We start from the raw sequence: 71,560 nt of genomic DNA on the forward strand, positions 1-71,560 counted from the left end.
CTTTATTTGACCAACTTAACCGGCTGTAGCTTCAAACTACATTCAGATAAACATTTATTTTTGCTCCGAGTGTGGACTGTGAATTTTGTCCCCATGACTTGCATTATAAGCACATTAGGGTGGGATCTATTAAAGGGTAAGTATGACAAGGAGAAAAGATTACATTTAGTTGTTTGAAGGCAGACTTGAAACATGTGAACCTATCCTTTAACCAGATAACACACAAATTAAACAGAGACTGGGAATTAACAGAAACCAAAGTCACTTTCTGGCAATTCTGAACAGAGCTGCAGCAAACTCTCTCTGAAATAGTAGAGTGGATTTAAGAAAATATTTGCATATTTAACTTGATGTACATTTCATTTTTGTCCATTTTTGGTTAGAGCTCCTCTGTGTTTTCATTGGTTCATTTTGCGGGGGTGTGTTCTGAGGCCAGTTTGTTTGATGTGATGCATTTTAAATGAGCCGTACTTCCATGAATCTTAAGACCAAGACTGACTTCTTTTGGGGACTGCAACCTTACAGTCAAGTCAGAGTAGGGCACAGTGAGTGAGATCAGGTGCGTTATCTAGACATACACAAACACACACACACACACAGGCCACATCTACTTAAAAATGTAGAGTCCAATTGCAGAAGATGACTCAGTGCTATATCCTCCCTCCGTGGCCCTGCCTGTCAAGTCTAATTGGACCCCGTCTGACGAGAGCAGGACTGGGTCATGAAGAGAGGAAACATGAGGAAAGACATCTGAGCGGGTCTGGTTTAAAAAAGGCAGAAGATGTGAAATGGGACCGAGGATGAGAAGGCACCATGGGAGAAAATCAGCTTATACACAGAGAGAGAGAGAGCGAGAGAGAGAGAGAGAGAGCGAGAGAGAGAGAGAGAGAGAGAGAGAGAGAGAGAGAAGAGAGAGAGAGAGAGAGAGAGAGAGAGAGAGAGAGAAGGAGGAAAGGTAGTCGGTGCTTTGACAGAAACAGAGACAAGAAAACCAGTCAAAAGTCATCATGAGTATTACATATAAAGAAAAAATTAAAGAAAAATGGATGAAATTTCGAGGAGAAAGGCCGAAGGAGGAGCAGCTTCATTCGGTATGATATGACTGGGCAGTTCAGGCCCTGCATCACGTGTGCATCATAAAACACCGTATGAAATATTCACTCCTTCTGCCCCCCGACACAGGGTTTATTTTGGTTGAGGGCAAGTCACCGAGGAGGCCTGCCTCTCTGTGCAAGTCAGCACTCAGCAAAACAGTGACAGGCTGGGCAGGGATAGGGACTGGGTGAAAGAGAAGAGTGAGGCATGCGACACATTGTGTTATAATGGTGAGATAAAAAGGTGTGGGAGTGATAAAGGGGGGAAAGGGAGGAGAGGGTCTTTGCATAGTGATGGGGAGTGGTTCATGATGTGTCCAGGCTAACTAAGGGAGACAGCCAATGTAAAAAAAAAAAAATCACATGGTCTGCAATGAAGTATGCATTGACCACCACGCGGTGCATGTGATCATCAAGGTTGATGGATGCAAAGTCAAACCACACTCGCACAAATGGGCCAAAAAATATGAACCCTGACAGGAAAGAGTAGAAAGAACAGGCTGTTCTGACGAGTGTCTGCTGTCAAAAGTCACGTATGTTATATCATCCATCTCTGTAAACATATATATTATATCTATAATAATAATGATAATGATAATAAACTTTTATACTGCACCTTTCATACAAGGCAAGTTGCTCAAAGTGCTTTACAGAAAAAAATACAATAAAACAACAGCAAATAAAACAGTGTAAAAAAAAGAGAGGGTTAGTAAAATAAGAGAATTAAAAATAATAATTAAAAAAATGCAAAAAATAATAATAATAAAATAGACGTTCAGTAAAAATAAGTAAAAATAACATTAATTAAAAACCAATTAAATGTTTCAGCTACCACTTAAAAATATTATATATATATATTATATAAGTATAAAGAACAATACATAAGTACGAAAAACAATAAGAATAATAATAGTAGAAATATATAATTTTAAAAATTGTGACATTATTTACATAATTTACAAGTATAATATTGGTATTGAGTGGTCATATACCAGACATGATATAGTTATTGCACAGATTAAAGTGAAAGAAAATATATATGTATATTATATGTTACACATTGAAATTGAAATTAGTAGTATACATGAAATACTAATATTGCATAGCACTGGACACATCAATACCTATTTTCGCCATGTCACTCAGCTCGAGCTCAAAAACACAGACAAAATACCTCTAATAGCCTGCTAGTCTGCGGCCGTCACCATCCAATCAAACCGAACCTCAATCACCAACAGTTTAAAAGTCAGCTAATACAAAACGCTTTTCTTTTCTACCCACAATGAGACACATTAAAAGTTTCACAGAGAGCACGCCGCAGAGGTCTGCTTGTGTTTAAGCTGCGTAGCCAAAAAAAAACTTCCACCTTCCACACAGGCCATTAAAAATAAGCACTTGTGTATTCTGATGTGAGGAGGATGTAAAGGGGCTGCTCTGTTCAAACAGTCAGATGAGGAGGAGGAGAACTAATCAGTATTCTGATGCGGGCAGGCTACAGCCTCCTCACTCCCATGTTCAGCCAGAGGGGAAGAGATAGGCCATTAGGTCAGTTATCTTTGGCATAACACAGGAAGCTCTGCGGGGCAAAAGAGGGAGGCCTGTGCCTAAGCCTGAATATGACTGTGTGCATGTATGTACGTGCGTTGTGGCATTTTCTGGTCCCTGCAGACCGCTGTGCAGCGTGGAGCTGTAGGGGGGGAAATGCTGTGGAAGCTGGTGGCTGTCATCAGCACATCCTGCCTGCTGTGTGTATGCGTGTGTGGTCTGTCATAGGCTACTTTTGGGGACACATTTCAGACTTAGGACCAGTTAATTGGAGGCAGCTTATCCGATTGGGGTTAAAAACTGTGACTCCATTTGGGAAAAAGCAAATTTTTGGGGGTATAGTGGTTAAGGTAAGTCACAGAAATATGCATATAAGTCTATGTAATGTCCCCAAAAGTGACCATGATCTGACACGTGTGTGTGTGTGTGTGTGTGTGTGTGTGTGTGTGTGTGTGTGTGTGTGCTGGTGGTTTTCTCCTCATCATCTTCCTCCTCCTCTTCCTCCTCCTCCTCCTTCACTGGCAATGGATGGTCATCTAGCTGCGACGTTTTTATTAATTAGTAATAGACTATAACCTCGGCTTTATGACTAAATAATATGAGCACAATGGCATAGGGTTTTTTTTTCCATACAATGATATCATATCCAGTCCTACTTTTAGAAATCACCATAGTATGACATCATTGGGATTTTCAGCCTGAGCAACCCAGCACTGCTTACCCCCCCTCTCTCTCTACAACCATTGATCAAAAGGCAGCTAGCGTTACATCCGTAGTAGCCTCATGTACTATATAGCTATTGCAGATGTTTCACCTTTTTTAACACTCAAATGCACCACACATGATGCGGGAACCATACAAAAGGGAAGGGGGAGGCATAGTTAAAAGAGATTGTGGTTTAATTTGGAGCATAAAGTTAGTTTGTAAGATTACTACACTAGTCCTATACTGGTGGTAGTGAAATTGGGGGTTAAATATTGCTAATTTTACACATTTAATGTCGACAATAGCGATATATGTTGTAATAGCAGTGGACACTCTCGTCATCTGTGGGTTTATTTCGCGGATTGAGCCGCTATTACACATTTAGTGTTAATTCCCCCCTCATCCTACACATTTTTTTTTACTACAGGGTTAGATTTTTAAGAGACTTACCCCAAAATGACCAATTCGCCGTATTTTACCGGGTCTTTAACGGGCACATCATCATCTCCGTCTTTTTTCGGTGAATTCATCAGACTGGACTGCTCCAGAAGAAGAAGAAAAAACACACAAAAAACGCGTCCAATGGCCAATAGTGGTGAGATAAAACAATGCTAACACTGTAAGGGAAGTGAATTGGGTTGTTGTAGTCTATCAAAGTTTGGGCACAGTTGGGTAAAGTTTTCCCAGACTTCTTCTTGTAGTTTTTATTGTTTTAATCCCGTGAAGGAGCATCTTTTCGTGGTTTTAATGCCAGTGTGTAGCTAGTTTGTATCGCGACAAATCTGTTCAGTAGCATCGGATACAACAGCGGCTAGCGGCAGGGAGTGGGGCGTGCCATTTCTTTGTAGGGGGGGGGGTCGCTTGAAACATATCTCAGAAATATTAAATAAAATTGCCTCTATGTGGAATAAAACACGTTAATAACTTTTATAAGGCTATATAAATACTGTACACACGACTGATACGGAAGAAACAAATCTTTATTCAATTTATAACTATACTTAAGCAAGACTCCCCTCCCCTATGGAACAAGAAATTCGTGCAGCCTTGATGAGAAGCTGGCTCCAACGCCGACAGAATAAAATGAGGCGTTTCGAAATCCAGAGGAAGTGTCCACATCCTCTGACTTGTAGAGGCGTCCCGGCACAATTCAGGCTGCAGGCGGAGATATTTTTATGTTTGGTGTGAAAACCATATAGCTGAGATCTCGTGGGTCATTATGGAGTCTGACGTAATGAGATGCTACATCGGCGGGGGGGAGGGGGGGGGTATAACTGGGATGTGGGTCACCATTTGCAACCCCCAGACGAGACACCTTCTTTTCTTCATGTCTGCATTTCATGGGAGAGTTGGGAGACAGATATAGGACGACTGAAGCCCACACTTCCATCTCTCTCTCTCTCACTCTCTCTCTCTCTCTCACACACACACACACACACACACACACACACACACACACACACACACACACACACACACACACACACACACACACAGACACAGACACAAAGAGAGAGAAAGGAGTATTTTGCGTACTTACTCGTAATGCTTTGACCACATGAGGGCAGTGCACTTCAGTTGCAAAGAACAACTTTCTAGACTGAAGTTAGTGAAGTGAAACTATTCACACCTATTTCCAAATACTATGTCCACCTGTGCATTGGCCCGGTACTGTGTACACCACTGTGTGTGTTTGGAGTATTAATCTTCCTCTGCATGAATCAGACACCTTTCTTGTCGCAGAATTGTCACATTTTCCTCAAGCAACCTGGTTACTGTTCATTTTTATTTGATTCGACAGGAAGCAAAGCCTCCGCTGCAGGCCTTTTTGGACCGAACCCAGAGCTGGACAGAACCCAGAGCAGCTGGCATTCAATAAGTCTCCACAGCGGCATGGCTGCCTTCATCTGGAACAGTAGCCTGCTTCATGCTCTGGCTGGGTGGTTTAACATGTAGTGGCTTGTATGCAGGGTAAGGCACAGAGGCGCCATGCAGTTATTCTGCATGACACTGCAGTGTGTGGTCACGTTATCGGATATGTTAGTCCACCAAACATTTGCCTGTGCAAATTTACACACATAACTTGAATGATATGATAATAACCTCAAAATGGAAATGATCAGACCCTCGCTCGCACATTAACTGCATAAGTGCTATGACTATGGAGAGATTGTCGATTCATTGTCATGAATGATCTTCAGTATAAACCAAACTAAGCAACCACACCCTTCGTCTATGGTTGATAGTCCACAGCAGTCAAACAGTAACTAATCAACTGACTGACCCCTATGAGATGAGTCAGCGCCTCACAGGGGTTACATAGTGGAAGTTTCACTGTGTGTATCAGTAGTTTAACTTTCAACATACTTTTCTTGTGACATACAAACTAGAAACTGGATGGACCAGATGTGTGTGTCTGTGTGTTTGTGTGTTAAGTTTCTTTCTTTCCCACTCTGGGATTAAGGTCACACCCTTCTCTCTCTCTTTCTTTTTCTCCATCCCCTCTCATTTTTGTCTCTTTCCTCTGCTCTGTCTTTTCTTTGTCTGTCCCTTGTTGACTGAGTTTCAGCATTAAACTAAACAATTATGTTTGGCCTCTGTCATGCAGAATGAGTCCCTTCTGCTCCCTTTAACTGACATGGTTTACAGCCATAATAATCAATCAACAGGGCAAGGAACTAGTTTGCACTGAAAGGATGATTTACCCCTCGATTTCAAACATTAAGAGTCTAAAGAATGCTCTATCTCTGGGTCATTTCCACTCCATAAAAGTTCATCTTCTGCATTCTGTCATGGTTATGTAGTACATTATCAATCACCAAAGTCTTTTCACTGAGGTCATAGCACAGGTTGCGCAGGGGTTCATCAACCTGCTCATGGATATTTAGCAGGACAGATGCTTTTTATCACAGACAGTTGAATTTGTTGTCATAAATTGTCCTTCTCTTCACAACATCACCCACTGCTGCAAATGATGAAGACAATTGCTTATATTTACAGTTTCTTCCCATGATGTCATCAGTTCTTTCATTTAGATCCATTTGTAGTTGCTGCTATAAAGGCAACTGGTATAATGAAGACGTTTCGATCGACAACTGCTTGATTTCTAGTGTTGTATGAGCCAGACAAATTCTCACAAGTTAATCACAACATGAGGTTTCAGCTGGCTTACACATCTAGCTGTTGCTACTGCAGCACGCGGCCGCTGCTGAGTGACTGAATTTACTGCCAAGAATTTAGTGTTTGTATTCACCATTCACAAAGTATACAATACTATTTGAGGTACAAACTTCAGCTAAAGGAGTCTACATTATATAACAATATGAAATCTCCTTTTATGGCATTGATATTTATGTCACAAACATGACTATAAAGGATCTAATCAGCCAAATTGGGAAGGAATTTGTAGTCTGTACCACAGTGTGTGGTAGCAGACGACCCTTTTGCATCATGCAAGTTATCTAGAAACCATATTTGGTGAGCAAATCACGGATCAGATCGTATGCCTAATAGTGAACATGTGGAATGCATTACTTCTGCTATCATTATGCAGTATTTGGCAGGCTGTACCTTAAGTCAAGCAAAACATAGCAGATGGGGTGGCCACTGATAATTTAGAAGTGCACGTTCATGTGGAATATACACAAATAGGACCTATGTATTACCAAATGATAAATATAGTTTATAAATATGTAATTAAATTAAAGAGACACAGGGATAAATCACATTATTTAAAACAGATGAGACAAATAGATGAGAGAACTCTTCTTTTAAACATACACTACATACTTGCATGATACTGCTTACGCTATTTTGGTTTAGAAGCCTGCTTAACGTACTGTAGGCCATAATGATGTTTTGTGGTCTCAGCTGATTTGCAGAACAGACAGAATCCATGATGAATGTGGCTTCAGGATTACTTCTGGATTATTTCCATGATTTATATCAGTGACGTAGAGACGCCTCCGGGCTGATTTCCTCAATCTGGATTTAGTTGATGCCAATTTAAAAGATGATAATAAATATCTAGTAAGAGAATGTCAAGTAAGGCATGGGAGTCAAGACAGTCAATTTGGACAAATTAGATGTGCTACAGCCGTCTGCTGCTGAGTCTTTGTCAATGTTACCATGGTGATGAGAGCAAACAAAGAAAAGGTATTTCTGTTATTTAGCAACCCATCTCCCCTCTATGTATTTAAAGCTTAGATTGGCCAGTGAAGCAGAGCTTTTGAATATAATGCATACAAATAGAGCAACAGTGAAGTAGAGCTTTTGAATATAGTGTATAAAAATAGAGCAACATTTTAGTTATTACGACACTGTAATACAAAGATTAAAATCACAATACTGATCTTGTGCAGGTATATGTGTGTAGGATATCCTACTGTACTTGTGCTGCATGAGTGCACACATGCCTGCTGGGTGTGTGAGACACCATACTCCCTCTACTTGATGAGGAGGCAGACTCCTGCACAGAGCAGGCATGATACTGCAGATGGCTCAGCATATTCCCATTCTCTATAGGCACTCTGACACAACAGGCTCCGCTAGTGATTTTGGCTCCCTACAGGGAAGACTAATTGCATACACAAGCAGGTTTGTTGCAAAACACAGAAAATGTTATTAACTGTGACAAATGCTTGTAGCCATGTATTGTTCATATTAGCTTTAGCGGACTGTAATACATGTGCACCTAGTTTTGAAATGTGTCCTGATTCTGGGTCAGTTTGATTGCACGCCATGGTGAATGATTTTGTACATTTTGCGCATTCTTGAACAAGACAAGAAAAGATCATGTGAGATCATGTGAGAAGTAGAAGATAAGGAAGTTACAATTCTGTGCCAGTCAAGGAATGACCAATAAATCTGCTTCCCCAGTGACGACATTAACCTTTGCGATCCCTAAATTGGGCAATATACTGTGTATATTACATTATTTCAGTTTGAGTAAATTCTCAAATTGTGTTACTACAAAAAGAACTCAATGAGTGCAATTTCTGAAAAGAAAAAACACCATTAAACTCATAAACACATAACACACACATCTCTATAAACTGTAATCTTTAAAAGAAACAGGAAACACTGCTCCAGCATGGGTAATGAAACTGATACCCATGCCATTTACCATGAGGCCTTTTAGTAGGACAACTGCAGCTCAGCTTAAACGCTGACTGGTGAGCTGAGACGTCCTTTCACAAATCAGTGAGCTTTGTGGAGCACCCGGCCATACATGTACAAGACCCAAGCACTAGGCTCCACACACAGCTGCTAGTGTGAGCTACGCTGACTGCTTTACACAAAAGCAGATGGCTCCTCAGACGGGTCATTAGTAAGAGTCAGTGGGAAGGCTGTGTGTGGCGGGATATTTTTGGACTCAGTGTTGTGTGTTATATATGGATAAAAAAGGTATTGGTGATTCTATTTTGGTGTTTCAGTGTGTACATAGGTGGTTGCCAAAAGGCATCAGAGAGAGAGCGAGGGAGCGACATTTAGAATAATTGGCTCCCTGCTCAGTCTGACAGTATTCCACAGCAGACCTATTAATAATTACACAACATGCGGATTGCAGCCTTTAACCTGGGTCCAACAAGTATTATTACGTGCTGAGACATAGTGACACTTGTTGACAGTTTTACCATCACTGAAAATAAAATGGCAGGGGGAGGGGGGAGAATTAGCTGAGAATTAATTATATAAATGAGTGTGTTTACATGCACACTGGTGTTCTGGTTACGATCAGGGTTTTGACGTATTCTGGTAAACACGTTACCAGGGTTCCTGAAATCTGGATAAGCTCTTATCCCAGTTTTCTGAAACCTGGATATGCTACCTGCAGTACTGGGATATAAACCAGGATACTGAGGCATGTAAACATCTTATCCAACTTTCTGTTTGTACAAAACATAGTGGCTTAGCTGTTGAGGACACAGAGGATCAGAAACCTGGGTACTGTTAGAATCACGTAAACAGGTACGCAAATAACCAGGTCTCTTATGTTCCATGTAAACGCCATATCCAGAAGATGATCAAAACCAGGACAAGACTGAAAACCAGGACACCCGTGTGCATTAAACTTCAACTCAGACTGTACTATTTCTCAGTTTCACAGAAGAAAGTCAGTCCACGTAATTACAATGCTGTTTGACACACATAATTTACTTCATAATAACAATACTTCATCACCACTTCTTCAACAGAGACATGATAGCGTAGGCAGTCTATGATACTTATCTGTAATATCCTGTTAATCTTTTTATTTCTCAATGTGTCCATCTGTTTCTGTGGTGTGCCATGTGTCACACAGGAAGATTGCAGCATACGGTATGTCACTTCCTGTCACAAACGAAAGCACAGCTCTGAACTCAGTCATCAGTTTAGGTCTTTACAGAGGAAAAGTCTCTCTGTAAATAGTAAATCATGCAGCTTCCTGTCATTTATTTCAGGTCGACATAATTTATCATTATAATATAGCATAAAGATTCTACTTGGTCTAAACATCCTGTTTCTTTTTTTTTGTATACAGAAATAAAGTGCAGTTTAAATAGATTGTGAGCAAAACCTTATCCACAAGCAAAGTGAAAAATCTGCTTATATCAATTCTGCTTTTTCACAGTTTTGTGCAAGCTCTCCACCTGCTTGTTTGCATATTTCATAGAGTAACGATTCTGTTTTTCTGCAATAAATGTTGTTAAAAGGCAAGAATTTCAATGCAGAGCCCCCGTTAATTACATCTGGGAGCCCAAATCATTGCTGCTGCTCAGGGTCGTGGCGGCATACATCCCTCCCACTGCACAACCTCTCCGCCAAATGCAAACACAGGCCTCAGGCTCCCTATAATTATTAGCACATTGTCCAAGGCTGAGGGGAAATGCAATGTGGGACAGATTCTGAAAAGCTTACAACTGCCTGCAAGCTGAATGTCACTCGGCATGCTGCTTTTATGACACTGTTTAAACCGGCCCCATGACAACCGAGACACTAAGACTGTCTGAGCAGCAGCTCCGGCCCATCCAGCTAGCCCTAAAGTCCCTTTGTGCGTGTCAATAGTGGATGTTATTGGACAGGAAATGCTTTTAAAGAAAGGAGCAGATAATCTTTCAATCAGAATCTGTGGTTTTGAGTAAGTTCCCACTACAACGAAAACAAAAGCAATTCATGGGTGAATCTTATTAAGATTAACTAAATCATTGCTTAGATACGGATTATGTGTTGGAGGAGCCACCATTTTTTCAGTCCTGTTGCCCATGGCAACTGGGGGACGCACTGTCCTGGGTTAGAATACTCGGGAGATACTGGAAAGGGAGGCGGTAAGGGGAGGGTTGTGACAGCTAAACAAATGGATGTAAAGTAGATTATATGAGCTTCCATCCTCTGAAAATATGTTTAGCAAGTGATGAACAGCAGTTAGTTTGATTATGTATAGAAGATTTGTAATGAACTATTTCATTGTTGCTTTTCATATGTCATGGGTGCAATCTTACCGAATATTCTTAACCCAGAACGGCCAATAGTTACTGACAGGGCTTTTAAAGGCTTCAGATTATGATAGATGTCTAATTAATCTAGTTTAATCTTGCTAAATGAAATAGTATATTTAAAGGGAAGTACAAGTGCACACAGCAGTTATTACTGAAAAAAAGAAAACTGTGTTTAACTTCCTGCTTCATTGTAGGTGGTCCACATAATTATGTTTTGTAAATGTTGTCAAAACTTCTCATTCCACAAATCTACAGTATCAGTACAGTATCTTCTGCACCAAGTATTCACGCTAATGTTTAAACACAATTCTACAAACATGATGGGAGCAGATCTGCAGGGTGAGACTTTAACTGAATGCTTCACTTAGCCTCTGCATACTATCTCTTAACTCCCCAGCTCTATGGAAACAACTGTGGGCAGATATAGACAGCCAGCTACTGAAGTGTGAGAATAGCAATAATGGAAAGAGTGTCTACTTGAGATATCACCATATGAGTGTTTGCGTGTGTGTCATAAACACAATCAGTGCTTGTACTGTAACTGCATTCAGCAAGAAGACACAAAGTGGCACGACACACATCACTAACAGGTTCATTCAGGACCGGGAGATCAGGTGAATATTTCCTCAAAAGCACATGTTCATGGTATTCTTGTCACATTTCATGAATATGAGATCACGAGCAACAAACTGCTTCATGTTAAAATGGACAATGTCGGTATTTGATGGTTTCCTGGTTCGCTGAATGAAGAACTGAAGTGAGATTAAAATCAAAGAGGAACGCCTGAGTAAACAAGGAACAGAGGAACTGCCAATAAGCGCCATTTATAAGTATTGTTTGAAACCAACCCCTTCAAAAGGCGTACAATAGTTTGGTCCACCCCCACCCCCGGCGTCACACAATGGCTGAGCTCGGGGCTGAACCTGAACACGAAAGCAGGTCTGCTCAGGCTTTCATTCAAATCCAACACGCTCGTGCTTCCGTAGTAGCTTTCACTAGGAGACTGCCGGCAGGAAGCACATTTCAAGTGAATCACATCTGAGGTTCTGGTGTGACCGTTTCTGCAAAGGACAAGACTCCTAGGAAACTGAAAGAAGTGTCTCATTGTATGTGTATGCAGGATCTGACGAGTGTAACCACCACTTCACAACATAATGAGTGTATGAAAGTTGTCTGTCTGCAGCACCTCACGAGGCAGCTATTTCCTGACAAAACAAAAAGTGTTAAATTCAACAATTCTACCTAACAAAACTCTTAAAACCTGTCCTTTAACAGAGGGCCACAGGTGAGCCTGACAGCATTTGACACTAGCCAATGTGTGCAGTGCATCTGCTGCTGAGTCCAATGACAGCTGTACAAAAGGCCTCTGACGTGCAGAATAATTCACTTGCTCAGCGCTGATGTAACGTAAGGAGATGTTTCAAACTGCTCTCTTTATGTCCATTTTTTCTCTCCTCTCTTCTCCTCTTGAGAAAAAAGGAGAGACTTCATTTTGGAATTTCCAAATCCACAATGGGAGTCATGGGTGGAAAATCATAACCAAACAAGATCATACTTGACACTGCAGAGGCACTGCCCTCAACTGTTCAAATATAGTGGTTTCATTACAATAGTGTTCTCGGAAAATGCAGGAAATTCCTGTAATTGAGGTTTTCCAATTCCCCCCCCCCAAAAAAAATATACAGCGGGAAAGTGACAGCAGTTTCAGGAGAGATAATAGACTGTGGTATTTGTGTGTCTATCTCAGTTTAACTGCCTGTCCTTCATGCTGGACGCGTCACATGCGTGGCCCTGCTTTCAGCACAGCAACAGGTCAAACTTCAAATCAACAGGCACAGAACAAACACCACATGAGCAAACAGAGCCTTTCCAAATGCAGAGAGATAGAGGGCAAGCATTCCTGCACAGGAATTCAAGGCCTCTGACTCTCCTGAACATTACTGTAGTGACATATTAGGGAAAAAATTTGAAAAATATAAGCTTTTCAGGAAATTAGAGAATAACTGTCACCCCTAAATAACAGAAAATATGTTTAAACTGCTTCAAGTTCAGCAACAGCCCAAAAGCCTGCAGTTGAATAAGATTTCCACATGACAGAAGTATTTTACCTGAGTTTATCTTGAAGTCAGAACCTGACGATTACTTTTATTGTTTCTGCCCACCAACAGGCGACTCACTCCTCACACCACCAATTTCCATGACAACTATTATCTGTTTCAACTGTTTCCTGACTTCACACGCTGATGTCACTCACCACAATTCACACTCGCCTCTTTCGAAGTTGACCCTACACACACAGCTATTTTCCCCTTCTTCTTCCTATGCGCTGAAAATGCGCGAGCCATGATAAAAACCAGGGGGGAAAGAATAAAAAATGAATGGCTCTGAAATGGTGGCTTGATCTCTGATCTGCGCCTTAGGGCAAACTTGCATACGCAGGGCAAAATGCCAGGCTGGCTGAAAAGACCTTTTTTGTGAGCCTGTCACCCTAACCTAGGCGGTTACACAAGCATGAAGTAAGACACCGCTCTCATCCTCGGCCAAGCAAGTTCTCAGTCACCCAAAGTTGCCATGCACATGAACAGAACCTCACTAGGGTGTCAGATTTGTATCACGAAGCGGGAAATTTTGACAATAAAAATCGTGCATTGTAAGAAATGTGTCATTTCCTGTTTATGATAGAGTTGATGCTGATGTGTGCGTGTTCAGATAGATAGATGTGAGGTTACAGCAAAGGGAGAGTCCTGTGCATTGCTATAATGTCATAGTTCCTTTAAACAACTCCACTTTACTACCTTGATTATCTGGCATTGTTTTGAAAATGTCAAAAGGCATTTGCACAGTCAGCTCCCTGATGGTCAAGGTTTGAGGTTTACCTGACAATCACGTCTTTGAAACCAGAGATCTCATCATTTATTCACAGCCAGTGACTCACACATGCAAAGTGCAAAAAGGAAACAGTCGTGCGCTCGCTAACTAGTCCTCCGTTCAACCATTTTAACGCTCTAAACTCTCACTTCCTCTTTCATCAGCTCGACGTTTTCAGAAGTGAAATATTACTTTTGCTACTCCTCACACATAACGGTTGCAGCTGCTCATTGAAAAGGCGTCACTTCCGTACTGATCTGGATATATCTTTTTATTATTTCAATCAGCATAGCAAAAAAAAAAAAAAGAGGGAAAAACAAAAATAAAACAGAGCAGTATCTATGATCTATTAACAAAAAGTCGGTTTTGGTCTGCATGACCTTAAGTGTGTACAGGCAGAATGATGATGAATAAAAAGAAGAAGAAGAAGAAGAAGTAGAAGAAGAGGAAGGTTGCAGTCACTGAAGCACCTACAGGGGGGTTGGGAATCCCGTAAACTCTTGCTGGGGTCCAAAAGTCAGTCACAGAAAATCAAATGTGCACAGCCAGCTAATTGGTAATCCCCACCCCAACCCCAAAGTGCAAACTCAGCGATTGAGAATACCTTCTGCCGTAGTAACTGTCTTGATTTTAGGGCACCTGTAAGCCCTGCTAAGGCAGCTGAAACTACAAATACTCAACAGTAATGGAAGCTCTGGGAGAAAAACAAAAAGAGGCAATAATTATAAAAATAATAATAATAATAAGACTGGTGGTAACAGATTGAGACCCTGAAACAACAAAAATATATATCCATATCACAGTGTGTGAATATCCAGCGTCCACATAGTGTCTTTCCAAACAAACCAACACAGTAGACATTATGGATGTAATCACTGCACAGGAAATAAGTACGAACACATTTCCTCAATCATCCCAGTAATTGTACAATCAATTATGAAAAGTTTCTTTTCTTTCTTTCTTTTTTTCTTTTCTTTGAAATCCTAACATATCTGAAATACACATTCTTACAAATTATAGGCAGTTTGAGCCATGATGGTGATATGCTGATGCAGGCAATGGTTTCTAGGAATCCATATGAACAGGTTACGTCCTCTCAAAAAAAGGGGACTGGGATTGCTCCCATCCTTTGGATATGTAGCTGGGTCATGAGAATACTGAATGAGAGCTAAGCTGGGGGCAGAGAAATGCATGTCCCAAAGTCCCCTTAAAAAGAAATTATACGAAAAAAAGTAGGAAATGAAAAAGAAGTCGTAGTAAGAGCTCAAAGAATTGTATACTTAAACAGTACTGATTATACAGAATGTGAGTGAAATACTACAGAACCAAAGCGAAACTACTAAAAAAAAAGAGAAAAACCAGCCAAAAACAACAGTCTGCTGTTTAAATGAAATCTGGGGTTATAAGTGAAATCACAATTATCAAAAAAGGACCAAAACAAAAATATAATTGCTACTCTCTTTGATACATATACTGAGCAGAGAGGTCGTGTTATTAATTGCTTCAGATTGATTCTTCTTTTTTTTCTTTTTTTTTAAAAATCATCCTTGTGTTTTCATTCTCAGCTACTTTTTTGCGCCTCCAAAGTGTCCAGGCTGGTGAGGGGTGAGGGGTGAGGGGGGGGACATTAAGATTTGTAATTTGAGGTAAGCCAGGTCAGGCCCTCGTATAGTCCATCCCCTGTTGTCGCACACGAGGGCTGAACGTACCAATTCCTATCCCTGATCCGGGTCAGGCCTAGCTTCTCCTGGATCTCGTGGGGCTTCATGGCATCTGGGAGGTCCTGTTTGTTGGCGAAGATCAGGATGATGGCGTCCCTCATCTCCCGGTCGTTGATGATTCGGTGGAGTTCCTGCCTAGCCTCATCGATCCTGTCTCTGTCGGCGCAGTCCACCACGAAAATCAGGCCCTGGGTGCCCGTGTAGTAATGTCTCCAAAGAGGTCTGATCTTGTCCTGCCCCCCTACGTCCCACACGTTGAACTTCACATTCTTATAGGTGACGGTCTCCACGTTGAACCCAACTGTGGGGATGGTGGTGACAGACTGTCCGAGCTTCAGCTTGTACAGGATGGTCGTTTTACCAGCAGCATCAAGTCCAAGCATCAATATTCTCATCTCCTTGTTGCCAAAGATCTTTGACAGCATTTTCCCCATCTTGTTTTTTGTGCATAAATACTTCAATAGAAGGAAATTAAAGCTCCTCTAATGAGAGAGAGAAAAAAAGAGGAAAAGTTTGTTTTCAGTACAACTTACAGTAATGTGTGCTGGGGGGTGGGCTCCACGTGATGGCAGCGGTGGGCTGACACAAGTGTCAATATTCAAAAGGCAGTGACTTTTGTACAGTTTTGATAGCAGATAATAAAGCTAGGACAATGATGATCTGACCTGAGCGGGCGACTTTGAGCATTCAAAGGGAGCAGTGTGTGTGTAGCCCTTGTAGAATTGGGTGGGGATATATTTTCATGATCCACTGCCCTCCGATGTAAGGAGAAAAAATTAAATCCCCCTTTGTTTCAAACTAGCCGATGAGCACACACTTCCTCCAGAATCCACATTTCAAGTCTGCCTTTTCTCCACCAAAAATCCAGCTGATCTCAGTTAAACTGGATTTGATAGAGTAGTAGTTTCTTTTCTTTTTTCCTCCACACAAAAAAAAGCCTTCTACATAAATCAGGCCCTGTCCAAGCCCGGGGTTCCCACTTCCTCCTTGGCTGCCGGCTGTCCACACTTGCCCTTAGCCAATTCCTGTCGATGGATTTGAAACCAGAGTGTTTTTTCTTATTTGAAGAAAAAAAAGAAAAAACCACGCACACACCCAAATGCAGCGATAATCTCCGGTCCGTTTCTGCACCGGGACATCCAGAGGAAGAGCGCTCAAAAGGTCATTGATTCATCAGACTTTCTTCTCTTCCCCCTGTGACACAAGAGCGGTCCGGAGAAGGGAGGGGTGTTAGTACAGAGGACAACTTTGGATCCGAAAAAATATTCCCAATGCGGGTAGAAAAGCTGAACAAGCCCAAGTAACATAGACAGCGGTGAAAATACCTACGTCTGCGGCAATCATCCCCCGGTCCCCGGGCCGTTTCTCCCCGCTCTTGCCGCTCTCTGTCTCTCTTCCTCCCTCTCTCACTCTCTCTCTCACTCTCTCCCTCTCTCTATATCTCTCTCTCTCTTCCAGCCGTTCAGTCACAGCGGTGGCGGACGGTGCTGCTGTGTTACCGGAAAAGGTGCGGACCCAGATCAGCCGCCACTTCCTCTACAATGCTCTCACACACTGCTGCTGCGTTCAAGTGCTGAATAGAAGCACGGACATCTGAAGACACACACACAAAAAGTGTAGTTTTTGTAGTACATGTAGTTGATTGTAAGCAGGTTTGGGAGGGTTACTTTGGAAATTAAAAAATTAGGGGAAAAACCCTCCTGAGCAAAATCTTAAAGGTCTGACTTCAGATGTAACCCCCTTTGTAATCAACACCATTTTCATCCATAATTATAATTTAATTACACATTGTTTTTCAGTATCTGCAACGGATAACAGTTACATTTATTTTGTAATTAAATTACATAACGCCATTACATCTAACTAGTTATTCCCCAACACTGGTTGTAACACTGCTAACAGGAGCTCTGATTAAATAGTTCATGAGTCTAGTTGAATAGTTTTTTGCACCTACCAAACTAAGGCTTTGTGGATGTGCTCACAGCTAGTTTGTTTTCATCCATTGATTTTGATGTCAACATTGTTATGATATGTAACTAATAACTGAATAAGTGTTGCATTAAAGGGTGTATTAAGAAAAAACTTAAAGTATAAAATTATTCATTTGCCAATTCTAATATATAAAATAACTAATAGTAATGCTGCCATACAACTTACAAATCTGTTTCACAAGCATGAATTGGTTATATTGATTATTATATAGAAGTCTGTCCTCTTAATGACAATTATATAATGCTGCAATTGTTCATCTCTCTCTCTCTCTCACTCACACACACACACACACACACACACACAGGCCATTATAAGATATCAGTGGGCGCCCAGCCCATTATTGAAGCCCCTGGGGGCCCTTCTTACATAATCAATCATTTAAAAAAAGTAACCGCACAAATGATTTAACTTCCATGTACAAATAAAAGAAACAATTTCAACAATAACTTTTTCATGTAGCTTCTTATTGTGAGTGGTAACAAATTTGGTGATTTCACATTTGAGATTTATGTATTCATTTTTTCTCTGCACTCTTATTGCTGGTTTAAAGCAGGCGGGATGTGGTTAGGAAAGAGTATTCACAAACAACAACTGAATCTGATCAAGACACACCCATGCAGTACATCTGTAGCAATTCATGAGTATTGCCTGTTCATAAATAAATAAATAAATGCAGTAGCTTAGATGTATTTTTTCAAACTTTGATACGGACTACACGATCAGGAATATTTAGAGAAATACTTTAGATTTTAGGTTTTCAGGGGCTTTAACACCAAGTTGACGCTGTGTTTCACTGGTTCTTCTAGTTCAAAGTTTATAGTCTGTTGCACCTCTGACCACCCCCAACAGTGAAGTCATGATGTACTGACGTACCCTGCAGTACCCTTCTACATCACTGTAGCAAGCCGACCCATTAAATAAGTGGAGGTCAGCATACATGAGCTACTCAGCTGCTGTCAAGTTGCTCTTTAAAAATGTTCAACAGTGTAACACCTACAAGTTAAATGAGGTCAAAACCACAGAGCGATAGCAGCAGCTCTAACTGATCGGACCCCTTTTTAAGTAGGATTATTAAAGACCTCACAGACACCCTATGAACAGTTTCAGCTGCTACTGTATTGTAGCCTCAAGGCCTGAACCAGCAGGTTCGGGTCAGCTTTTTCCACCAGGCCACCCCTGGCTGACGAACAATGGACACTAACAGCCTGCAGCTGATGTCAGACTCACATGCAAAGCGCATATATCTGTTCATTCATATATACATATATAGATAAAGATTCACATATTATAGGTACGACACATGCACTCTGCACTTCACATACATACACTCATACGCTTTATACTCTTGTTGTTTATACTCTTATCTATTACTCTTGCTTTTACTATCCCCCCCCCCCCCCTTTATTGAGCTGAAACCAACATTTTTTACTCTCTTATACTTGTGTAATGAGACGTAACAATAAAAAAGACATGTGGAATGGTTAATTGACAAAAAAATTAGGCAATATCTTTTTACTTTATTAACTCATCATTAAACTGCAAATTATTTTACGAATGTATGACAGATATTTATAATGTATCAAACCATTATGATTAAACAGAGTAAACATCTTAAGTCCTGTCTGCCGTGGGTGTGATATTTACACAATTCCGACTACACCCAAACGCACCATACGCCATTTCGCATGCGCACTGTGAAAAAAACTGAGCTGCAGGAAGGTTCCATTAGCGGCCCATTAGCTCGTGTAGACGCCATTTGAGCTTTCAGTGTGCATTAATTGCCTCCAATGTTCAGTCTGCCCCATGAATTACACATGTGCTTTTACATTTTAAAGATAGTCCCCTTAATGTTATGAGGAGGGGGGTTACCGGCCGGGTCTTTCCGACATGTCGTATCATTCATTCAAATATGATTAGTCTGTGACGTGGAGCTTGTGTGTGAGTAGGGCGGGGCCGGGAGAGGGCGGGTAGGGGTAGTGGGGGTGGGGGGTTATTAAAACTGACTAAAAACATATATATATATATATAGCACACACGCTGTTGATTACTGAGGCGTTATGTCATGTAGGAGTAGGATATAATGAGAGCAATTACGTATAATTAAATTGTCATTTCAGTAGCCTATAAAGAGAGAGCCTCACCATGTAGGCCTCAATGATCTTTACAGTCAAACAACATAAAAAACTTTACAACAAACAGGTGTTATGTTTAAGCATGCGATATGATAAAGTAAATTACCTTTTGAACGTTTAAGAACTGCATCATTACCATTTTAAACTGTCTTATGATTACATTTCAGCATAAGAAGTAGCCTACTCAAATGGTTTAGGGTATTTTCAGGAACCTTGTAAAGATGACTGACACATTTCCTGTGTAACCTCCTACATAATGTCATTTTAATCAGTTTCACTGTAACAGCTTTAAATATAGAAAAACTGGGGCCTCATGTGGGGCCTGCATACAAGTAAACTGTTGAGGAAATTGTCATGATTGCTTATATACCTTCACTTTACATTACTTTAGGAAGACAATCATTTGGATTGTAGAACAGGAATCTCTGTATTTAATTAATTTGCTTTAACATTTTAACTAATTGTTATATTCAAAAATCCAATTTCTTAAGCAAAAAGAGATGACTGTGTAATCAAACATTTCTTCAATATACAAAAGCACAAACAAAAAGCTTTTAAAAAAGTTAAACCACTTTAAGCCATACAATATATGCATTTAAAGATAAGATGAAGTAAGATAATCCTTTATTAGTCCCACAGTGGGGAAATTTACATTATTGCAGCAGCAAGTAGATGGACAAAAATAGAAAAAGCATCAATAGAAAGAATAAAGAACAATGAATAATAAGGAAGTACACAGGACTATAGTGATAAATATATATGAATGTGAAACTGTCAAGTTCAGAGGTTGGAACTTATTATTTTAAATGTTTGTCTCTATTATAAACCTTTAAGCCTTTATCGTTGACCTTTAGTCCCCCTGTCGTCTTTTAGATTGTAGATACAGGTTGTATGCACAAGGTGTTCTAAACTTGCAGTCTTCTTCCAATAAAGCTAAAAAAAAAAAGGAATTTGGTATACAGGCACCGGCCACTTCATAAGGTAATGAGGTGCATTATATTGACTGGTGTTCCTAATATTTTGCCCCCCCTCATGTATATTAATGGAATGGACAAAATATTAGGAACACCATTCAATATAATGCAACCTAGTACACCACCATCACCCACTACAACCTCAATAATAAACATAAAGTAGAATTATCACCTTTTTTGACAATGCCAGGAATAACTGACAAGGTATAAACTTCATAAAAGTAGTATTTAAAGCAGAGCTGTTGTATTGGATTGCATTAGACTGCACAGGTGTACATAATAAAGAAGCCAGTGAGTGTATAGTCTACAGGCCAGTAAAGTTCTGAAAAAGGGAAAACTACATGCAAGTTATAGCCTATTGTAAGAATATCCAAACGTTATTCGCTTTTTGAGTGAATAAAAAAAGTAGTTTACACCCTTTTATGAAATGTTCAAAAATAATGTAGGGTGGATTAGGGTAATATGGGACATTGACTAATGTGGGACAACTAAGCTCCAGTAGTACATGTATCTCTTCTTCTATTCAAACTATTTTAAAGCTAACTAGTATATGCGTACTGTGTAAGTTATATTGTTTAAAATTACACGAGTGAACATACAGGCTACTAGTTTTTTAACCTAAAAATGATGGGTACGCACATTCAGAAAGTTTGGGCAGATATAAGGTTGCTTTGTGTAAATCAAAGTATTTCTGAGCCTAAAAACTAGTTTCCCACATTACGATTTGGCACGAGGAATATTAATATAAGTGCCATGTTCCTTTTGAGTACAATATCCAAAAATTGTCTTCTAATTTAACAAGGAAACATCTCAGGGATTTCATAATGACATTAGGTGTTGATATAATGTATTGGATTCATGTGTAAATAAGGTAAACAAGTCAGAATGGGAAAAAGTGTCCCACATTACCCAAATCTTCCCTACTATATAAGGTTTCGGTCTGGGGGCTGCGGGCTCTACACTGCGCATGCGCACACATATCCTCGACCTCGGCTCTTCCTCATAAGTTGATCAGAATGGGCGAAGCGCGCCTGGCCGTCGTATGTTAGAAAACAAGAACTGACTGAGAAAACTGCGCACAAGTTCACGAGGTTGACCACAGTTTCATGGAAGATACTGGTAAGATCCGCAGAAGCTTGTTTTTATTCATGAAAGTGTTGTAACGAGGCTGAAACTTTGTACAATTCAACAGCTAAAACGCTAGCCAGCTAGCTAACGTGGAGAAGCCGCCGGCACCGACTATTAACTGGAGACAGAGGCAAATGGCGTTAGTTAGCACGTTGTAGTTATTTTAGTTACCGTAAGGTCAACGAGAATACAAGATAATCAGTCACGATTGAGTAAACATCTTTACTATCAAAACGTTAACGTTATAGCTCTGGTAGGTACAAACTGTTATTTCACGTTACCGAGAGCTAACATTGAAGCTAATCGTTAACTTATAGTCACTTCTTCGATACTTCTCAGGAAGTAGACGCGACTCGAGGCCCAAACTTGTGGTTGAACTTTGACTGTGCAAACAACGTCCCGGGCAAAACATGGCCACGACACGCAAAATAAATCATTCTTTAAAAAATGGGACACGTTGTCAAGTAACCTTCTCTGTTAGTGATAAAGCAGCCGTGTGTATGTCGTGTTATTTAATTAAACCCGATCACATGGATGCGGTATTTTTAGTGTCTTACCTTACGGATTTAAAGTAAATCTTGGCGTCCGTTTTCACGTCGGGAACAAGGAAGTAATTTATCTGTTGCTGCAGCTGCTGCTTCTTTTAACAGGGTGACCTTTTTTGGGTTTTTGCACTGGTTAACTTTTAATGTGAGCTTGTGCAGCTTAAATATGATACACAGTGAGCCAGAATAAACAACGTAATCTGATTTGATAAGGATTGTTTAGTTAGGATGTAGTGTAATCATTTGCCAGCCATTTTATGTACTAAAAGTTTCATAAATACTTTATCTTAAATAATATTATTATACCAAGTGGCACATTTTGGCTTATTGAGAACTACCTGTAAACATGCATGTGACTTTTATTGTATTTTTAGGGTATAGCCATTATGAATTAATTTGTTTGATAGTAAGTAATAATTCTCATCAGCCTAATATGAGTGCCATAATCTCTGCTATAATTCTACGACCCTTGAAATGATAATTTAATCTTCTTTTCAACAGGCATTCACCTCTCAGACGACCCCATTTCTGGAATGCTGAACACTGAATCCCCTGCCATGGAGAGCAATGGGGATGGCTTCCTTCCTGACCTTCCTGTTTTAGGTCAAACTGCTGACTGGTCACTGGACCAAGTGGCTCCAGAGTCGCTCACCAACATCTTGCCCGAGGACTCGGATGCGTCCCAAGATGCCTCGGGGGAACAACACCAACCCGACCAGCAGATGAACTCCACAGAGCTGGGATCTGTGGAGAAGGCAGTGGAACACTTTCAGATCGCCAGTGCTCAGCTCTTCCAAGAGGAGGAGGAGGAGGAGCAGCCGCAGCCGCAGCCGCCGCCGCCGCCACCACCACAGCCCATAGAGGAGGATGAACAGCCTACAGAACACACAGCAGAGTCTGCAGAGACTCCGCAAGACAGCCAGGAGATGACAATAGATACAGATGCTACACAGGGTAGCACTCAAGGTACACTCAAGCCACAAAGCTACAATATTACACCACATTTTAACTAATTTGGGAGCAGTAATGTTCGTAGAAGCAAATATTTGTTGTCAGAGCCCAATTTGCTGTTATATAACTTCCTGTTAATTCCTCTTGATGACTCCCTGTTAACTTGTCCAGATGGGACTGAGGAACCACAGGGGACAGAGGACGGCATGGAGATAGAAGAACCATCCAAAGAGACAACACAAGACCCCACTGTTCCCTCAGAGCCCACCGAGCCAGAGCTCCCCAGCGAGTTTGAAAAACTTTTCAAAGGATGCGAGGAGAACCCAGAAGACTTTAATGGTTGGGTCTACCTGCTGCAATATGTGGAGCAAGAGGTAAAAGAGGTTTAATTCAGATGCGTTCACTTTATATGTATTTTAAGAACTGAACAGACGGGGTGTCAAATTTATATTTTGACATTCTCATTGTTGAGATTGAACCCAATTGTTATATTAAATGGGAAATGATAACACTGGTTTTGTTTGCTGTCCTTGCAGAATGTTCTTGAAGCTGTAAGAAAGTCCTTTGACGTATTCTTCCTGCGGTATCCCTACTGCTATGGCTACTGGAAGAAGTATGCTGATATAGAGAAAAAACATGAAAATGTACAGGTTGCAGAAGAGGTAAATTTATATATATATATATACTTTTTTTTTTTTTAAACACCTTAATGCATTTAAGATTCATTGTCATCTTTTTCTGTCTCTGGTTGGCTGACCTTTAGCGATTGCAAACAGCAGCTAGTGGCAGGGTACCTTACCAGTTGTAATCTTATGGCTGGGTGAGGAGTCAGTTCCTTTTGTAAGTTATTGTTGTTATTAGTTACCAACAGACTTGCTTATGGTTTTTTCCCAAGGTGTACAGAAGAGGCTTGCAGGCCATTCCTCTCAGTGTTGACCTGTGGCTGCACTACCTGTCATACATCAAAGAGAACTCAGACCCAAGTGACCCAGAGACAGAGGGACGCATTCGAGCGTGAGTAAAGGGCTCTTATGCTTATGTGACTTTTCTCAGAAGATACTTACTTCTAATACTGTGGGATTTTCTGCTATGTCTAGTTAATTTTATTTCTGCCTTTGCCTAATACAAAAATTATAATACTTTTTATTGTACTTTTAGTGCCTATGAACATGCAGTGCTTGCAGCTGGTACAGACTTTCGCTCAGACCGTCTGTGGGAGTCCTTCGTCAACTGGGAAACAGAGCAGCAGAAGCTGGCTAATGTCACTGCCATCTATGATCGCATCTTGGGCATCCCAACCCAGCTGTATTCCCAGCACTTCCAGAGGTAAGGGGAAAGAACAGAATGAAAACTGTTGTTGCAGCGATCTTTGAATGTTGTGTTGTATTGTTACCATCTCAGTTACACTCCCTCTGCACAGGTTCTCTGTAATTAGAGAGTGAAATTTCAGTTTTATCTCTGCAGGTTCAAAGATCACGTGCAGAGCAACAACCCTAAGCACTTCTTATCAGAAGAGGAGTTTGTACAGCTGAGACTGGAGCTCTCCAAAGCCAGCCTCTTGGCCATGGTCTGTGAAGATGAAGAGACGCCTGCTCCTCAGGAGGATCTTCCACCTGGCACAGATGACCTTACAGACCCTGCTAAGGTACAAATCCAGATGCCAATCCAGCAGGGGAGAATATGTAACAAATTTACTGCGTACAGGAGTTAGTAGGAGCTTGCCTGTTCTCCATGATGAAATGGAAAGAAAAATTTAAGGTTTGAAGAGGTGTCTTTATGTCAGCAGCCAAGCCACTGAATGCCAGGGGGGATTCAAGTTGGCATCCAGTCAGGGATTCGCCCTTAAACTAAAAGGATCAACTGAGGCCCATTGACCCCAGCACCTGCATCCAGAGGCTGATATGCAGGGTGCATACATACCTCCCCCCTCTACAGTCCTCTTGTCACTGGCAAGCTAATGGTGATGTAAATTCTTGGCTGCAGGACTAGCAGATTTTACGTCAAGTGGAGAATGTGATGCAGTAAAGCACGCATTACAGTTCTGACTGTCTTTTTTTTTGTGTTTCTGTGTAGAGAGTGACAGAGATCGAGAATATGCGCCACAAGGTTATCGAGGTCCGGCAGGAAGTGTTCAACCACAATGAACATGAAGTCAGCAAGCGTTGGGCCTTTGAGGAAGGGGTATGCATCTTGTTTTCTCCCAAAGTATTCATTGTTGTTAATATATTTAGAATTGTTATTCCTCAGCATTATCAAACTAACATGAATTCATCTCTTTCTAGATTAAGAGACCATACTTCCATGTCAAAGCCTTAGAGAAGACCCAGCTGAACAACTGGAAGGAGTACCTGGACTTTGAGATTGAAAATGGGACTCCGGAGCGTGTGGTTGTTCTTTTTGAACGATGCCTCGTCGCTTGTGCTCTCTATGAAGAGTTTTGGACCAAGGTAATGTGACCTTTAACCTCTCTCTCACTTCTGCTACCTCCCTGCACTTCCCCCCATCAACGATGATATCACATCGACACAGTAAATCGTCCTGCACTCTCTTTGCGTGTAACGTTGATATGTGACTGTATCTGTTGTATTAGGGGATGGCCAGCTTGCCACACAAGATTTGACTGCAGCATTTGCCAACTACTACGTTGCATCTTCTTCGTCTCCCACTACCTTACAGAAACTTATCTAATTGGTTCCATGAAGGTGCTGATGGGTTTACACAGAAAATTTCTAAAAACGATCTTGTCAATGAAGAAATTCACTGTTTCTGACAACTGAAAATTTAGGTTTAAACATGTTTGTTTTGCCTCTCTTTCTCCTCCTGTTCTTTTCTTTCTCCTCTGTTCTTTTCCTCTGTCCTCTCCTACATTTCTTCCAACTTCCTTTCTCTTTTTCGCTCTGAAGTATGCAAAATATCTAGAGGGCTACAGCACTGACGGTGTGAGACATGTCTACAAGAAGGCGTGTACCATCCATATGCCCAAGAAACCAGCCATCCACCTGCTGTGGGCAGCTTTCGAGGAGCAGCAGGGTGAGTGACATTAAAACACTCTTTGAAAACATGAAAATGTACCGCAGTCAAGTTACGTAATCTAATAATTACCTTTTTTTAGTGTGACTTCATGTATACATGGTGAGACCGACTTATAAAAACCTAACTCCATGCTCACAGTATTCTTCTTTTCATTACCCAGGCAGCGTTGAGGAGGCTCGTGGCATCCTGAAGTCCTTGGAGGCAGCAGTCCCAAGTCTGGCCATGGTCCGCCTTCGGAGGGTCAGTCTGGAGCGTCGCCATGGTAACTTAGAGGAAGCAGAGGCACTGTTGAGGGAGGCCATGGAGTCTGCAAAGAATGCTACAGAGACGTCATTTTATGCTGTGAAGCTGGCCAGGCAGCTGATGAAGGTCCAGAGGAGTCTGAGCAAAGCCAGGAAGGTGCTGTTGGATGCGATAGAAAAAGACCAGGTGAGAGCTGGTTGATGTCACGTGAAAGGTTTAACAAACAACCTCAACAGAGTCTTATAAATTCCAATAACCTCTTTAACTGTAGGCATACTCTTGCATTTTTTCCCATAGTGTAATGCAAGTAAATTGTCCCACCTTTGACTATGGTTGTATTACATGAGATACTCACACTAATATTTTCATGGCTTTACAGGCGAGTCCAAAACTGTATCTAAACCTGCTTGAGCTGGAATACAGTGGAGATGTGACGCAGAACGAGGTGGAGATCTTGGCTTGTTTCGACCGAGCCTTGAAGAGCCAGTTGCCTCTTGAATCCCGCCTCCTCTTCTCCCAACGCAAAGTTGAGTTCCTCGAGGACTTTGGCAGCGACATCAACGTGTGAGTTTGTTGTTACTATTAAGAGAGATTGTAACAGATGAATGTAAAGCTCAACACTGCCTTTTTGTTTTGTTTGATGTTGTGTAATATTCATTATTTTAACATCTTTTAGGCTCGTGGCTACATACGAGGAACACCAGAAACTACAGAAAGAAAGCGAGCCAGCAAAGAGAAAAGCGGAGAACGGGTATGACAGGTGGATAATGGAACAGGGCTTGGGTCACATCAACACATCATTTTCATAAGTTTTGCAAATAACTTGACCAAAGTGTCCTGTAATTACTCATATTACAGTGTACCCATGTGTAGTGAGTGTTGGGAGCTTGGTAAAATCTAGAAAGTTAGAAATGTCAGTTAGTTGTCAATTTCATTTTACTAATATTGAAACTGTTTGTCTCCAGTTCTCAGGAACCTGACGCCAAAAGACAGCGCGTGGATGACACTTCCTCTGGTGCAGCAAACGCAACAGACATGCAGGCAAACAACTCTGCGTACAACTATAATTGGTACCAGGTGGGTTTCAGATCTGAGAGGTTGACAGCACTGAAAAAAGTGTCTTACAGTTTCAGCTCATGTTTCGTTAAGTGTGTGCGTGGGGATGGTTATTTATAGTGTTATGTGTATTTCGTAATAAGAAGTTACTGTGAATGAAATAGGTTGTCAATACTGTTTTAGTCTGCTGGAAATTGCAGTGATGAGGATACTTTTCTAAACTTTTTTTTTTTTTTTTTAACTTTTCCCCCTTTTTAGCAACAATATCCCGGTTGGGGACAGAACTCCTGGGGGCAGTATGGCCAATATGCCCAGTATAACCAGTACTATCCCCCTCCTCCTACATGATGGACAAAATCCTGACATGAAGATGGAGACTCAGCAAAAAGCGTCCTTTATGTTCTGCCTACATCTCTTAGCAAGGCTGTTTTTGAACATGTTGTTATGGAGGGTCAAATGTGTCTAGGTTTTCAATCTTAACAACTACAGGAGCTGATTCCACTGATAAGTTCTCTTGTTTCAATTGTGCTAATTAGTTTTAATTACATGTTGTAGCTATTGATTGGAATATAATACACTTGGCACTCCATGGCAGACATGGATCAGTCACATTGTTAATTGCTACAATGTCATCTCCCAACACTGGTTGCTTTTTTTAGGTTCTTTAATGCATGTTGTTTGTGAAGGCAGATTTATTTTTCCCTGTGTGTGGCTTCTTAATTTTAGATTGGGTGACTTAATTTGGTCTCTTACTGCTAAAGGTTTAAAGGAGGCATTCTTTGATGTACCTCTGAGTCATGTGTTGCTCCTTCTCAAATTGAAAGATTTTTAATATGTCAAGGTTATGTTTCCATTAAAGAAAAATGAAGAGTTCCTCGTTTGTTTTTTTATTTTGACTTAATTTCATAATAAACAGATTGATATCCTGAAGTGTCTCTTGTTTTATTTGTCATCCCTTATGATTCCTAAATAGCTGAAAGGCTTGCTGATATCTTGAGTTGTGAAGAGACCTTTCATAGAGTGCACACATAATCAATTAAGTACATATTTTCTAAGCAGAGGAAGTCCAAAATTGAAAAAAGTGGAAATGATCCAAACACAATAGTTAGTCGAATATTAAATGATATATTGCAGTACTGAGTGATTAGTCAAGGGCTGACAGCTTTATTTTTTCACTGCTAAATTAGGTATGAAGTAATCAATCCATAGTTTGAAATGATGAAAATGCCTCAAAATTGCTGCTTCTTAGTGTAACTATTGTTTTAGTCTAATTCATCCTTGTAGAGGCATGAAGCTATTGAATCCTGTTTCCACCAATGTGATGAAAAAAAATATCCTGCAAGTAATGAGAAACTCAGTACTTAAAATAATGACATACTAATAAGTAATAAGAGAAGTCATTCATAAGAGATTGTTTCTCATTACTTTGAGATACTAAGTCATTATTTTGAAATAGTTTAATCATTTTGAGTTACTAAGTCATTTTTTGAGATTGTTTCTCATTATTTTGAGATTCTAAGTCATGTTTTATATAGTTTAATTATGTTTGAGTTACTAAGTCATTCTGAGATAGTTTCTCATTATTTTGAGAAGGTTTCTCCTTATAATGACGTACATATTTTTTTTCGTCACGTTGGTGGTAATGGGCTTCCATATAAAGCAAAATATGATTACTTACAATTAAAAACAGTAGACGCATGTATGTATTATCCGGTAATATCGGATGATGACGATGATGAAGATGAAGATGACCAGCCTCGAGTGCGATGGGCGTGGCTACTGCTTCCGAACAGGCCTACGTAACTCCTGCACATGCGCAGTGCCGTCCCTTAAACAGCCCTTTCTATGCTCTTCGTTGAACGACTAGCATCAAACGAGGTAAGGCCTGTGTGAATTAAGTGAAAAATCCTAATTTTGAAAGACGCTGACTTACAATGTTGTGCGATTTCAGAGCCCATATCATTACACGCCACGATTATCACCTTATTTAGAGCAACTGCGATACATTTCATGTGTTTTTACGCGACTTTATGGTACGCGTGCCCCATGAGGCTAGTAGAGCTAGCATTCGTTAGCTTGAGAGTGGTTTCCCTCCCGACACGCTGCTTCCTCCGGCTCACTTCCATCTCAAACCTGACAACTTTTAAAACAGGGTGTATTTTATTGTGGAAAGTAATTTTAACATCCATACACTACCGTGTCTGCTGCTACATACCAAAGAACCTACGCAACAAACTGATTTCCGCAATAGTAAAATTGATTGTGGACTTGGACCATAATTATTGTGTTTTTCTCATAGCATCAAGATGCAGCTTTTCCTGCGTGCCCAGAATACTCACACCCTTGAGGTGACTGGACAGGAGACTGTCGCAGACGTCAAGGTAAACTTACAACATGTGGTTGAGATTGTGCCATACCTTTCTTACCCTGAAGTTGTCATCTGGTGAAAAGTGGGGCCATGACTAATGATTATTCTCTGGTGTCCCTCAGACTCATGTCCAGACTCTGGAGGGTCTCCTGGTCGAGGATCAGGTCCTTTTGCTTTCCGGATGCCCACTGGAGAATGATGCTTCCCTGGCATCCTGCGGTGTCTCAGAGCACTGCACTTTGGAGGTAGCTGGCAGACTTCTGGGAGGTTAGTATATTCAGACTGCATAACAACCTTTAACTTGGGCCAACAGGTTCAGTAGTGTTTCTGGACCTTGGAAATATCTTCCCTTAGACTACTGTAACTCACTGTATTCATGTCTCAATCAATTCAACCTCTCCAACTTCAACTAGTTCAAAATCCGAGTCCAAATATTGCCTATTTTACAATCCCTACAGTGGTGACCTGTATGTTTTTAGAAGTGATTTCAAAATGTTAATGATTACTTTTAAAGCACATTTAAGTTTGATCCCTGATTATATCATCAATATATCCCCTTACAAGCCTGAAAGCAGCCTGAGATCCTCTGCCAGAGGTCTGTCAGGAATTCTTTGGTCAAGGCTAAAAAACAGTTGAGACCCAGCCTTTGGAGTCAGGGCCCTGTGACCCTGGAACTACCAGAGCTTCCTGTTGATGTAAAATGCTGAATTTTCATCAAAGATGAATGCACAGATAAAAAGATGTTTTATTAAACTAGAGCCCCAACAGAGTGTTTTGAACATGAGGTACCTTTTTAATATCTGAACCGTTTCAGAAGCTTTCGTTTGTCCATGAAAACTAATGTTTTTCTACCTTCCACCAGGTAAGGTTCACGGCTCTCTGGCCCGTGCCGGAAAAGTGAGGGGACAGACACCCAAGGTAAGATTTGACAGTTTTCCTGAATGTCTTGTTCCAATATTGATATAAAAACTGTAGTAAATTTTTAGGCTCTATAGCGATCTTGATTTTAACATATATAGATCTGTGAGAAATAACAAATGTATTTTCTCTGTGACGTCTAGGTTGACAAGCAGGAGAAGAAGAAGAAGAAGACTGGCCGTGCTAAGCGTCGCATCCAGTACAACAGGCGTTTCGTGAACGTTGTTCCCACCTTCGGAAAGAAGAAGGGACCCAACGCCAACTCCTAAGTGCTTCAATGCCCGAGAGGAGATGCATAACAACCCCCTGCTTTTTACCAAGTTAAATGTTATCCTGCTGTACAGAATAAAAATTTGGCTTGGAAAAGATGTGTTTCCAGTTGGAAGTTCTTTTTTTTTAAATCAAACTATTTGCAGTTTTTTTTACAAACACTTATTAACACGTATTAATTTTAAGATAATGATCCTGTGAGAAAGCTGTTGGCTTTAATGTTCATATCAAAATGATGGTAACCCTAAGAAATGATTGTTTATCAGATTTTCTGTTTACTCGCTTTGCTGGACAGTTAGATGTATTTAAATCTGTTTTTTTAACAGAAGTGAATTAAAGTTCAAACATGACTTGATGAAAATCTGAGAATTAAAACTTCAGATACAACTTTTGTTTCCAGGAGTAAGTACATTTTTTAAAATTATTTTCTAATCTCCTTGCACCTATACATGTGTACAATTACTCTGCTTCTAACAGTTAATTTAAGTTGCACATTAAACTAGTGACAAATCTTTAGTGCAGTTCATTGCCTGCACAGGCAGTGTTGGGGAAGCTACTTTGCAAGCATAGCTTGTAAAACTAAATGTAGTTCAGCCTGGCAGTAGTTTTACAAACTACATTTCTCCAGGGTTAGAAATGTAGTTTGTTCAAACTACTGCTAAAAAAAGTAGCATTAGCAACTACTTATACTCATTTAACTCAGCGTTAAATAAATCAACGTGGTGTATATGAAACAAAATATAATAGGCTACAAAAAATTAATATGCCAGCAGAAATATGCCTCTCAACTCAGTTCTATTTTTTTAAAGAAAAAAAGCTGCCATTTTTGGTCAACATACAGTAGGTTCACCATAGACATGTTGGGTAATATAAAGAGAAAATGAAAATCCTACCCCAATACCCACATGTAAATCAGTCAACAAAAAATGAGGTAGGCATATTCTAGATCGGTGTGTCTTGAACAAAAATGTTGGCACGTCATGACAAGATTCATGCCTTTTTTCAAAGAGTTCTGGAACACAATAATGGTAAATTAAAATGTATATTATATAGGTATTTTATTAATAAAAAATATTCATGTTACTGGCTGAAATTGTAGTTTGTAAATTGAGCAGTTGAACTACAAAAAAAGACCCAAAAAGTAGTTGAAATACTTTACGCAGCACAAAATATGAATGTAATTTAACTACCAGCAAGTTACAGCAAATTGTAGTTAAGCTAAGTAGTTCAACTACATGTAGTTTAAGTCTCCCCAACACTGTGCATAGGTCAGCGGATATTTAAAGTAACTAAAATGTCATTTGACAGACCAGTGCTCATAGATGTAGTCAAAACAGAAATGACTTATTTTAATGCAGAAGACAACCTGTACCTCATGTCATTCATGTTTAGCAGTCATTGTAAATGTGCTCATTCAATAAGTAGTAATGGAAAGAAAATTCTTACAATTACTAAGGTCTCTGAAACAGGTTTATTTATTAAATTTTACATGCAAAACAAAATACAGAGAAATGTTTAAGGGTGTCTCATATGTACATTATTGACATACCATATCACTTTGGCCAAAACGCTGTAATAACCGCTAATCATTTCTTCTTAATCCTTCCTGTCATACGTAACGTGATAAATGAGACAACCTGGAACCAGGCACAACACCATCCAAATGCAATTTTAACTTTTACAGCAAGGCCACCAAGTTTTTTGTTTCTTCTCTCCTTTCCTTGAAAAGTAGTGCATGCTGGCCAACATCTGTCAGTTTAATCAACGGACACCAGCTCAACCTCAAAAATCAGTGTTGCATTGGGTGGAATTCTGGAAGAGCTGGAGTTAAGGAGAAAATGGGAGCAAATGCAAAAAAGAAAGCAGGAGAAACAAAATACAACATGCAAATACTGAGGCCAAAGAAAAGGATACTTGGAGTCAGGGACACCCTTCCGTCCGTAGGCCCACTCCGGTTCAATCACCAGTCGCGCTGTTTCACCCTTGCTCATCGTTAAAACGCCCTCATCCCACTGTGAAAGCAAACGTTAACTGGTGTCATATTGAAAAACCGACAGAAGTTTGGATGCACAGAGCAGAACACGTAAGAATAACTTACTCCTCTGATGACTCTGCCCAAGCCAACTTTGAAGCTCATTGGTTTAGTTTGCTTCTTCTTTCTCGCTGCTGTAGGGGGAGAAGAACAATGATGGTTTAAACCTGTACCCACTGTCAACTAAAGACGACTACAACTGCCATCTCCTGTGGATGAGCAAACATTTTAAAGCAACCCTTATTGTTGTTTGAAAAGATATGACATTAGGTGAAGTACTTGTGGGGATATTGGTGTCGAAGACGGTTCCATCTTCTAAGCTACCAGTGTACCAGCAGCTCACAGTTTCACCCTTCTTTGGGAAGTTTGTCTTGTCACCTTTCTTCAACACTGACTTGGTGAACTTTGGCGGACCCTGGCGAAAAGCAAATCAGTCCACAGTTCACAATGTGTTGAAAGACGGTAGTTATATTTGCAAAGCAGAGATAAAAAAGAAAGTTGTTAATTAATCATTTTTGGGCCAGTACCTCGTCCACAATCTCCTTAACTTCTTTGGGCTTGTCGTCGAGTTTCACAGCTCTAACGTGCTCAGTCATTTCCTCAATTGGCTCTGTGCCTTTAAACCTCTGAGAATTACAAAGACAGCATAAAAATACACACACAGTTAGCCAAAAACACTGGCAGTCATCGTACAGGTGCAGAGTCACTGTGTATGTCACATTATCATCATTTTAGAGCTGCAATGATTTATCAGTTCATTGTCAACTATTCAATTTATCACCAACTATTTTAATAAACAATCAGTTTCAATCTTCTTTTTATTTTTAATTAAGGAAAAAAATATCATAAATCCAGCTTCTTACATGTGAATATTTTTATGTTTTTTTAGTCATCTTTGACAGTAAACTGAAGACATTTGAGGATGTATTCTCTCATTCTGACATTTATAAACCAAACATTTAATCCAAGACATAAATCAAAAATGAAAATAAACTCTACATCACTTACTTTGCTTTCAAACAGCTCATTGTAGGCGATGATCAGTTGTTCTTTTTTTGCTGTCTTGGCAACATTTTTGATGTTTCCCAGCAGCTTGTGCTCATTAAGAAACTACAAGAGAAAAAGCAGTCGGAAGGTTCAAGTTAATGGACGATGTCTTCATTTAATATTTATCTTTAAATCAACGATAAACCCATGTCAAACTGTAAATGTAGCTGTCTCAAATTGTGAGCGGTAGATTATAGTTATGTTTGAACCATGCAGCACTTCTCAAACTGAAAGTATTACGACATATTATAATTTCTGCATTGCTACATGCTACAGCACAACAGCTCCACTTAGCTAGCCCTGTGATATCCACATGCAGCATGCAGCATCTCACAGTGAGCACTCACACTTTTAACCTGCAGCTGTACAAACTGCAGTCACAAACACACTCCAGTGATAAACGTACCGAGTGGGCTGCATTGTCCTGAATGAACTTTATCATGTCTTTTTTGGGCAAATCATCACTTTTGAGCTGCTCATCGCTCCACTCCCGTGTTGGTTCAGCCGCCATTTTGAGAGGCGAGCTGAACTTCTTCTTCTTCTGTCGGTTTGCCTGCAGATCCCAAATAACGTTATGGTGCAGAATACCACCTACTGGACAAGAGTGTGTAATGTCATTTACCCTATTTTAGTCTATCCACGAACTTCTGTTTCATTTGAAGGACCAGTGTGTACGATTTAGGAGGACCCATTAGTAGAAATGGAACATAATATTCATATGTGTGTTTTAATTAGTGTACAATCACTTAAAAAATTAGAATAGTTGTGTTTTCGTTACCTTACAATGAGCCCTTTATATCTGCATTGGAAGTGCGTTCTCTTCCACAGAGCTGGAAAGGGTCTATCTGCAATCTTGCATGACACACCCACTTTATTACATGACACGCCCTTAAATTAATACAGAAATGATAAAATGTTACTGAATTCAAGTGAGTCTAGCAAGTTCTCTCCTGTTGTCCTCGGGTCTATTTTGGCCTGAGGACAACAGGTGTTAACTCAAAATGGTATAGTTTCTTTAAGTGAGGCCTATTGACCATAATTATAATATAACCATAATATCTGTTGGACTACAACTGCAGATTGATGATGTACAATAAATGTGCTACGGCATTAGATGTCTGTCCAGAAGAGTGCAGTCCTAGGAATGGCTAAGATTCTGCGCACAACCCTCCAGTTGCCAGGCCTCTGGTAGAGGACCCAAGCTTGAGGAAGACATAAGGGAGATCTTTTTTTAAATATATGTATTATAATGGCGTAGAAATATATTGGCCCTAGGCCAGACTTACTCACTGACCCCTGATTTATACCATGCTTTATTTTAGTCACACCAGGATTCATTTTTCAGAACTTTTTCTTGAATCTTTAGATTTTTGTGAAATATCCAAGAGTTTTATCTGTTTGGTCTCTCAAACTATTATTTATTTGAAACCATGTGCAGATTGCAGTTACATCAATCTCTGTGGTATTAAATGGTCTTTTAATAAAGACACAGACACTTACAGCTCCTACCCACTGAGAAATCAAAACTTCACCTCACAGACACCCCTTACACCATCAACCAATCACACCTCGAACAGGCCATCCTGACTCATCAGGAAAAGCTGGCTGTCCAGCCCAAAACTACCAGCCCTCCTCAGCATTGACTGTACTGTACCCCCCCCCCCCCCCCCCCCAGACCATAAGCAGACCATAAAAAAATCCAGAAACCTCCTGTGTTGATCCTGTAGGAGATGAGCAGGAATGTTTAGTACAGCAACTCTGTGCCATACTGCTGATGCCACCATGTTGTTTATAATCAGCATCCTCCCTCTATATGAAACTGGGGACAGGCCATTTCTTCCAAAGAAGTTCAGTTATTCTTGACTCAGCCCTCTGCATCCAGGTAGACCCATAGCACCTTAATTTCCTCCTTACTCCATTGTACTGTAGTCCCACTGGCAACTGTGCTGCTCCACCCTCTGCCTGTAAACCACACAACACTGCTTCACTCTTCACCCAGTTAACTTTGGAGGAAAATGCCCTTTTGTATGTCTGTATACTGCTCTTTAAGAGAGAAAGAAAGAAAGAATGAATGACTGACAGAAGGACAAAGAAACTGCTATAACTGTGAGATCAATCTGCAAATGTAACAACGGTAAAATGTAAACAGATGTTCATTCATCCGAGGATAAAATATTTGAAATATTTAATCTGTCCCTTGTTAGTTCTCTTATTCATGTTACATTCAGTTCTATTAAGAAATAATTCAAGACAAATAGAACTGATAAAGACATTGTAATTAAGGTTTATGCAAACTTGATAACCGACTTTGGGTGTCTGTCCAGTATAAAGAAAACCAATAACCTGCAGATGATTGAACATGATATTTTTCCATTAGTATATATAGGCACTGAATTATACCTTCTTTACATATGGATATTAAAACTAATGTGGTACTTACATTTAGAAAACACATCAGGTACAGTTTATGGCTAGACACATTTCACACAAGTAAAACCTTTTTACAGAAGTTAGTCTGTCTAAGTAGTCTGATTGCATAATCCAACAATTGCCCTTAGAGGTGCTGCAAGTAGCTTTATTCTATATGAGAAGTTTCATAAAGGTAGGTTATTATAGCAGGAGTCTCATGTGTTGTGTCAGTCTGCAGCCTTCTGCTGCCTTTCTCAGAGTTAACATGTCAATCTTATCTTTGTTGCATCACCCAGCCTTTCTCTTTGCACCCTGCTGTCAGACTGTAAATCTTAGATTCATGCGCTGACAGTGAGATCCAGCATGAAAAGACTTGCGTAAATATGTCTCATAAATGACCTTGGTGGCTTCTCTTCATCAATAACCTTGAAACGTTGTGAGAGGATGATGATTTGTCACCACTATACCTAACTGTGGGATAGGGTCGTGCAATTTTTGCTCTTCATTAAGCAACAACAGTGACACTGTCTTAGAAGCTCATAAGGAAGAGGAGAGGGCTAATTATCTCTTTAAAGGAAATCTCCAAAGTCTCATTTCCTCTGTTGCTCATGAAAGAAAGACAACAACAGCACAAACTGTGGAGATGAGTCGGCCTCAGAAGAATTGAAATCATTTTACAGTTCTATACTTTGTGAGATTACAGCGAGGTAGCAAATTGAAAAATAACTTCAGTCAAATAGGCCTCTCTATGTCTCTTTCCCTTTTTTTGGTCTTTTTCCCCTCTGTTTCTTTCATTTTTATACTGCCAGCATCATATTTGCTTTTGCACTTTTGAGTGACGAGTATGTCAGGATGAAACTTGCATCACAGGAAGTTTCAGGAGAAAAGAGAAGGCGACGGAGGATCATGTCTGCTGAATTGTGCTGTGATGTGAACTATTTCGTAAGAATGCAAAGCTGCAGAGCTTAAATGAGCTCACATATCAAGCGAGGGAGGAATCTAATTTGATGCAGCTCCTGAGAGCTCTTCACATCTACAGGTTACACAAACAAGTAATACACACTCTCTAAGATGTGCCTCTCAGCACTGAGATCGCAAACAATATAATCCCCAAGTAATATTGCAGAACTGTGTCCTCAGTTACACTCAGTTCAAGCACACACATTGTCAGTTAAACATATTTGGACACCTTTAGTTTTGCATTTTAGGCAATGTATGTTATATACATGTTGTCCTACATTTGAACAGTTTAAGGAAATAACTATGTGTGAACTGTTAAATGTTTAGGGCTATAGTTGACCTTGATCTTGATCACAGTTTTTCATATTCTGACATGTCATAACAGGAAAAGCACAGGGGTAATTAATAACACTAACGATCACTGTCATGGCTTGCTGGGATACTTTAATTGAACAGAGCAGGCGTTCATGTTATTAGTGACACCTACGCTTCACCCGCTATGACAAGTAAAAATTTCCCCTGGGGAAAAAATGTGTTATTCTGCACTACTGGCAGACAACATATTGTACATTTACCACAAAGTTAATACTAGCATTGTCAGATTTTTAAGTCCCCATCTGCTCCAAATGTTTTTCTTCATTTCTTCTTTATTTTACCTACAGTTGGAGCTTCACTGTGCAGAATGATGTATGTGCAGAGTTTGACACTAGAAGACAGTTTTCACATTTATCTGCTGAATTTGGAAAGTTTCCCCTCTCAGAACTAGCAATTATTGTTTGCACTCAAATGGCACCCCGTTACTATCTGTTCCTAAGGTCTGCACTGACCTTGGCAAACAGGCCTTTCCGTTTTCTGCCCCTGCAGCCTGGAACCACTTGCTGACAGATCTGCAGCGAGATGAGCTGATCCCGATCAGGGATGTAGTTAAGCTTTAAGAGGCAAATTCAATTGGAATTTGTAGTTGCCTCCTTAGCTAGATCTGTTTTCTCCTATTTCACTTTGTAAACTTTTGAATAAATACTTAAAAACATCTATCTATCTATCTATCTATCTATCTATCTATCTATCTATCTATCTATCTATCTATCTATCTATCTATCTATCTATCTATCTATCTATCTATCTATCTATCTATCTATCTATCTATCTATCTATCTATCTATCTATCTATCTATCTATCTATCTATCTATGTATCCATCCATCCATCCATCCATCCATCCATCCATCCATCCATCCATCCATCTATCTATCCATCTATCTATCTATCTATCTATCTATCTATCTATCTATCTATCTATCTATCTATCTATCTATCTATCTATCTATCTATCTATCTATCTATCTATCTATCCATCCATCCATCCATCCATCCATCCATCCATCCATCCATCCATCCATCCATCCATCCATCCATCCATCTATCTATCTATCTATCTATCTATCTATCTATCTATCTATCTATCTATCTATCTATCTATCTATCTATCTATCTATCTATCTATCTATCTATCTATCTATCTATCTATCTGTGCTTCAGGGTCACTGAGTTTCAGTCGTGTATTCTGAGTGCAGTACCACTTGTGGCCTCAAGGCGGTAGTATGTGCACATCGTTGATATGGCCGAAGCAGGTTTGGTTCCACATTATTGTAACAAAAGATTGATATTTTCAATATATGAGGTTTACAATAAGACTTGACAGGAGGGAAAATGACCATGATTCATCCTGTTGAAGAGCACAACAATAATAAATACCATAACAGTGTAAATAAAGGACAGGTGCACAGTGGGGGAAAAAGAAGCTTTGCAACGCTATTATGCCACTAAGTCAACAATTTACTGTTTGGGTGGATGTAAAAATTCCCCGTATGGATGCGTTTTTATGTATGTGCAGAACAAAAACATTGTGTAATAATAACTGTTCATTTTTCAACTTTCTTTGAGAAATTTTACAAAAGCTTAATTATACAGTACTGTGTGAGGTGAGGTGACTTTTAGTTGCAAATATTTTATGTCTCCAGCTGAACTACAGATTGACTGGATATGTACTGTAGCTAGATCCTGCATGATTTAAATCAATCTGCCTTTTTATGCTGTTTACTAAAGAAATCAGTGTAAGGGCAAAAGGAAAAAAGAGCATGGTCATCAGCACTAAAGACAGCAAGGTCTTTATTTAAACTTGCTTTTCAAATCTATTCATTCGTAAGCCTTGAGTTTCCTCATTCAACTTCTCTTGCAACGTTTCTTTTTTACACAACACCACATGTACAAACATCCCAAGTGTAAGCGTGATGCAGAGAACAACACAGAGAGAGAGAGAGAAAAAAGAAAAATCTGAGAGGTCAGACGGCCATTTGTATTATCAATATGTTTAGGGAAAAAACCCCAAAGACAACACATTTAGCTTTCATTGCCAGTCAGGAGTAGACGGGCCTTGAAGATATCATCCACCCTAACACAAGCCAAGCAGTTTGCAGTATAGCTCAACCATTTTTCCACATTTACACCCCCCTCTTCTACCTCAACCCTTCCTACTCATACCAGTGGAATTAAAGGCTTTCATAATGGAAATCATCCTTCGGTGGCCTTGGTCCACTTTGGGTAATGTGTTTTCTGCTCAGAGCCTAATAAGCTCCCCCTAAACCATATGGCAAGCTGAGTTCACCTGCTTGTGCCCCAGGCTGTGAGAACTCTTCTTTAGCTTCATATGGAAGATGATTCATATGCTGCTTAAGCTCAAACCAACGGCTCACACTTTATACGATGCAGGCAGACGGCCTCCAGGGGGCTCTGTCATAGAGAAAGGTGGAATAGGTCAGCAGTTGAAAACTCTCCCAACATCTGGCAGCGAGAAAGTTGGAACTGTTACATTTTTCCATAAAACTTACACTTATAACCATGTCTCCTGGGTGGGAGTAAAGGTTGGATTAAGGTCTGGTATAGCAGGTGTGTTGGTCAATAGGGAATGTGAAATTTCTCACATCATGCTCCTGGTATCATCATGCGGCGAGGCACTCTTCATCCAACAAGCTGCACCAGGCTTTGGAACATTTCCAATCCAGAGCTTAGCCTGCAGATCTGTAGTCTCAGTACTAGCCCACGCCTGCCCTGTCAGATCTAATCTCTTGGCTGCATCCCGTGAAATGGGGCTTATTAAGAGTTTATTTGAGATCAGCCCAACCTCAATCTGAGGCGTGCAAAGGAAAAGGGAAATCACTCACCTGAAAAACCTCAGAATCACAAGAACTGGGTGGCATAAGGGTTGATATCAGTCACCAGAGGCTTAGCTGTACACCAATACGTGCTCTCTCCCTTCTGTCTCTGGGATGCATCATCTGTTAACCACTAATTAGAAACCAAAGAGAAAAGATGGATTTGAAGTTTCAATTGGAACTGGTCCCAGTTTGATATCTCACAGGGCTTAAAGGGACAGACTTCTGAGCCACATGCTCCCCAAACTCTTGTCTCCTCGCATTACTCTCACACTGTCTGTATGCATTTAAACAATGAGATCCATAACTGCATCCTCTGTGCGAATTAAACTTTAAAAACACTTCATTACCATAACTCATAATTTACTTTTTATAATATCTTAAAAATATAGATTATTAATATTATTATATTATTATTGTGGCATTAGGAGGTTGTTCTGAAAATGTGCTCGGATAGAAACATAATGCAGCCTGGATTGTATATAATCATGCTAACTGGCTCTGTGGTTGGCAATGGCTCGTCAATTTGACTGAAATATCTCAACAACTAATTGGATGGATTTCCTTGACATTTTCTACACATTCATGGTACCTAGCGCTTGAATTCTATTAACTTTGGTGATCCTCTAACATCTCCTCTAGCGCAAACCATGAGGTTGACATATTTCCCTCACTGTATGAATTTCCACGCAATTTGGTAAAGATATTAAACTGATGAACCATGATAATTTTGGTGATTCTTTCACCTATCCTCAAGTGTTTATCCTCCATTATCAGGCCAAAACTAGTAAATATTGGTAAACATGATAAACATTACCTGCGAAACATCAACATGTTAACATTATTATTGTGAGTATGTTACCATGCTAACATGGCAAGATGCTGCCAGCAGGGCAGCAACTATGGTGTGTCCTGGTTGACACTCATGTCACATAAGAGCAATACTGCAATGTCCATGGTTCAGTTTCAGCATTGGAGCTTTATTGCATGTTGTTTCCCTCTCTCTTTTTCCCCTCATTCCCTTTCATTTCTCTATACTGTTGCTATAATAAATGCACTTAATTCCTTCCCTTCAAAAAAAAAGCAGGAACTATTATTCCCAACAAAACATAACTGGCTAAACAAATTGCTTTATACATGTAATCTTTAGGAGACAGGTTTGTGCAGGCATGAAACTCTAACATGCCCAGTTCATGCTAAAATGAGGATGAAAGTGAAAATACACTGACCATATCCCATTCACACATGGTCAAACACACACCTGAACATGATATTATGTCAATCCCTAAAGAGAGATTGAGTCACCCATTCGACCAGTGATCCCTTCTGGCAAAGAGGCTGAGATCAAGGCCTAATCTCACCCATACACACTTCATCCAGTCTCCCTGCCCTTATCCCAAGGATCCATCACCAAATCTTTGATTCAACCTTTGATTAGTGTTTACCAACCTTGGGAAGATGTTCACTCGTGTCCCCCAGTGTTACATGCTGTAAGCCCGTGCAATTCTCAGTGGAAAACCTCAGGACATAGATGGCCAATAGATGGTGATAGCGAAGGGGAATGCTGGATGTAGGAAGAGTTTTGAGTCAGAGGTAGAACTAAGTGACAGTGAAAGGCATTTGTCAAGATTGCATGGTTTAGATTATGTGCTTCTTCTCAGGCTGATTTGATTTGGATGTGACAAGTGCACAGCATAACGGAGAGCTACTATTTCTAATTTCAGTAAACAGAATAAAGATAATTTGGGTACATTTGTTACAGATTTTGATGTTTTTGATTTGTTCATTATTTCAACATGTGGTATGCTGATTTAATTTTATTTAAAACTGCATTGTCTTGCAGCTGAATATCTAACAGAATGCAGACTACAGACTTACAGACTTTAACATATTTGCAATAACCAGCTTCATCTTGTGGTATATGTACAAAAGTGGCTCACTGCATGTGTAAGCCTGCATTAAATCCATGCAAGGACACTCAACATGGCCTGGCACTGACTGTTGCACTCATAAAACATTAAAACCTACAAATAACATTTGAGCAAAATGTTTTTTCACAGTTATAAAAAAGGAATGGCAGACCTTGCCTTATCAGGAAAAACACCAAACAATTTTGCTCTACTTACACTAAGCCGAATGTGTTTTCAAAGTTAGGATGCAGCAACTTCTTCCATCCATTTGTTCAAAGATTGGATTGCATTTTAGAGCAATCCTTTCTTTTACAAGAACACAAACACGCACAGGCACACACACACATTCGTTCTTACATACACGTTGAGGGTTTTTTTCTGTAATTGATAATGGGTTTGCGTTCAGTAGATGGAATTCAATTTTCCTCCTTTCAGTTCCATCACCGGGACGAAGCAGGTTTCACTGTGGCTGCCATGTAAAATACATCACGGCTAGAGAGAGAAGAAGACTTTTTGATAACAGGACATGTTTCTTATACACCTCCTAAACGTTTTTTTCTGAGGTAAAATATCGAAGCATAATAAGAAAGATGGGCGAACATGTGACGGATAGTGTCATGAAAGTCATGAACCCATTAAGCTGTTTGCAAATAAAATTAAACTCCATGAGCAGCTCAAGCCCTGGAATGCCCCTTTTTCCTTTTTTTCTGAGTGTGCATGCGTATGCTTGAATGCACTTTGGAGGAAGATGAGACAAACTGGGGGAGCGAGGGCATTTGAGGGATGAAGCGCTGTGTGTTAAATCCTGTGCATGCTGAGGGTACGCACCTGGTGCAAAACCACGGGACTTAATGCACAATGGCCATGAAAGAGGTGACCAGTGTTTTTTTTGTGTGTCCTCTCCAGCCAGCTGAGCCACTCAAGCTCAGTTTGAGTTTGATCAGTATGTGAAGCCTGACACAGACAAGGCACCATGTAATGAACATGAAAGGCTAAGCAAACACTCACACTTGGGAACATGCACTTACTCACACAAACATACAGACCCATCCACACACATCTTTTATTTCATGTGCCTGCTTGCCTCTTTCTCTCTCATTCCTCTGTGTTTTAGTCAAGACGGCTCAAAAAACACAAAACCAACAATTCACCCCCCCGCCCCCGCTGTGCTGCGCTTCTCCTTCACTCTCAGGGTTTCATTCATCTCAATAATGGAGAACAGGAAAGTGCCAGCTCCTGATTGTCTGAGGCACCTCTACCACCTTACGTTTCTGAAGGTGCCAACCAATCTGTCTATCTGACAAAATTCACAAAGGCACCACTTTTAAAGAGGAGGATGAAGAAAGGTCATGTTTGAATAATGAATCTGTTTGGCAAATGAACTGCTGCCCCGTTGTCTGTTCTGCAAAGTTTCTTGGTGGATGTGACAGATTCAATGTCTGTCAGAGACACTTGTCGAAAGATAGTCTAAGCTTTCCATCTATAAGAATAATTTGTTCAAACAAAGGGATGGAACGGGAGTGAAAATATCACAAACATTTTGTCTTGGCCTTATATATCAAACAAAATAAAATAGAGACAGAGGGAGATTATAATGATGATGATGATGATGATGATGATGATGATGATGAAGACTCTGATACTATGGCATTGTTCACTGGTATTAGCAGAAGGTCAGACTCTGTCCTGACAAAAAAAATCCATTATCTGGAGGGGTGAGATGGTCCACTGGGGCTCTGGGCTCATCAGTGTAAAGGACAGAGAAGGAGGCTGCAGATACAGTAGGCGGGTTTTGGTGTCCTAGGATGACAATAACAACTCATACAGGCGGAGATAGGTGTCATTAGGAATTGGGCAAAGCTATTTGGCATCCCCTATTCTGGCACAGGCAGAGACAATATGATTAATTTTGTTCTGTGTGATAGATTAAAACTGCAGTGAAGTATAAAATCACACTGAATTTACAGCCATATAATGCAACCTCTCCTATTGATAACTCTGCCTGAGGTCAACATAATCAACTCACAAAAAAGTGTGTAGTGGAAGAACCTTTAAATCTGCATTCATTGATTTTTGGCCATTTGGGGGCAGAGTGATAATCTGAAAACAAAACACTGACATATTATCAACTTTAAAGCTGTTATAGTAAATATTTTAGCAGTTGCATTTACAAATCCAGCAGACACGGAGCAATGTGTCATTGTGCAGATCCTCAGAATCGTATTCACAGTTTCATATAGATTTGGTTTGGTTTGTGCAGAACACTGCATGCCTTAAAACCAAAACAATGAAAGATGCTAAAACGCTCTGTAGAGTCGTGAATACTCCTAATCTATTGTTAAAATATTGATTAGTGCAGCTTTAAACTTTCATCTGAACTTAATGTAAAAAAGCTTTGATAAAACTTGACTATTACCGAGACCAGGATATAAACTCTACTCTACTCTAGATCTACTTTGAATCAGTGTAGTAAGATACATCAATGCAAGCCTTCTGCTTTAAACCTGCTCCGAAGCGCCTGACTGAACCAGCAACTGTAAAAATGTATAACAGATGAAAAGCTGAAAGCAATAAAAAAAGAGCAAGAGAATTAACCAACTCTTCATATCCTTCATATTTTAGAAATCTGTTGTAAATTTTCACTATATCAATTGAGGTTGTGATTTTGAACCAAACCAAACTAAACCAATTATGTTCCACTGATTCAATTCTTTTATCACTATTATTTTTTATTCTTGATTTAGCATGGGAACACCTCTCTCAACATGAGTCACGCCAGTCTCATGATGCGGCTTCACTATTTATCATGACTGTGTTGGAGTGTAATAAGCAGGATACACTTGAGAGGTATAAGCATAAGATGGTTTAATCAGCAATCTGCAGACTCAAGGATTGACCTCCAGTGGACAAGAGCATCAGCTGAAGAGTGAGCTGAAGAGTGAGTGATTCACTACATAATGATGTATGAAAATATAGGAAAAGATAGAAGGGAAAAACAAGTATATAGTGACGCTTTCAGGCTCAGACAAGGATACTGTAATTTACAAACTGACAGGATATGTTACATGCATTAACTGTCCGTGTTATGTTTGCTTGAGCTGAGGTTGGCACTTATGCAGACATAAATAATACTTACAACATGCCGTACATGTAGTTTCCACAAGGTAGGTGAAATCAGCTCTTTGACTTTAACTACTTGCACGATCCTGTACAGAGGTATCTGAGCAATAAAGTAGAATGATGCAATTTTATGTGCAAAAACCCCCCACAGGAATATAAAGTGAAGGAGGGGTGTAGTTCTGCTTTTAAGGCTTGACCCTGCTCCCTGCTGATACTGCATTCAGGCAGACAAGACTACAGCTCATCCTAATTATTTCTAACTGATGGGCCAATCCATCAAGAGAGACAGTTAGAAAGAGGGAAGAGAGGAGGAGGAGGTGGTGGTGGAAGGAAACAGGGAAGGACGGTAAGAACTCCTGCTGAGGCTCGGTCACTCTTCCTCTGTAGGATCTCTCCTTTCTGTGGTTTTTCTTTTTTTCTCCCCTCGTTCCCCTCTTTCATCTCTTATTGCTTTTCCTTTCTCCCCTAGTCTTGCTCTCCACAGGAAAAAGTGTTTTCTTTTGTGTTACTGTACTGAACATTTGGCGAGGTGTAGTGTACGTCGATAACACAAATACATGGGGCTGTTGTCTCCACAGTTTGTAACGCATAAGTCAGAGATCTTCTGTCTTAATGAGTCAAACTGAATTCAGGGAACCTATTTAGCCTTATTCCTCATATGAGGATTCCATGAGAAATGTCCACAGTCCAGGCACATAGGGTCATTAAATTCAGATTTATAAGATTGATATCAAAACACTAACGCCCCCTTACGCCATCAAAGGCCCCAGGCGCCTATTCACCCCTCATGAAGAGAGAGACGGATAGACTGAGAGAATGGACAAGACTGAGGGGAAGAGAAAGAGATAGATAGAGAGAAAAATTGTCCTCAGCCACAGCAGTACGATTCACCATCCCGGCATTAGCTGACGTCTCCTGATAAAAATTGGAGGGGATTAATCAGTATTCTGTGCATAGCTTAGGGCGTCACTAGTCCTTTATCACAGCAGCAACTGTGGCCTTCCTCTAAAGGTAAGGTTAAAATGGAGATTACGCTTTGTTCCTGCGTACCTTCTCTAATGAACCTTATCTCCCCTCACTACCCATCTCTTCATTCTGCCTCGCTCACACAGAATAACACACCTCCTGCCCTCTTTTCCCCCCTCTCTGGAGGAAAACAGAGAAAAGCTTTCTGTTTTGTATGTCTCTTTTTGAGTGCAATGGGCTAGTCAACCTGCTATATCCTTTATTTCTGCTTTGAGTCATTCACATTGCAGTATTTACTCCTTTCAACTGCTTAGAGGTAGGCCTGTTCGATGTCAAAACTGTGAGTCAAAATCCCTAACCATTGACTCATTTGTTCATAATGCTTGACTATTATTTTATGCTTTCATGCAAAATGCAAAAGTATAATACACTTCACCAAACCTGTGAACAATGCATAAAGTTAAGAAGAAAATGAATTAAAATATTTGGTTGTGACTCCAATTCTATCTGTCACATATGGAAAATCACAAACCGATTCATATACTGTATATACCAAATCATCATAGTGTATATACCAAATTAGCGCTGTTAATTGGAAAAAATGCTGTCGAATTTACCGAAGTAGTTTCCACCAGTTCTTCATAAGTTCAAAGTTTTCACGTAAATGGAGACTTAACTATCACTAAATCAATACAACACAAACTAGTTCCTATGTTTATATATGATTACTAAATATTTACTCCCAGTAACTGCCAGGTTTTACAGTATGTGATGTAACTAAATGAATCAACTGAGAGCAAACATTAGCTTGCTAATAAAACACCATTTTAGAGTGAAGAGTGAAATATATAGTATATATATAGTAATATAGTCAAAATATTTGATCTGATTGAAAATGCTGTTAAACTATGTAAACTGAGAAGATTTTAACACAATATAGACATACCTGAAATTACATTGAAATTTTGTGCTGGTGGCTAGTTCAACAGCTGGGGCTACAGTGCCAGTTTGGGTGAAAGGAAGCAATGGTAAAAGTGCAGGGATTTGAGAGAGGCACAGCAGAGGTACAGAGCGAGAAGGCAGAGACTTCAATGTCCTGAACCAGAGCCTGATCTACAGACAGCCAGATTAGATTAGTGCATGGCTACATGAGTGCATAGGTCCATGAGTCTTATAATTATATTACATTGAGTAGCTGCACAGTAAGTCATAAATAGATTGAGAAAATTGTTGTTCTTTGATTGTTAGGATTGTCAACTTGATAATGTCTAACTGGACTGTTTCTTCCAAGCTGTTGTGTCCTAAAAGGTACACTCCGTAATATATACATGATTGAAACTGACACGTGTCTGAATCCCCCTGTTTAAAAACATGGAAACAGACAGGAAGACATAGGGTACATCCCATTCTCTTATTTGACATTTTCTTGCTTGTCAATCCTCACTTGAACTGGATGTTGTTATTGACCCACCATTTTGGTCTGCTAGAGGGAATCTCTGAGTAGCTGTGAGCGAGGAAACATGAGAGCAGCCTTAACGGAAGTCTTTTACTTGTCGATACACCCCCGTATTTATTGACTGGCCGCTGCAGCTGATCAGAGTGATCTGATATTTCAATAAGGAGAGACCAGAGAATGAAGCAAAACGAGTTGTTTATTATAAAGATGACATTGATGATTAGGTATTGTCAAAAGTCTTTGGCGCTTGGACTCTGCAGAGAGAATCTGACTGTGTGATGACTACTGCTGAGACTGATCAGGCTGATGAGGTTGATGAAATGATGCACTGATGAATCTGCGGAGACTGGGTGGTGATGGGGAGATGGTGGGTCATTCAAAACAACATCAAGAAAGCACTAAAGCAGAAAAGGAGAATATATATTTAAAAAGACAGCTGGCAATATGATAGGCTGAAGGTATGTCACCGTGCTATTGGTTAAAAGTGACCAGTTGATGTGAACAGCTGATGTCTTGATTGATGCCCTAGAATTAAAAGCAAGGGAATTATAAGCTGTGAGATGGATCAGAATGGCCAAAGGATGATAAATAAAACCACAGACATGAGCATTCAAAAAGATGGTCTTCCTGGCTGAACTTTCACTAAGCTTCATATCACAACATGACTGCAGTTTGACACCAAAGTGGTATTTGTTTCCTGATTAACCACCATAAAAAATCTGTTAATTGTTCACCTGATCAACAAAAGAACAATAAACAACTTTCTTCATTTATTAGAAAGATTTTTCTTTTCGTGATCTGTTATTTCCCCTGTTAATTGTTATAATCGGTTAAATTAACAAAAGGAAGAGTCGGTCGGCTAGAAACACATTTTAAACACAATTATATTTTATATAATTTGTCATAACTTCCATCACAGGTGATCCTAAAAATTGGGTTTGATATGAGTTACATAATTTCCATTTTCACTGAAAAATGTAGCCAAATAAACAATTCCTAGTGTTCAAAAGACACCGTGATCATATTCTGGGTTCATTCTGTCAGCAGAAATGCTTCATATGCCTCTGAGCAGGACACAGTACACAGTAGGAATGTAGGGTTTTATCAATGTGCAGGTGTTTGTCAAACATGTGATATATAACAGGCTGCAGAGAGAAAACATGGCTGCTCTGTCATTGATGACTTTGCACCTTTAGTATTAGCACAGTGAACATGTGTGCAGAAACAAACTCCATTGAAAGTCGCATCAGCTGTTGAAGCCAACTGACAGCTGATCCAGCTGTGATCGTTGCCTCCATTATCAGAATCAGACCCATGGGTGTCTGAATTTACTCCCTTATTCACTCATTCACTACTCCCTATATAATACACAATAAATAGTTTACTCAATAGTAAGCAGCAAATTAAGATTTTGGACATTAACTAATAGTTGTCTTTTTGTGTCATTACCATCAGTTTTAGAGTTGCGTGATGGTAGTTTTCACATCTTTAAAAAGTGGAGCATTGCATCGTGGGATTGATAGGAGAAAGTAGTGCACACGCCATGGACACTACTTTTTTCATTCCATGTGGAATATTTGAGGCACTATATAGTGGATATATTTACACACTAAACATTCAGACACCCAAATAAAATGGTGGACAGTAAATATAACGCACTAATATAGTAAGTAGCGAGTGATTTCAGACAAAGGCATACAGTCACTGTGTTTTTTCATAATGTACTGATGAATTATATCAGACTCTCAAAGGAAGGAGTGCGTCAGATGATATCAATAATTGTGTCAGGAAATAAAATATAAATAAATAATAATCATAAAATATTACAAACAGCAGAAAACAAGACAGACCTCACTTGGTTTTTAAATAAAGCAGTTTGGCAAGAGGAACCAAAGTGAGCTGTCTTTTCAAAGAAGAAAATATTGATCAACACAAATTAAGCTCTGAAAGACACAAGTGGAAAATAAAAAATGCAGAAAAGGTTTCTAAATGATACCTTAAAAAAATCGTCGCAAATTCCTTCTCAAGAATCCATCAAGTCAGCTGTCATATGCACTTTTCTGTTGAATGCGTCCTTTGTGGGTTGTCCACCCATCCATATCTGACAGAGAAGGCTGTCTCTATAAAGTTCATGAAAACTTAAACTTCTTTGTGCAGAAACTTCATAATATCTAACTTCTTGGGGCGAATGACAGTCCAAATGACTGTGAAAATGGAGATGGAGAGTTCTCCATGATCTATGACTGATATGTTCCAAAACCAGATGAGAGTTTTCACCATGCATCAATTTAATATTAAAATGCAATACATCTACTACTATGAGCTCAAGACAACCATGAAATCTCACAAGTGTTTGATTCACACAGATTTTTCTAAAAAATTATGCATGCAAATTGTCAGCAGATATTCAGGCAGTTCACATTCTCTCAGTACCAGTCAAGTTTGCATAAGGGAATCTTTCATGTGAGTGGAGTGGACAAACATTTGTGCATCATGACAATCTCAGCATCAAAAGAGAAAAGTCAACCTGCTATATGGACACATCATGTGAAAACCAAACATCCATCAATACTTAAAAATTATTCTTTTTTTAAACTTTGGTTATTTTTTTATTGATGGACAATGCACCCAATATTGTCAGAAGGGCAACTTTTATATGTTGAGCACAGAGTTGTTCAAGAAGGGCTTCAAGAAAGGCACATGGAGCTTGGTGGGTTTTTTAAAAAGACCAGCTAACAGATTGTTGTTCTTTTCCTTTTCAGTGAAGGAAAAGAACAATTGAGCTGAGAGCTGAGCTCAACTAAGCAGATTCTTGAGTGTACAAGTCACAACACGCAGAGGTTTGAAATAGATGTTCAGCCCATCATTTCTGTCACCACTGAAGAGTAACAAGCGCAGACAACAGATGAAATCAAGTGGGAAAGCAAATATATCAATGGACAGTGGTGTGTCATCAAATATGACATTCATCCTGAGACCATTGTTGAGATCAATGAGAAACATGCAAAAGTCACATGTATGGACAAAGTGGAAATTGCTTCATCTGGCTGTGAGGATAGGATATTTGATGATGTCCCAAGAATAATCCCACAACCAACCTCAGTAACAGGACATCATACAATAATAAACAAAGACTGCAACAATGACTGCATGCCCATCCCAACCGATTGTTGCAAGACGCCACAGCTCACATTCTCCATACCACCCTATTTCACAGGGTGGGATAGGTTGTCTACAGACATAAATAAATTGCCGGGAGGGCAAAATACTCCCTGCCTGACCTTTGTAATATCACAACTACATTACCACAACATTGACATTTAGGGAGAAGCAAAACCACTTCTGAGACTGGTCTAAGGTAAGTCCTTGTGGAGCCCTGGTTGTTCATTTTGACTTCCACTTCGTGGACTTTTCCATCTCTTCCAGGGAAGACAGGAGTAACCATAGCCATAGGCCACTTGTTGTAAGCAGCTTGATTGTCTCTCAAAAGCACATCATCTGGAAATAGGTTTCTGTGAGCTTCAGTCCACTTTTGTTAACTTTGCAGAATTGGGAGGTACTCATGGCTCCAGCGAGTCCAAAACTTGTTGGCAAGAGCCTGTACTTGTCTCCACTGTCTACAGAGAAAATCATTGTCTGTGAAGTCCCCAGGAGGATATGGGACTCTAACCTTCTGGGTGAGTATCATTGCAAGTGTTAATATGAACTGTGAGTTAAGGTCTGTGAAAAGTGGGATGAGAGGTCTCACATTAATTACTGCTGTCACCTCCACCATAAGAGTCACAAGACTTTGTGAGAAAGGTGCGTGCTCTCCTAAAGTGACATGGAGTGAAAATTCTTCAAGCCAACCCAATCATGCACTCACATGAGCCACCCATATGTGGAACATGAGGGGTTTGAACTCCCTTGCCTTTTTGACTCAGGTAGCTCTGCACACTGGTGCTCTGCTATTCATTTTGTAGTCCAAGTTCCTCATCGGCATCCACGAAATTTGTGCCACAGTCAGATCTCAGCTGTTACGCAGGTCCATGGATGAAAAAAATATGCCTGAGTGTGTTAATGCAGCTTGTTGTGTATATACACGGTTGCCCATAAATTTGGAATAAAATATTTTTTACCTCTTTCCATGAAATGATTGTGAAAATGTGATTTATTCTTGATAGATAAAGTGTATACATTCTTAAAATTGTATTGATCAATCTCATTGCACCTGGTCAAAGGTGATTACTGATGTGTATAAATAGAAAATAAAAAGAGGAATGTGTCTGAAAACTAAATTATTCCAACTTTATGGGCGACCGTGTAGATGCTCTTGAACTCATGTAGCTGAAAATCACTGCCCATTGCTTGGTTTGGGCTTGGCCTTCTCCTGTGTGTCTGGCAATGATTGACCAGGGTTCAATTGGCGGTAATTCAAGCTGGATGCCAACCGCCGTAAAACAAGAAGAAGAAGGAGAAGACCAGGGTCCAAACACTGCAGCTAATCTCGCATACTACTGGACCCATTATCCTAATTTTTTTTGTGCACATTTTTGGTTTATGACTGTATGGTCAAGGACCTCCCATGGTGATGACTCTTAATGAGCCTATTGCAAAGCTTACACTTTAGTGTTTTCAGCGGTTCCCGCCATTTTATGATATATGTTACGACATAGCAAAAGGCATTTCTGGCAATCAGCTAGGCTAAAATAAAAAGGCTTCCCTAGTATGTTGCAGGCCACATTTTGGCTGTTGTTGTGGCTCAAAAACTGACACCAGTAGAAATGTTTTATCTTATCTTGAAATAGAGCATCTGCTGATAATGCTATGGTCCACTGAAGTTAGGCAAAAATACAACATGAATAAATTTCTGTTTCTGTACATTACAGAAAACTGCACAGGCCTTGGAGAGATCTACACTTTACTGAGCAGACTCTTCTTGGTGATAATTAAAAACTATTCATGGCATTATCTTTAAAGCATCCTCACGTTACTTTTAGTGCCAAAAACCTTTGCACAGAACTGTACATTCAGCATTAATGGAGCAATACTAGAGTTCTATAAAAAAACAAAAGCGGTGCAACTCAGATAAAACAGCAATGTAATACTGAAATTCATTTAGAGTTGTGTTCATCTCATGAATTTATTTCTTATATCTGTCTCTTTAGCTGCCAAATGCCCCATTATGTTCACCAAGTAGGCGCCAACTATCTGCTTGATGCTGGATAGACAATAAAGAGAAAACAGCTACCTACTGCAGCTGGAAACAGGGTTGATGAGAACAGTGAGAGTGAATTAAAAGTAAAGTTTGGAGCTGTGAAACCAAAACAATGAGCTAAAAGATAGTGAAATAGTCCATAGACTGTGGTGGAACTGCTGAGTTGGGTGACAATTCTGTGTGGGGTCATCACTACAAGACACACACATTGTTTACTTATTCTAAAAATATTGATTGCAGCTTTAAGGACTACACCTGTTTGGAAATCTGTTGTGGTGGATGGTGAATAGATAAGAGTATTTTACCTCCAGCTCCTTTTGTTGTTGCAGTCACCATTTCCACTGTCAGACTTTTGTCAACCATCATAAATGACCGATCTGATCTACCATGAACTACAACAATTTCCAACAGTCTTTCCCTCTCCTCTGTCTTCAAAGAGTGTCAACCTAGTTTCCCTTTTTGTGTGGCTGAAATGTAGATCTCAGCATTCCATTTGCATAAAAAAACTGAAAAACAGTTGCATGGGCTTCAAGGGACACATCTTTTGTATATGCACGAATCTCAGCAAAAGTGCTCAAGTCATTTCTCTGCATGAATGCCCTTTCTAAACCAACAGGCTTTAGATGAATTCTAAATCACTCAATGTGCTTCACTCTCGGACCACTCAGATCCAGAGCTGGCATGATAAATCTGTATGCACATCTGCCAAACCATCCCTGTCTCCTCTCCACCTCTCTCCCTGTTCTAACCCCCCCACCCACCTCCTTCCCTCCATCTTTCAGTCCCAGACTCATTTGATTTGGGGTGTAATCGCGGGTGCAGATCTGTGGCAGGGTGTGGAGAGGAGCGATTGCTGTGCTCCACTGAGTGCTGAGGATGAGATAGAAGAGAACAGTGCCCAGGAGACTCCATGCTGCTATAGCTGGTTACCTAGACTCATACCTTGATCCAAGCGCACTTTAGTGCCAACGGGAAGCCGAGGTTGGCTTTGCCAGTTTAAGTCTGTCTTTGCTTCTCTCTCTCTTGTTCTCTCTTTTTTACATTCAACTTTCTCCCTGGTGGAAGCTTTTTATTCCCTATTCACCTGTCTCTCTTATTTTCTCTCCCACATGTTCACATCTTTTCATCTTCTTTCATGCTCTATTTGACAGTCGACCACCCAAATGGCACAAAAGGCAAAATGTGTTTCTTTATCTATCTAACTATCTATCTATCTGTGATACCTAAAATATAATATTTCTGTATGTGTTTTCTTCCTCCACCCTCTCTCCACAAGCATGCAATTTCAAATCGACGTGGACTTAGTTCCTGCAGATTTATTCTTGCTAGGGCTCGAGTTACCAATTACCACGCCAGGTGCCTTCACATTTTCGATTTCACATTCACTTGGCTAGAGAAGTAAACCCAAATATGTGCGAATGCATATTACAGATGAACGGCGGGATGATTCTTTTTGCGAGTGTTGCTGTGTGGAGCTGTAGTATGCAGCCCATCAGGGTGCCAGTCAACCTTGAACACAGGAAACAGTTTGCACTTGGAAAGGCTGATGTGTTTTTGAGTGACCAACTGTGAAGATTCCTCATTCTACACAAGCTGTAATGTTTGCTATTGACACTCATGACATTGTGATATGATATTTACTTTTTCTACAGTGGTTGGCCTCAAAACTGTAACAATCTCATAGGTGCAAGCTGGTAATGAAGTTCCTCAAACTGCATAATTACTCCAACAGCCGACTGTCAAAACCCATCAGCCTCCTGCGGTTCCATGCCAATGTATTAAATAGAAGTAGAGACTGTAATTATAGTCATGCACACATACAGTATAAAGTGAATTGCCTATGGACAGAGGAAAATATTAAGCTAGCTCCTCAGTGAGTTACGATCCTAACAATTAAGTCCCAACATCTTACCATAGATAGCGATCACATACACAGGGTTTTAAAGCTTAATTGCATGACGAGGACGTGGACATGCAAAGCACTCCCCAAATTGGCTCCCATAAGAAATTAACTGTGCTGTGTTTGATAAATATTCTAAGTGAGTCTATTTTAGTAAGGTGAATATACAGACTCAGCTCCCTGCTCTTTGTCGTGGCCTTGAGATCCACATAGTGGAGATTCAGAAGGGAAAAGATTTTGAGTCTAGGAGCAGTTGCTCCACAGGACACTCCAGGCCTTCACAGGAAATTATTTATTCAGGAAGTAAGCGTAGCAGTGGGCCATGGGGCCTCCCCTCCCATCATTTAGGTGCATGCGTCTGCTTCATTTATCCTCCCCCTTTTATTGATTAATTCATGGCCCTGATTAAATTTTCACAAGTTGCCAATTGTCCTTCAAAACGTCCGATTCCCCTGTCGATCCGAAGCCAGTTGGGATGACTGCCCTCCTGGAAATGGGAGAAAAAGACAATGCTGCTCTGGAACGTTTACTCCCTCGCCGCAGACAGAGCTGGTCTAAGAGATCTCTTCTCTGAATATTTTACAAATTTCATCCTATTATAATCTTTCTTTTTTGGTTACCAAGTGAGAGATTACTTAAATATTGATGATATGGTAATTCATCAATAATTGCAAACTGCTGGGATAACAGCCTACATATGGGCAAAGAAGAGTATCAATTAAACAGTCAATAATTTCTCATTATGAGTGCACACTGAGTCCGCATTAGTCTACCGTGTTTCACAGTAAGTTTTGCATTAAACAAAGTGCTATAAGCTTAAACATCAGATATCTGATCTCCATAGCACTGAGATTTATCTCATTATTCATGAGGCTTTGAAGAAGCTCTGGCAGGAAAAATTATTTAAAGGTGGATGCAAATGACAATTTTTTTCAAAAGACTCTGTAAAGTTGGCTTGAAATAGTAAAAATGCATGTATAATATCAACGTAGAGTGTCTCATTAAACATCCACAAAAATCTGAGTGAAAATAGATGTTCATAACTGTTAGAAAACCAAGTAAAAAAAACATTTTGCTGTTTAGACCTCAAGACATCTTGTTTTGACTGACATATCCCTGGTTACGTGTGGGTCCTGTGAGTTGAGCAGAGGTTGGTTTTGGCCTGTCCGTTTTTAACATGGCAGCCGGGTCACAAGCTTTCTCAAATTACAGCTAAACAATACACTGAAACATGTTTCTGAAAACATTTGTGATGAGAAATAGGCAATTCAGGAACAAATTCTTGATTTATATCTGATCAGCATTGTCTAGTTCAGGGGCGGGCAATTATTTTTTCCATGGGGCCACATGAACCATAGATAATATTGTGGAGGGCCGGGCCAAAAGGCTGAACTCAATTCTGCATAATATTAATTGTATTTCTTTATAAAAAGCAGTAAATAGCATTGTTTTGACAAGCTAGTAAGAGTATATGTTATTGTTAAGCAATGAAAAAGTGAGGTTGCCTTACAACAAATGGCATTTATTCAATCAAATTTCCCAAAACAATGGTAAACAAAATGTGAAAGTTTTTTTTTACCATTTGTGACTCTTAGTGAACATTTTCAGCCACATTCACTACAAAACACATTTTGAGTTTCATATACTGTTGGAAAGTTGTGTAAAGTCTCTTAGCATTCTAAAGACATCACAATATTGTCTTTGTGCTCCAAACATTAAGCAAGATACATCATATTGAACTGTCACTGAACATCCCTGAACTGTGATTTTGAGAACAAGGCTTCCAAAGAAAGTGTCCCAGTTCATTGCTAGTTGGTGCCTTTACGTGCCTACATTTGTAGTCTAACCACCTCATTTGGTGTTTTTAAGTTCTTTTTTCTTGTTCAGTGAGAGAAATCTAGTCTCTGCTGGGCTTTAACGAGTGCATCAAAGTCAGGTTGAATGTCTGAGGTGGAGCCTTGAGCTGTCGTTGTCGTTTTCATCGACCGCATAGCTGCCAGCTCCTCCGTAATCTTTAAATCCGGCGTTATCCCACGGACAAATACGAGTAACTGGGCTGTGTCGCGGACACCACAGCTCTCGTCCAAAGCCAAGGAGAAAAAGTCAAAATGTGCCACTTCACGTTGCAGCTGAGACTCCAGATTCCCCGCAATGTCCTCGATCCTTCTCGTCACGGTTCGCCTGGACAGCGGGACTTGCTTATGCTTTTTCAGGGCATATTAGTGCACTCTTACAGAGGGAGCACTCTTTGACAAACTCCCCCTCCAAGAATGGCTTACTGTTTTTAGCGATTTTGTGGGATATCACAAAGCTGGTCTTGGTTGCTGCATCCCTGGATGTGTCAAGCTTGGCAAAAAAGCCTTGCTGCTCTTGCAGATTAGCTAGCAAAGCTTCCGATGTCCGCGCCCTTTCAGCATCAGTCAAGTTTTTGTATTTCTCCATGTGTTTCTGTTTTGTCTCGTAATGCCGACTCAAATTGTAGTCCTTAAACACGGCTTTACCTCCGACTTCAGTAAATAAATACTAAGCAGTCCAATTTTTGTTGAAACCCCTGCATTCGGCATCTACTTTTCTTTTTTTTAGCATGAGCGGACATTTTTGAGGGTTAAGGTCGTCTTGTGTGGCCTGCTTGTGACAACGATCCAATCATGCGTAAAATGAGAAAATATGTTTATTTTGTCATTTCCAATTAACCTTACACGGCCGGTCAGAGTCAACCAAAGGGCCGTATGTGGCCCGGGGGCCGTACAATGCCCAGGTCTGGTCTAGTTTGACAGTTTGATATGAGTTTCATGAACTTTGTGTTCAGGAGCAGCTTTCTCTGTGTTTCACAACAAATTGCTAAATATTCAGGCATAACCACAATTAATTCAAACCCAATATCAGGAAAGTTTACAAACTTAAATGACAATATTTTGAATTTGGATTGAGACTTATTTCTAATACTTTTTATATGCATACTTTTATGTACGTAGGACCCTTAATTACTTAGTTAGAAGTCTATTGTGGATTTGGGTTTTCAGTGGCTTTAAACTAATTATACAGCCAGCAGATTTCTTAAATGAAGATACAGTGGAGGAAACTCTAAAAAAAGCTGTGATGTGAGATGTAATTAGAGTGGGATGGCAGTGTGAGACACTTTAATGGCTTTAATGACCATGTTCAAGACAGAAATATAGCAAAGATACAGGTTTGACATAAAGTATGTTACTAAAAAGGAAGAGAGAAAAAGCTAACTTAACTAAGTTTCCCTAAAGTAACAGCTGAATTATCTTGCAGGCTTTGGATCTGTCTCCTGAAGTACGTTTTTTTTTCTCTTTCATGTTCCACTTTTCTTAAGGCTATGACATATAAAGCATGAAAACCCTTCTGACTATGAGAAATCACTTTCATTTCTTTGCAATAATAGAGTCAAAACCTACAATTATTCCCACACTTCTCTGCCTGATTGCCTGATACGCAGCAGTGCACACATACACACATGCACACATACACGCACACATACAGGCAAAAGAAAAAAAAGGCATCTAACTTTTCTATTGGGATAGAATTACTCTCCAGAGCTATAGATCAAGCTCATTCCCATAACGACATGATACAACTCTGCAGAACTATCTGCACACATATGTCAATATGAAAGAAAGTGTTCATTTCTGTGTGTGTGTGTATGTATGTGTGAGAGTGGGTCTGTGTGTGTGTGTGTGTGTGTGGATCTTTTGACTAATGTTTGTATGAGGTCAGCAGTAGTTGGACCCGTTTTCACCAAGCCACAAAAAAAAAGAACATCCACACGTATTATGAATTCTTGCCGCTTATCTTCAGTGAAATGAAAATAACAGCTGGGTTTGATGTGCTTTGTTTTACTGGATGTGAAACTGTGATCTGATACCAGGCTGTGCAGACCAGCACAGACCTCTCACATCAAATGGACAGAAGTGAAAGATTTCCTGGACCTGCAACAGACTGCCGCCCATCGTTTATTCAGGCACAGGCATGTGGCGGCTGGCGTTGAAACAGGGGGGACAAAGAGACTTTTTGTCCCCCCATTTTCAGGTGTTATGGTAATAAAGTAGTAATGTCTAAACCAGGTATTATGGTAAGCTTACGCCAAGCTAGAATGACAGAAGAACGGCTTAACAACCTGCTTTTCCTGCACAACCACAAAGACCTCACAGAGGACTTGGACATGAACAAAGTGTTAAATAGCTTTTGCTCTGGGAGCGATAGGTACACTCATTACTAAACCTTACTCTGCTGCGGTGCTGACTGTTTGTATGTTAGTAGGCATACTGTATGACTCTTTTTTAATATGGTATATATTTTGATTCTCTTTCAGCATATTGACTGGTTGGTGGGTCAATTGTTGACAGTTCTCAGTGATAAACATAAGGGAGGGCTAGGACGTTCCCTTTGGGTTGAACTGTTTTAGCCACTTGTTGGGGGACCACTGCCCTGAAGAAAAAAAAAGATGTTTGTTTTGATGTGGAAGTACCCTGATGAGAAGAGGGAATGCATTTCTTATTTCTTTCCATATTTTAGTTGAAAAAAAATCAGGAGGCTAGGCTGAAATTGAAAGGAAGTTGACATGAAAAAGTTCACTGGTCAATTACATCACGCAAAGCTGGATGTCTCTTCAAAACTCATTCTGGTCCCACTTCATGTGGCTTCACAAGAATGACCTCGTATTTAATTCCGAGCCTCATAACCAAACACAAGCATTGCTGACTACTGTGAAAGATCAGAGTGGTTTCTGTTCTGATTCTGCTCATCCTGTGCTGAAAAACATCTGGAGAACACTCAAAAAGGCTGTAAAAATGTGTTTCACAGAACTTCACAAGAAGGGCTTGATGTCATGCACAGCTTTGATCAGAATATATTCAAATGAATAAAACCCTTAATGGCTACAAGAGTGAAGCTTACACTGCTAACAGTGTTAGTAATTACTTTATGATGATTTTCGTATTGTAAAATTGAAGGATTATCTTGATAATGACAGGGAATGACGATGATTCTCAGTAGGCTATTTAACAGCATAAATGTTAACATTTAAAAAAGGGTTTATATAGTAGTTGATCAGAAGTTTAACTTAATATAATATACAATTAAACATAAAATATGTGATAAATTACTACTTAACTACTTAATTATTATATAACACTTATAATTTAGCAATAGTCCAACAAATTCTGCAAATGAATTGGCATAATACGTTTTCCAATCTGAATGATGACTAATAACATGAGGAAGATATTGGTTTGGGTTAAAAAACAAAAAACAAACAAACTTCAATAGGGGTGGGGGCTTTTATATTCATAGTTAAAATAAGGATTGCTTGGTTAAGGTGGGGTAATAGTTTAAAAAAATCCAACAATTAACAGGAAAGCATCCTTTTATGTGGTATTGTGCAACTGCTGAAACAACTGATACTGTTGTACAATTCATTGTTTCTCCACTTGGGGGCAGTGCAACAACCAAAAACAAGACATTGATATATTCTTACCAGTAGCTATGGCGAATACGTTAGCAAACAATTGCCTGTTTACACATCCAGTAGACATGGAGCAACAATGCCATTAATTTGGAAACCTGTTGAATGCCCAATACTCACTACTCTTTGAGCTCTCTTTTAGTCTCACCAGAAAAAAATAGAGAAAATTATCTGGCTCTGTAGTAGCTAGCTGCTACACTATGTTCACCAGCTATTAAGGTCATCTGCCTGATGTTTGGTACAAATCTGGTAGCTTTTTTGATGAGATAGGCGGCTCTTTTTATATTACAAACAGTAATTTGATCAGTTGTTAATATAAAACAAATAGTGAATAGTGCAGCTTTAATTATGTTGTTTGTGTTAAATGATGCAAACTATAATTTTACTGTTTACATGGCCGCAGAATTGTGTCACATTAACTCCAGCCTGTAGTATGTAAAACAACCCCTCTCCTGTTCACAGACAGCACAGCATGGAAGCTGTTGGACGGGTATTTAATAACTGAAGTGTTATCCAAACTGCAACCCTAAAATTAGTCACCACATTCAGTTGCCATGGAGAGTATCAGACATGGCTTTGTCTGTGTGTCAGGGAGAGGCATAAATCCCACAGCCCTGTGATAAAAGCTGCTAGATTAGAAACACGGGAATGTGCTGGATGCATCGTTCTATCTCTATCTCTCTTTTGTTCACTGCTCACTTTGTTATGTCCTTTCTCAATCCTCTCATTGCAATTTATTTCTTCTTACTACCAGCCTAAAGGGAAAAATTGACTTTTCTCACTGCCATTCTGATATCAGACTGCAACTCAAGTGTCCTTCTGTATGAGCATCATTTCCACGCACTTGTCTTTTACACACTGGTTTCCTCACTCCTCTCTTACTCATCTCACTTCCTGTATTACACTGACACTTCTTAATTCACATTTTTACACCCTATTTTCTCCTTCCTTTGCCTTCCTTCTTTGTTCCTTTTTCTCTCCCTCCCTCCTTCAGTCTCTTTCAGGCTAAGGGTTGCATGGTGTTGCCCCTTGTGAAGGCACCATCCCACTGTAAACGAATGAGTCTGTCACACTGCAAACAATCTGCATTCATCATGTCTTATCTGCCTGGGCCTCCACGGCAGCAGTCATGATACCAGGGCAGAGTGAGTGTGTTTGGGCCCGTAGCGCGAAGGGTCAAGGTCTACGGCTCAGGGAAATAGTGCTCAGGCTCAAGGCTTATTTGGCGAGCTGGTGCTGGATTTAAGCATCAGGCTGTGGAGGAGGGGACAGACAGCTTGACTTATCCTTGATCCAGGATAACATTCTTTTTTATTATTTTTTTATTTTTTATTTGTCCAAGGATGGTTTGCTGACCATGCATGCTCTTTTCTAGCAATGCGCAACTGCAGATTCATACAGATGCAGCATATTAACATCTGGTGGGATAATAGGATAACCAGAGTCTTAAACCTAAACATAAACAGGTTTAAGTGCATTGCTTGAGGGCTTATCATAATTAATTCTTGTGATGAGCGAGGATGGAGCGCTGTTTAATTACTTTCCCCACTCAGGATTTCTCTTACAGTGGTTGCATTTTTATCCACATCTACCTTAAAATCATTTGGCATTGATGTTAGATGTAAAGGTTTGGACTCACTCTGAGAAACCATATGTGTGGAAAAAGTCTTTACAGCGACCAATTCCAAGGTGAAATATTGCTCCACTGAGGCATAATTAGTCAAACAACACCTGTGTGGAGACTTATTGCCAGTTATAGAAAAATGCAAGCTATTTCTCTACACAAAGGCAGCACCATGGAGACTCTTTGATGAATACACATTTAGATGACAAAAAATGCTTGTCAATATCACTGGGAAAGCTGATAGAGTTTCAATAGAGTTTATTGCATCCAATAAATCATTGGGAGCTGATGTGAATTTGGATTTTGTTGCTCATGCCATGTTATAATGATGAAAAATAGCCCATAGGGTAACAACAACAAGAATAACAGAAATATATTAAAAACCTAAACAACAAAGACATTCTTCTTATCCTTTAATCCACAATTCATCAAGATGCACTTTCTGGAGCTGCTTTGGCTTTAAATTCTTGCCTGAATTTTTGGCACCGAACTGGCCTTGAAATGATAATGGCGACGTGAAAGTGTTTATGAGTGCCATGTTTGCAAGTGAGTTGAATGATGGCGCTGGTTTGAAGGTCAGAGCTGCAGAACCGACCGAGCAACAGAGTCACTGACTCCACCTGCTGCCTGGCAGACCTCTGGGCTACCTATCACTCACCCACCTGGCGGATAGCCGCACCCAGGCTGGCTGGACTACACCTCCCAGCTAGCCACTCTATCATAGCAGACAGTGCTCACGGGAGTGTGGGTGGAGGGCATGTTGAAGGTCGTGGTCAAGTGTGCGCGGTCAACCGTTCCATCTGGGGACTGGTGTGGGGGGAGCAGAGAGGTCAAGGGTCACGTGTACATTTTGAGTGACTGACTAGATGCTAGATGGGACTTTATGGTGGCAATAAACAACAAACATAGCTTGGTGGAAATATTTTCTGCGGATAACTTTTGGCGTACTAATTAGAAATGCTGTAGCAGCTGATCATGAAAAACACACACGCACAGACACATATGTTTATATAATTAATAATTATAAACCTAAGCATGTTGTCATATTAAAATCCCATCTCAGAGTTCCTTCTTCAAGTCATCCAAACAAAAGGCAGATATGTGTTGAGGAGCAGAAAATGACACAAAAAAACAACCTTCCCAGTACATTTTGCAAATCAATTTTTCATTTTCCCCTCTTCTGCTTCTGAGTGAATTATATATAATATCCTTGAAGTACCAAGCAGGAGTTAATATAAGTGTGCTGGTTGTGCTGTGATTGTTTCTTTTGTTGTGTGTGTATGTTTCTTTTTCATTATTCAAATTGCTGAAGGGAGATTTGTCGCTGCAGGGGAGGGGAAAGGAGGGGAAAGCAGGAGAGGAGGAGAGGGCGGGTGGGTCATGCAACACCACACCAGGAGACGCTGGTTCCCAGCTTGCAAGGATAGGCACAAGTTAATGAGCACCTTGAACAATGTTCTTCTAAACAAATTGAGTTAACCCGCATTTTAATTCAATTTGTCCTTGATTGAGTTGTTAGCTCTGGGTTTTATTCGGCTGCGTGTGCATATCTATGTGAGAGGTAGAGCTCCGAAACACCTCCCTTTGTATTTTGGCTTATTCTGCTCCCTGCTGAGACGTGAATGGATTCACAGATGGATGCAATGCGAATTACAATTAATACAGATAATAGCAATGGCCACTACAGTTACTCACTACACTTACAGAGGCATGTGAGTGTTTTGTATTTGTTCATTGCATAAGCATCGATAATTATGACAAGCACTGTGATGGACAATATGTAAAAGTACTACCCTTTCCATTTTGCCCTAAACAAGCTCCATCCTGACGCTCATGTGGACCAGCTGCAACTGAAATACACTATTCTTGACTGATAAGGACACTGCCCCACTAATGCATATTTAATTGTGCGAGCCATTACGATGCTAGAATATTTCAATTACATACATGCATTATACTTTCCTTGGAGGAACAGCTCTGTGTTTAATTTGATTCCCTATAATTACTGGAAAATGAATTTTAATTGTTATATCCAGTCCTAAAATAAATTGGCATATATTCTGTGCTCCCCCGCAGTGAGGTGACTTTTCATTTGGATTTGAAACATTGCAATCAGATTATATTTGGCTAAATTAAGAAAATGTCCATCTAGATAACTTTGTTTAAGCAAACCCATGAAGACAGTAAGTGCTCTATTAACCCACTTTGCAGCAGAATCTAGCCCAGAGGAAATCTCATCACCGAAGGGTGAAGCTGCACTCGACTACTAGTTGATTTTACATAAAAATGGTTGAAAACATTTTTGTTTTACCATCGTCACACAGCAGTTTCTGACATTTCCTGATTGGTCATGTTGTTCTTCCATCTAGAACATTACGGGAGTCACAGTAGCTTGAACATTTGCCATATTTATTACAGTTGGCTGCCAATTTCTATTCTAAAATGACACTGTCACCTGGGTCTTTGTTGCTCACTATGAAATTTTCTCTGTTCTCTGCTGAAGATGAAATATATGCATAGCTGTCTCTCTCTCTCTCTCTTGCCTGTCTCTCTTCCTCCATCGATGGCTTCTTATGTCCGAGCGGATCCAGCAGGTTCCGCTGGGTAGAGATGAGCTTCCCCTATTCGAAAATCAGGAGACACAGCCGCCTCATAATTAGATTTGCTTTCTGTGTGGCGCCAGTCCCTTCAATCTAATCTATTTATGCATTCCCTCTTTCAGGCCTCATTGAGATTCTATCGCCTTGTATTTGTACCCCGCCTGTCAAAACGGCCTTCTTTTCTTCACAATTTTGGGCTCATTTCACTGTCGGAGATGGGCGATGATTGCCCGCTGGTCTCATCACCAATGCAATGTGCTGGAACTTAAGAGGCTTCTCCTCGCTCTTTAAAAGGCTGGAGTGTGTGTGCGTATGTTTGTGTGTATTTGTTTAGCAGGATAAAACATATGCTCGGCTGTGGGATGTGTTTGGGTTTCTGTGTACATGTGCTTGTGTCCTTCTGTCTCAATAGTATTGATGTGGACATCAATAAATAGTTTGTATGTGAGCATGTGGGTGGCAGAGGTGTAGGGTGATTCTTGCAGAAGGGAGGAGGAGGAGGAGGGGGAGGAGGTGGAGTGTTAAAGTAAGATTAACTTTATTGATCCTTGGGAGGGAGAATTGGTTATTGTAGGAGCAAACAATAGGCCAGGGATGAAAATGCAATAAACCGAACATGAAGATACCGTGCCACCGTATACCAAAATAGATGTCTTCTTGGCTTACTGTAAATGGATTCTCAAATCACACATTATTGTAGCTCTCAGACTAGTAGCATCTAATGTGCAATTTTCTACCCCAAATTGTAAGCCAGATTCCCAAAGATGGAGTGGTTTACTTTTCACACTATTGTATTATCTGAAATTAAAGTGCTACTGTTAGAAAGATTCATAACCTGCATTCAGTTAGTCCTGTCTCCAAATAATTTACAGCCTCCTTTCCTGGTTGATTGGGGGCACCCGGCTGATTGAGAGCTTCTCTATATATCGCTGTTGGAACAGACGTCCGGTAATTTATCCGTCAGGCCTCTGCATCGAAACAATCGTCTATGTGCGTCCATGAAGAAAACGCGAGCAGCTTGTTCTTCCTAAGGGATTAAGCCTCACTACCTTCGCAATATCACTGCTGCACAGAGTGCTGCATAATTCCCACACTGAAAAGGATTAGATTAGATATCCGACCGCCAGTTCAGACAGACTAGCTTCTTCCGTTGCACCTGGGAAAGTTCGACGACGTCTTCGTGCATAAATAGCCACTCGCTTCTGTTCGTTCAATGGAAAATTTGGTGTGGACAATAAATACACATATGCCTCAGAGTAGATTAATTTAATTATAGTCTTATTGAGAATGTTTATTTGAATTATAATGAACCTAATTTGTGAATTTTGTTCATGATCTGAGGACAAAGGAGGTGATTAATTTAGTTGATTTGATTTGTTTTGGATATTTCCTTATTATTCATTTGACTTTTCTATTTATTTCCAGCACATTGGAATGAATTGTGAATAAATGGCCTAATAGAAACCTGCTCACCTCTACTCACTCTCTACAGCTTTTCCCAGTGCATTCAAGTGGTGTACTAATACACTGTAACTTTTGATAAACAGTAGACACTGGGGTGACAACTGACAGATACGGGATAATGGTAAATACTAAAACATAGTGCAAGAGTAGCACTAGTGGAAAAGAGTCACAAAGTCAACAAACAGAATCGGCAATGTCCGTTACATGTCCAACTAAGGGTTACTAATTTTAGCTAGCGCCATGAACTACTGATCATACCACTACTACTACTACTACTACTACTACAACAAATAACTTTATCTGTATAGCCCTTTTCAATACAAGTAACTAAGTGCCTCACAGCACACAATGTAAACAACACTCAATATAAAACATTCAATATAAAAAACGATTGAGATACACAAACAAAGAAAAGTTCAAATGAAGAACTAAAGCTCACATCATAAAAGCTTTCTTGAGCTTTCTGTCTTGAGAAGTGAGACGAAACTGGCTCTGCAAATCTGATTTCTTCAGGCAAGTTGTTCCACAGTCTGGGGGCCCTGATAGCAAAGGCCCTGTTGCCTTTGGTTTTCAGTCTCGACCCTAGAATAGCTAGTAGGGCCTTACCAGTGGATCTCAGACTACATGCTGGCTGGTAGTTGGATAAAAGGTCAGAGATATAAGAAGGGGTCATCCTTTGCCTGGCTTTAAAAGCAAATAAAAGCATGTTAAAATACTAGACCAGGTAATACCGCTGCAAAACCCCAGAGTGCATTCAATTGGGCAAAGGCGAAAGGTGCTTTTCTTTGCTTATGAATTCAAATGTTCATTTCTGAGAGGAAGAAGGTGTCATTTCCTTTTTCAAAAATGTCACTGTGAGCAGATTCTTCTCTTCAGCTACACAGTATATAGGCTACATTGTCAGCTTTGGTTTATGCAAATAGAGAGCGATTTGCCAAATTACAGTCCAGAAAACAATAGTAAACAAAAACATCAGAAGACTATAGGGATAGAAAATTTGAGCTAAGTTGTTGTAACATTATCAGATTTACAGATGCAGCGTTTGTGAGTTAGGAACCAATAAATGTGTATGTGTTTAGTGAAACAGCCAGTGTGTCTTTTTGTGTGGCTGTGTGATTGACTAGCTATGTACATGTTATTTTTCCACATGAAAAAGAAGAGGTCTCAAAGTAAATAGGATCCAGGTGACTTGAGGCGGTTTTCGGCTGTCTCAAGTGTTTCACTCTGTGTCTGTCAGCAATGAGACCTGTCGCAGTTTGTTGCCAATCCCATCAGCATGAATGGCAATGTCCCCAGAAGGGCATGGCAAAGCTTCAGCACATCCCAACAATGAATTAACCCGATAACAACAATGAATGCTATTCCTGACAAGTCACTTGCTATTTTATCATTGTCCAGCTGACACCATCTACAATGCCAAGCTGACATCGGTCCACACTCAAACCAAATCAGGCTTTGTGGTGAAGTCATCTCCATTAAAGGATGTGCAAAAAAAGATAAAATACAAAAGGATACAAAACAATTGTGATTTAAACAACATCTTGCAGGTGATGCAGACATAGAAAAAAGCATTGCAGAGTATTTTAAAATGGCAATGCTTTGATCCTGGGCATATTAGGCGTAAAACAGGATGAGCAATCTCATTTTAAATGTGTATGAAGCCCCTTTAGCTGTAGCTTTTAAATCATGTATGACAAAAACACTAATTGGAGAACATGGATTTTGTTAAATTTACAATGGACTTTTGTTTTTATTATTTACTTGGATCCCTATTAGACACTACCAAGGCAGTAGGTACTCTTCTGTTTCATCATAATGCAAAACAACAGTGTACTTTAAAGTCGCTCTGTGTAGGATTTTTTAAATTTCCAGCTTCCTCCACTTCACCAGTGGTACAAACAATAAAGCTATATTGCTGTAGACAGTAATGCATGGGATAAACAGGTCAAAAGCAACAAAAAGGCTGAACCAATAATCAGAGTAATTAATAAAAAATCCACACATAGTGTCTTGAATGCAGACAGACTTTACCAAATGTACATAAAACTAAATGTGAAATTTCATCACTTGCTGTTGAATAAAATAGTTTATATTCACAACAATAATATTTTGGTAAATCCACTTTTAGTCTCGCTTGCAAAAATATGAGAATGTGTTTGCTAAGAAACAGTTACAGCACTTAACTCCCTGTAGAGCCACAAATTGTCCTCATAACAATTTTCCCCTGTGTTAGTTATTGTAAAACATGTTAATTAGAGAGCTCTAGAGGTGTTAGCAGGTGTATGTTTGAACTAGAAGTTTCCCCTTGCTTCCGGGCTTTATGCTAAGCTAGGCTAAGCACCTGGCTTTAGCTCAATACTAAATGCATGAGAGTGATATCGATCTTCTCATCAACTCTTAACAAGAAAGCAGATAAAAATATTTCCCAAAACAATGCATTTACCTCTGACATGCTTCCGGTCCGTTAGCACAAGCATTTCCTTAAAGACTGTAGAAAAAGTCAATTAATAAGCGTCAATTTACCAAAACAACTAATATCAATCCCCACTTTAAGCAAGGTACACAACCTCAGATTATCAGTACAGGCGGTTTCTGAAGATAACTGCACAAGACTGTGACTGAGCTGCAAAAATCCTGCATGTCAAAGTGAAACTGAAGTCAGGTGTTGCTGTTAATGCTCACTCAACCTTCCCTGTTGAATTCAAATGGGGAAAAAAGCCCAGCATCCTATAGCAGTTATGCTAATTGACTGTGTTGAGTAGAAGCTAGTCAGTATGACAGCCTGTTCTTGTGATGCTTGTTTACTGTGTGCATTCAGATCTCTTGGGCATGTAATGCAGCTATGCTTCCTGAAAGCTCCAACCAGCAGCACTGTTCAGCTGGTGACACCATTACAGTGAGCGATGGTCTGTCTGACAGGGGCTTCTTTCACCACTGGCAGAAGGACTCAACCAACTGAACAGTCTCTCAGCGACTGAGGAGCTCAGCCTGTTGCCAGAGGGATAAACACTGTCACTGGTTGGTTTTAATTTTACTCTGTCTAGTTGAGCATTTGTCAGCCACTTGATTGTAGTCTCTAAAGAATCCCAGTCCACTATTTGACAAGTATTCAATTCCTGTTGTCTAACTGTGAGGGCTTCTATAAAGGCTTTTTCCCCTTTGTGAAATTGTGCTTCGGATGCCATGTAATGTTTAGTTCTCACGTGTAATAAACACATGATCTTATCCGACACTTTGATTGCTTTTGCATAATAATAAACATTCACGTGTGTTGCTTGTGAGTCTGTATCTCTCACTGCTGTGACTAACCTAAAGCTCATGGGAGCACCTTGAACTTACACCTCACAATACTTTGCAAATAAGATTAGAGCAATTTAATTAGGCAGAAAGCTGCGGTAATAAAGCCATTAAATTAGTCACTGGTGCAGGGCAACAGTGGCAAGGAATCCCACTAATTAACCTGTGTCTCTCAGACTGTTACAGCCCAGCTTGTCACGACAAAGGCTTGATGCTGCAATGACCAAGATGTCCTGACCTTGTCCAAAGCACTTAAATTCTCATCTAGTAGCAAAATTGGTGAAGTTCATTAGTATAAACATACAAAGTGTGCAACATTGACTTGTTTCTCTCCCCTTACTGGATGTCTGGCAGCTGTAAAATGTGCAAAGGTTAAAGCGTGACAACTCCACCTCAGTGCTCACAGTCGTTTTTGCTTTTTATATTCGCTGAATTCATATCATATTCATATTTCCATCATATCATCATCATATCATTTGATGTTTAAATTTAAATCAAATCTTTGTGCACAGACACAAGTAATAATTGGTTTGAGCAGATGTTTATTCCACACATTTCTTTGCTTTTTTGCAGCATGCAGCACCTTAACATCACCTTTATGGAGGAAAGAAAACACTTTGCTTTGTGCATCAGCATAAAAGCATGATATCTTCTATTATTTTTATGAAGTTGCCTGTGGATTGAGCAGTTGTTATTCCTCTGAATCAGTTTTTAGTACTTGACCCACAGCCTTGCCCAAAGCGGCTCAGAGTCATAAAGATGAGAATATAAAAATAAATCTCGACTCAAAATGAAAGCGGAGCTCGACTGCAGCAAAAAAAAGAAAAAACATCTCCTGGCTCATCACATTGTGATCCCTTATCTACATCTTGTCAAACAGAACCAGTTGAAAGTCATTAGATTTTCTTTTTCATTCACATAAGACTTTAGTAAAAATGAGTCAACTCAATTAATTTGCTTGTCCATATTTTCCTAACACTGCAGCTAGAGGGCAAGCTAGCATAGAAAATCACCATATGCCTCTGAGGGATGAAGGTTAAAAACTTGGCTATTTTCATTCGTGTTGAAAGGCTGCATGTTAACATATCTTCATGTGGTATAAATGAAGGTTGTTCTGGTTGCAGTGTGGTAAAACACTGTGCATCACACGTGTCTATTAACTCAAGGCAAGAAGAGCACTGCATCCTTTTTATTTTCCTCCCTATTTTTAAATGGTGAGAGGTGCACTTAGATTATTTGACAACTCACCCCAACGTCTTATCTCTGGGGATTCGATTCACAGAGCTGCACTTACACACAAAGCCCCGGTGAGAATCAGCAAGATATGAAACATGACTTGGTAAAGATTTAACATGAAGGTCTGCGCAGCACTCAATGTTTCTGTTGGTCTTTGACACGAATCCGTTTTGGGTGGGTAGTGCTTCTGGCATGCATTGGCTGACTGCAGCACCCATGGGACTGTGCCTAGCCCCTGGCATTGTCATTCTTCATTGATCAGAGGGGAGAGGCTAACAAGGTCTCCAGGCTACATGCTGCTTTCTGCCTGCTGTTAGAAACCTGCTCCTACTGCTCAATCTGGGCTGGGCTTTAATGCTGTCTCACTGGGGACAACAGACCATTTTGTTCAGGACCTAGATTAAACAGAAATTGCTGCTTATTACAACTTGAGCCTCATTTTTGTAGTAAGAGTAATCATTTCTATTCGTTACAGTATGATAACATACTCATCAAGTTAATTATTGAGATCAGGGCAGGAAACAAGAGCAGTCAGTTTTGAGCTACTTTACTTATTATAGTTATGTGCACACAGATTTCCTGCAATAAGGGATTAATACTGATGTTTTGGGTGTGCACTTTT

At 39.9% G+C, this 71,560-nt stretch overlaps 5 protein-coding genes across 9 annotated transcripts in view; 2 read left to right on the forward strand and 3 right to left on the reverse strand.

Moving 5' to 3' along the window:
• Positions 1 to 4,182, reverse strand: part of LOC133997429 (E3 ubiquitin-protein ligase pellino homolog 2) — a 12,226-nt gene extending 8,044 nt beyond the window's left edge. The window contains exon 1 of the mRNA XM_062437003.1: positions 3,795 to 4,182. Within this exon, the coding sequence (XP_062292987.1) occupies positions 3,795 to 3,874 (80 nt within the window). The 5' untranslated portion in view covers positions 3,875 to 4,182. The remainder of the gene's footprint in view (positions 1 to 3,794) is intronic.
• Positions 4,183 to 13,943: 9,761 nt separating this feature from the next.
• Positions 13,944 to 16,995, reverse strand: arf6a (ADP-ribosylation factor 6a). 3 transcript variants are annotated; one of them, XM_062436867.1, is made up of 2 exons: positions 16,077 to 16,995; positions 13,944 to 15,893 (listed from the first exon to the last, which is right to left on the reverse strand). In XM_062436867.1, exon 2 carries the CDS (start codon positions 15,843 to 15,845, stop codon positions 15,318 to 15,320), a length of 528 nt encoding a protein of 175 aa, XP_062292851.1. In that variant the 5' UTR covers positions 15,846 to 15,893; positions 16,077 to 16,995; the 3' UTR covers positions 13,944 to 15,317. The 3 variants fall into 3 exon arrangements, with proteins under 3 accessions (XP_062292851.1, XP_062292850.1, XP_062292849.1); XM_062436866.1 differs by having other exon boundaries at positions 13,944 to 16,605; positions 16,741 to 16,994; XM_062436865.1 differs by having other exon boundaries at positions 13,944 to 16,605; positions 16,737 to 16,994.
• A 4,504-nt stretch (positions 16,996 to 21,499) lies between these two features.
• prpf39 (PRP39 pre-mRNA processing factor 39 homolog (yeast)) lies at positions 21,500 to 28,395 on the forward strand. 2 transcript variants are annotated; one of them, XM_062436853.1, is made up of 15 exons: positions 21,500 to 21,628; positions 22,684 to 23,148; positions 23,305 to 23,507; positions 23,670 to 23,795; positions 24,029 to 24,147; positions 24,292 to 24,459; positions 24,598 to 24,778; positions 25,207 to 25,314; positions 25,416 to 25,580; positions 26,037 to 26,163; positions 26,327 to 26,595; positions 26,789 to 26,973; positions 27,086 to 27,169; positions 27,375 to 27,486; positions 27,724 to 28,395. In XM_062436853.1, the coding sequence occupies exons 1-15, from the start codon at positions 21,616 to 21,618 to the stop codon at positions 27,811 to 27,813; spliced, it is 2,415 nt and encodes an 804-aa protein (XP_062292837.1). In that variant the 5' UTR covers positions 21,500 to 21,615; the 3' UTR covers positions 27,814 to 28,395. The 2 variants fall into 2 exon arrangements, with proteins under 2 accessions (XP_062292837.1, XP_062292838.1); XM_062436854.1 differs by having other exon boundaries at positions 27,086 to 27,160.
• Positions 25,987 to 34,630, reverse strand: fkbp3 (FKBP prolyl isomerase 3). 2 transcript variants are annotated; one of them, XM_062436864.1, is made up of 8 exons: positions 34,507 to 34,630; positions 34,062 to 34,163; positions 33,581 to 33,679; positions 33,333 to 33,468; positions 33,120 to 33,187; positions 32,936 to 33,033; positions 32,739 to 32,833; positions 25,987 to 25,996 (listed from the first exon to the last, which is right to left on the reverse strand). In XM_062436864.1, exons 1-7 carry the CDS (start codon positions 34,609 to 34,611, stop codon positions 32,779 to 32,781), a joined length of 663 nt encoding a protein of 220 aa, XP_062292848.1. In that variant the 5' UTR covers positions 34,612 to 34,630; the 3' UTR covers positions 25,987 to 25,996; positions 32,739 to 32,778. The 2 variants fall into 2 exon arrangements, with proteins under 2 accessions (XP_062292848.1, XP_062292847.1); XM_062436863.1 differs by lacking the exon at positions 25,987 to 25,996 and having other exon boundaries at positions 32,474 to 32,833.
• faua (FAU ubiquitin like and ribosomal protein S30 fusion a) lies at positions 29,289 to 31,119 on the forward strand. Its single transcript, XM_062436868.1, has 5 exons — positions 29,289 to 29,343; positions 29,765 to 29,846; positions 29,956 to 30,100; positions 30,696 to 30,751; positions 30,895 to 31,119. Exons 2-5 carry the CDS (start codon positions 29,772 to 29,774, stop codon positions 31,018 to 31,020), a joined length of 402 nt encoding a protein of 133 aa, XP_062292852.1. The 5' UTR covers positions 29,289 to 29,343; positions 29,765 to 29,771; the 3' UTR covers positions 31,021 to 31,119.
• Positions 34,631 to 71,560: the final 36,930 nt, after the last annotated feature.

This window comes from Scomber scombrus, chromosome 17 (assembly GCF_963691925.1).
Source record: "Scomber scombrus chromosome 17, fScoSco1.1, whole genome shotgun sequence".
NCBI lineage: Eukaryota > Metazoa > Chordata > Actinopteri > Scombriformes > Scombridae > Scomber > Scomber scombrus.

What these genes read in the sequence shown, in the direction of transcription:
- arf6a (XM_062436867.1), bottom strand. Translation starts at nt 15,845, where the DNA reads ATGGGGAAAATGCTGTCAAAGATCTTTGGCAACAAGGAGATGAGAATA.
- prpf39 (XM_062436853.1), top strand. An exon ending in TACACAGGGTAGCACTCAAG is followed by an intron (nt 23,149 to 23,304) that starts GTACACTCAAGC and finishes TAACTTGTCCAG; the next exon opens with ATGGGACTGAGGAACCACAG. An exon ending in AGCTTTCGAGGAGCAGCAGG is followed by an intron (nt 26,164 to 26,326) that starts GTGAGTGACATT and finishes TTCATTACCCAG; the next exon opens with GCAGCGTTGAGGAGGCTCGT.
- faua (XM_062436868.1), top strand. Translation starts at nt 29,772, where the DNA reads ATGCAGCTTTTCCTGCGTGCCCAGAATACTCACACCCTTGAGGTGACT. An exon ending in AGACTGTCGCAGACGTCAAG is followed by an intron (nt 29,847 to 29,955) that starts GTAAACTTACAA and finishes GGTGTCCCTCAG; the next exon opens with ACTCATGTCCAGACTCTGGA. An exon ending in AGCTGGCAGACTTCTGGGAG is followed by an intron (nt 30,101 to 30,695) that starts GTTAGTATATTC and finishes ACCTTCCACCAG; the next exon opens with GTAAGGTTCACGGCTCTCTG.
- fkbp3 (XM_062436864.1), bottom strand. Translation starts at nt 34,611, where the DNA reads ATGGCGGCTGAACCAACACGGGAGTGGAGCGATGAGCAGCTCAAAAGT. An exon ending in TTAAGGAGATTGTGGACGAG is followed by an intron (nt 33,469 to 33,580) that starts GTACTGGCCCAA and finishes GCTTTTCGCCAG; the next exon opens with GGTCCGCCAAAGTTCACCAA. An exon ending in CGACACCAATATCCCCACAA is followed by an intron (nt 33,188 to 33,332) that starts GTACTTCACCTA and finishes CTCCCCCTACAG; the next exon opens with CAGCGAGAAAGAAGAAGCAA.